A 72089-nucleotide genomic window follows, 5' to 3' on the forward strand; every position below is an offset into this window, starting at 1 on the left:
AAAGTGGCTTTAAGAGAGAATAATTTGAATTTCAAAAGATTGTGAGAAGCCTTTGGGAAAACTAATGAGCCTGGAATATTTTTACAAAATTTCTCTGTGTAAACCAAAGACAAAATACAAGGAAGCTACATTATGCTCCCGTATATTTATGTTGAAAGAATATCAATACTTGAATCCTCCCCTTTTAAGAGTTAGAAAATGGTTGCAGTAAAAGTCTACACTTAAAAAAATAAAATATGAAAATTTTTTCATAATTTTTGGTTTCATTTTAAAGATAAAGTCCCAATCAACACTTCCTTTCTGGTAATTATTATAAAAATCAGGTCACGGGCCGGCCCGTGGCTCACTCGGGAGAGTGCGGTGCTGATAACACCAAGGCCCCGGGTTCGGATCCCATATACGGATGGCCGGTTCGCTCACTGGGTGAGTGTGGTGCTGACAACACCAAGCCAAGGGTTAAGATCCCCTTACCGGTCATCTTTAAAAAAATAAAAAAATAAAAAATAAAAAATAAATAAAAATCAGGTCACCATTTTTAGTAGATTCATTTTACGTAGCCCGATATGTTTTCCTTCCCCAGCCAATAGACAGACCCTGGGTTTATTAGCTGGCCCAAATGGGTGCCAGAAATATGCCAGAGCTCCAACTTTAGAAACAGATAAATGTAGATTTGGATAGCTGAGAATTCCTGTGTGGAGGACAAACTCTAAGAATACCCCAAATTTTCCCACCTCTGGTGCTCAAGCCCTTATGTAATCCCCTTCGCTTGAGTGTGGGGAGGACTTATGAGTTATTTATAACCAATAGAATAGAAAAGGTGACAAAGGTGACAGGACGTTACTTCAGTGATTACATTATACGAGACTGTAGTGCACATCTTGCTGGCAGACTCTCTTGCTGGCTTTGATGAAGCAAGTGAGCATGTTGGGGAGGCCCTCAGCCCAACAGGCTCCAAGAACTGACTTCATTCCACTATGTAATCTTGGAAGTGGATCCTTCTCTGCCCAAGACTTGAGATAAGACTGTAGCCCTGGCTGACACCTTAATTGCAGCTTTCAGATGGGATCCTGGAGCAGAGAACCCTGCGAAGTCATTCCCAGACTCACAGACCACAGAAACTATAAGGGGATAAATGGATGGTGTTTTAAGCAGCTCAGTTTGTGGTAATTTGTTACGTAGCAATAGATAAGGAATAACCCTGCTGCATTTAGCTATTCTTATATAAACCTACATAAATACTTGTATTATTCATTCAGTTCTGGTATAAACTTCTCACTAAAATCCAACTTTCTTTCCTTCCCTCTTTCCTTTCTGTTAACACTGTGTGATTACTGTGTGCCAGATTTTATTCTATTCTCTTTTCAAGATTTATTTCCTTTTGATTTTGCAAAAACTTTTAGAATAGACTTCATAGTATTACCCTATTTACAGATGAGGAAACCGTGACTCAGAGAGGTTAAGAAACATGTCTCTGCTTGTAAATGGAGAGTGCTGACTCACACCCAGGACCATAGACTTCCAGAGCTCAGCTCGTGTTGACCTAAAAGAAGCAACTGAAGCAAACAAAATAAGACAAAGAATTTATTTGCACCAAATTCACGGACTGCCGCCTGGGCGCCACACTTTCAAGTTGCCCTGAATATGTGCTTCCTTTGGTGGCAGTAACAGATTTTTAAAGAGATAAAGAGAGAAGAAGTTAAGCTGTAGTTCCAAAGTTGTTTCCAAGAACTTACAATGGTTCACTGAAACAACATAAGCTGCTGATTGGCTATACATTGCTCTTTGCATCATAAATTTCAGGATCTTGGCAACAAAGAAAGAGTGAGGGTCACATTGCATAATTTGCAATAACATTTGGGTAATCTATATCTATTGGTGGCGGCGGCTAGTCTGGATAATTGTTAAAAACAGCAATTTACCCCAGACATGGAGAGGAAGATGTGACTAAAGCCCCATGTTCGTATCTTTCTGGGCATGGTAAGTTTAGCATAACTCACGTTCCTTAGATTGCTCTAGGTCACGTTTATTTCTCACTCGGAACTACCAGTCCATTTGGCCTGGAACTGAGGAGTTTCCCAGGACACAGGACTTTTAGTACTAAAACCAGGAGAGTCTTGAGAGTTTGTCACCCTACATAGCTTTGCCCAGTAGGACCAAGAGAATGGTCTCTGGTGGGTTTAGCTTTGGATGAGGTGTCTTGCTTCCCCTAAGTTCTGCCGAGTACATGCTGGTATTTCACTTCAGGGCTGTTGTCACTAAGTTCCTAGTATTGTCTGCAAATGCCCCAAATCACTTTTCACTCTTCCTTATGCTCTGCAAAATGTTGGCTGCTTTAGGTGCAGCCAACACATAAAAACCGGGCAGGGTTTTTCTAGCTCCTGCCCAGAACACTCTGTGTCTCTAGTACTCCCCCTGCTCAGCCAGGAAATGTCAAAGGTAGAATTTCGTTTGCTTCCTTGATTCACTTCCTGCCAGAGACTCCTCTGAAAACAAACCCCCCTTGCTCAGCACAGCTTCCTGTGTAATATCATTAAACATCATTAAACATCACCCCAGCATCCATTACTTAGGAACATCATAAGTTAATTGTACTTCCTACACCCTAGGCTAAAAAAGCACATTGCAAAGTCCTGTGAAGTCCCTGAGTGTTGATGCACACACAGATTTCCCAGATATCCCAGATAACCTCTGGATAGGCAGAGAGAAATTGGTCCCAGCGGTCTGTCTTACATCCCTGAGAAAGAGGAATGTTGGGCATTTCTATGCATTGCAGAATTCAGTGACTGGCTGGAAAAGCAGGTTTCCCCCATCCCCCAGACTGCAATTGTTCTGATCCAGAAAGTTGCCGGAAATTGGGGGTTAAAGAATTGCAAAGGCTAACAAGTTTAGGCCACACAGACTGAGTTCAAAGAAATGCTTTCAGAAGTAAACAAACAAACAAACAAACAATCAAACCTTCAGCAACAATTTTTCAGGGTTCAAGAGTAATGATTTCAAAAGCAACTTAGTTAATTTAAAAAAGTCTCTGTTGCATTGATAATGAACTCAAAATTATTTTTTAAACAAAAACATCCAATGTTTAAAAAAATATTTGGGTACGAATTTTGCTTATTGAACTGCTGTTTTTTAATTACTAGATAGTATTTACAAATTAACATTAATATAAAATTTTCGTGATTATGAAAATAGTGCATGGTGATTGCAGACAACTTACAAAATACAGAAGAAAGAAGAAAAAAAATAATCATAACTCCATAAACTGGAGATGGGTATCTACTAGAAAAAAATTGGGATTTGACTGTAAATAATGCATTGGGTTCTGTGTTTTTGCTTGACCTTGAATTCAGCTCAAGGTCACCACATCACAGCATGACTTTTAATGGCTGCCCAGTATGGTTTTTTGTATCTGGCATAATTTACCTAACCAATCTCTTATTGTGGGACATCTGTATTGTTTCTTTCTTTCTTCCTTTCTTTTTTTTTCCCTTCTTTGTAAATGATGCTGAACTTAACATTGCGGCAGATACACCCTTTGCCCATCTCCTAGGCTAATCCTTAGAAGGGGGGGTGGTGCTGGGGGTCATCTGGTTAGCTGAGTTGGTTAGAGCGCGGTGTTGATAACACTCAAGGTCACGGGTTCAGATCCCCATCCAGGCCAGACCCCCCCCCCAAAAAAAAAGATAGAAGGGGGATTGCTGAGTTGCCTCGGGTTTTGGTTGTGAGGACCGGATTCATCTCTTCACCTAAAGGACAGTAGGATTTATTATAAGGATTCTTTTTTTTTTTTTTTTTTTGAGGCTGGCAGTTGCAGGGAATATCATAAAGATTTTGACCCGGGAGGCTCCTGGAACCAGAGCACTGAGGGACCTTAGATCTGTTTTGTTCCAGAGTCAGCCCTCCACGATTGGCCTGGCAAAAGCAGGGTGGGGCATAACAAGGGGCCTGGGCATCGACACTAAAGCAGGGACTCCCGGTGCGGAGAGACAGGATAGGGTGCACGTGACCCTCACAAGCCCAAGGATCCGGCTGCCAGGCCAGCCACTCCCAGTGAGTTGAGATTCTCGGTGTTGGCCGGGCTGCTGGAGGCCACATCCCCTCGAGAGGGTGGGAATCTACGGTACTGCCTTTATGAACCCTATCAGAGCCTGGCGCTAAGTAGGAGAGGAGCAGGAGCCTAGGCAGGCGGTGGGGCCGGATCAGGCGGCAGACTCTCCGATTCAAATTCTCTGTCAAGTTCCAGGAGGAATCTACACCAGGATGCCAGGAGCAAAGGCTCAGCGATGCTGGTCAATGCTGAGCATTTGTCGACACAGCGCGCCCCCTGGTGGACATTTCTCCATGACCAGCACAACGGGGGCGGAAGGCGCTTGATGGTCCAGCCCTCAGCCACCAGGTCTGGGGAAGCATTCTGGAGATCCTCCTCTTCCTGGGACCACGGATGCCGGGTCTAGGCCCAATTCTGTCCCTAGCTTGGTATGTGGCTCTGGCCCCCTCGCACCCCTCTCTGGGTCTCACATTTGTCATCTGTGAAATCTGGAAGGTAATGCCAGCCTCAAAGCTTTGGCCTGTGGGAGAGGAAAGGGTCTGAGCCTGGCTCTTCTTGCCCATTTTGGTCAAGTTGGGGACCCAAGAGTGGCTGGAGCACACGTGTGAAGTGTGGTCAGAAGATTCCAAGGGCTACTGGGTACTGGGTTTGTGCCCTGCACTAGAGCCTCCAAACTCAGGGGCAGAAGCAGGCTCTCTGCCTACATGCGGATCACTCCTCCCATGTCAGGGTAAAAAGGGGCCACACAGAGGAGGTGGCCGGGGTGCTGAGAGCTCAGAGCCAGGCCCCACTTGAGGGTTAGAAGGACAGTGACTGTCGTATCCGGAGGTGACTTGGGGACTGGGAGGCTTCTTGGAGAAGGAAGTAGTGAACAGATCACATGGGTTCCAGAGACTGGAATTCTGTGAGTTCAGTCAGCAGGCACTTTGGACGGGTAGGAAAACTGAGCTCAAAAACCAGCCTGAAGGGGTGACATCAGCAGGAATAGCAGGATAAAGAACTCCTCTCTCTCATAAAAGCAACAAGAATACTGGCAAAAATTGTCAAAGTCAACTTTTTCAGAAGTCTGGAAATTAATCTGGGGAGTTTCTATTCAAAAAAACAGCTAAGTTTTGGTTACCACAGAGAGCTCTCTGGGGTTTTAACTTGCCCTAGTCCCATCCCTTTCTCCCCATCCCTGCAGTAGCTTTGAAACTCAATAGCTCTGCAATCACAGTGAAAACCAGCAGCCTAGGACCACTGGAAGAAACAGAACAGAGCTGGAACTCCTCCGAAGCTTAATTTCCAGATAACCATCATTATTTGACCTGTATGGTGGCTCCCTGGAAGACCCCACTTATAAGGCTGTGTTTATTTGACCTGACTTGGAGCTTACTCAGTACAAACAGCATTTTCCCCGGATGGCATTTGTTGAAAACAGTCAGGGACAATTGTTTAACATCAGGGCTGTCTGAGCCAGTGATAGTAGCTGCAACAAACAAGGAGCTGACCTAAGGTATTCAAAGAAAAAGTTGGGGAATGAGCTGTCCATAGAGGGCTTTGAAAAGCTTTGGTGTACTCCTAGGAATCTAGAAGCCCACACACATAGAGGGTTGTGCACATGCTCAGGAAAGACCCTGTTCTTTATTTTCTGATTGCAAATGGTATTGCAACTTCCACAGGCCTTGCCTGCCGTGTAGACTGGAAGTAGGAGGGGTGCAGTATGTACAGGGGCTGGGCGAAGGCTCTGGGAGGAGAGAAGACCGGACTAGGTGTCCTTTGTTATTCTTTTCTCCAAACCCTTTTCTGCGGTGTCTCCAAAATCCTGACTGCAAATGTCCCCTTGCCCTCTGGGTTCCTCTGATGATGGTGGTGGTGGGCATGTGTACGTGCATGCGTGTATGTTTCATATGAACCCTCTCAGTTCTAGAAATGGAAGAATCTCGAGATTTTTATTTAGGTATTAAAAAAATACAGTACGTCTCATGCACCAGTGTGGCCAATATATAGTCATTGTCTGTAGAGCAATTACTATAGTGATAGGAAATAGATTACAGAAATTGTTTATCTAACTAAAAAAATCTGAATTAAAATTGTTAACCTAGACAGCAACCTGCTTATTATGCAAAAACACTTATTCTATATGTTTGTGAGAACTAAAAATTTGTAAGTATTATTAGTAAAAAAAAAATCATTATGAAAAATAGTTATTGATTAAAAAAAGAGTCAGTGTTATCTACAATCCCCTGCAGTGCCAGGGGCCTCGCCCAGAGTGGGACCCTCAGTCCATGACAAAGGGTGAGCTAGAGAGTTTGTCTCCTTCTCTGCCTCTCTTGATTGATGCCACTTCCCTAAGGCCTGTTTGCAGTAGAATGTTCCGTGTATGGGAGATGCAGAGATGACCGCAGAGCTTGGGCAGGGCAGGGGCCTTGCCTTCTGCAGGGTCGGTTCCCTGAGATGGTAACAATGCATGTAAAGGCCATAGCATGGCTCTGTTATGCAGTCATGTCTGGATTTGGACGTTGGCCAGACTTGCTGAGGGCAACATTTTGGATGCTTTTAAGTCAAGAGATAAGGAGTAGACAGAGAAAAGAGAGAGAGCGAGCCAGCATGAATGAACAACCAGCAAGGCGGATATGGGGAGAGGTCTTCCGCTCCAGGAATATCTGCGCCCTAACAGGTAAAACTGGAGGGGTGTTGAGGAGTCTCAAATCAGGGTCTCAGGTCCTCTCCAGAAGGGGTGGTTATGGAGGTGGCCCTCACCCTATTATCTGTCACACTTGGTCTCCACTGTCCCTCCAGGATGAATTCACAGTTGCTTCAAAGTTCAATAAGCCATTTCCCTGAATGCAGTTGAATGGTTCAATGCTCAGCACAGCACAGTTATTGACCTTGTGGCAGGCCAGCAAGGTCACCTCAGGACCCAAGGTCAGGAGCTGCCATATGGCCCTTTCCTCCCTCTTGACAGGCCTGGGAGGGGCAGGGATGGGGCATTTGGGAGAGTGTGAGGGAGTCAGAGCAGGGTTGGAGCTCTTGAGATCAGGCCTGATGGACGGTGGCAGTCTCCCGGGGACTGGGCTGCAGCAAGTCTTGCCCCGAGGTCATGCCATTCTGCCTTTTGCCTCCAGGCAGATAGGCACCAGGACCTCATCAGCCTCACCAGGGGTGTCAGCGCTTTCAGGGGAAGATCCACTCCCTTTGCAGTTGAACACAGGCTGCTTCGCTCTGCAGCCTTGTGGAGCCAGAAAAGTCTTTAATTAAGGTCGGTGGTCTGGGGGTGATGAGGCGAGGGATGTCTGAGCCCAGACAGAACACTAGCCTGGTTTTCCCAGCATTTAGGGGGTAGCCATCACTGAAGTAGCTTTCTGGATATTTCAGGGACCTGGAGTTTGCTACGCCTCGACCCCCCACCACGGTGAGGTCTCTGGGACCTAGGAGGGAGGGGTGCTGGGCGGGGCAGTGAGTGCCAGTCTCGGAGGTCTCAGGGCCCACTTGGGACTCTCCTGGGCTCCAGTGAGTTTGGGTCCCCAGGCCCAGAAGGCGGTGGCCCCCTAATACACCAGCTCTTCCTGGAGGTCCGAGCCATACAGCTCGGCCAGCATCTTGAACCTGGTCCCCCAGTCGTTGAGGAAGTCGTAATCGATGTCGGAGTCAGACGAATCGGTGCCCAGGGAGCGGAGGGACTCGGCGACGGACTCAGAGCCTTTGTAGCCGTAGACGTGCAGCGTGTCCTAGGGCAAGCAGCCGCCGTCGTGGTCCGCCTCGACCTTCTTCACCTCGATCATCGCGGCCATCTCCCTGGGCCCGCCGTGTGCCCTGGGCACGTGCTGCGGCGGCTTCTGCACCCGCGCATACAGCGGCGGCCGTGCGTCCGGCGACAGCCGCGGGGGGCTTGGCTCCGCCGCCGTGGCACACCGAGTTGAGCACCGACACGTCGTAGCTGGTGGTGTCCATCTCGCCGCCGCCCTCCTCGTCGTAGGTGACCAGCTGCTCGTGGATCTCTGGCACGCTCTTGCCGAGGGCGCGGACCTGCTTCTGGAGCCGCCACCGCAGGAAGATGAGCAGGGTGATCACTGCCGGACAGCAAGCAAGAGCGACAGCAGTTAGACACTGCCGGGCTGGGGGACCCCCGCTCCATTCCTTCCTCATCCCCGGAAATTCCAGGGCCAGGACTCCTCCATGACTTGTCCAACACGGACGCCTGGGGCTCCACCCGTCCCCGTGGGAGAGTCATCTGTCCCCACACTCTTGGTCCTGCCTGGCTGTCACAAACACTGGTGTGCATGAGCGGAGAGGAACAGAGTGGGGTTCGCTGGATTTCTTTCTCCTCTCTCCCTCTCAGCTCTGTTTATCTGCATCCTCATTTCCTTCCTCCTTGTCCCACTGTGGCGAATTCTTCCACACCGTGTCCCAAAGGCCCGGAGGCCAGAGGTTGGGGCAGAAATGGGCGAAAGGATGGAATTGGAATTTGGAGTGCAAAGATTCTGAGTCACTACATTGTTGATGACTGTGTTGATGACAGTGGATATTGGTGGTGCCAGTGGACGTGGGACTCATTGCACGGGCAGCAGCCACCCTCTTGAGCACCAGCTGTATATGGGCTGGCACTGCATTGGGCAGGTGCTCATGTTACTTCACCCAACGTAGACATTATTATCCCTATTCTACAGTTAAGCAAACTGAGCTCAGAGAGGCCAGGGGACTTGCCCAGAGTCCCATGTTCAGACAGTGGTGTAGACGTCGACCCTGCTGCAAGCTCTGAGGGGTGTGGCTGTGTGAGGGACTCAGCTCCCTGAGGGGGGCGTGGACTGTGTGGTACAGAGAGCTCCCCAAATTAGGCTCAGACCATCCCCTGGGCTCTGTCCTTGAGCCTTTCACAAACTGCTGCATACATAAGTATGTGGGATACCCAGGGAGACATCCTTCCTGAGCCTCAGTTTCCTTGTCTGTGAAGTGGAAATGATGACTTCTCTGCTCTGTTTATATTTCGGAAGGTGGTTATGAGGTTAAATGCAATTCTATGTGTGGTGGGGATGCCATCATCATTAATTATTATTAAAAGGGGAATCAGTCTGGACCTTCTGCTCCACAAGCTCCAGAAAGGGGTCATATCCAGAGGACCTTTCAGGGGAGACACTGAGGGTGCCCCACTGTATCTGACCTTGTCACTGTGGTGCACAGGACCGTGCTCTCTAATCACCCGAAGGCTTCCTGCCCTGCCTCATGGCAGGTGAAATGCAGGATAATTGATACACCTCGGAGGAGCCCTCAACCATCAAATGATGGGGTTGGGTGGATAAACACCAGCTCCTCTTCCGCAGGTGGAGAGACGCTGAGGTGTAGCTCTGGCTGCCTCCAGGTTCCCAGCGGGTGAATCTCCTTGTCCATGATGGTCACTTCCCTGATCCCTTGCCCTTCACTAGCTGCCTCCCCTCCCTGCTTGTCTACCCTTTTCCTTAGGAGGTTTCCGGGGAGCACCTCCCAAATAAACTACTTGCACCCAAAACTTTTCCCAGGACCTGCTTCCTGTGAAACCCAAACTAAGGCAAGGCCTAAAATGCTACTAAAATTTCTGAGGCCCAAATAAGGGGAAAAAAAAAAAAAAGAAATATCAAGGCTGGAGGAATTCTATGAAAGGAAAGAATGCCCCCAGGACATAGTCTAAACTAGACAATGTTAAATTTTCCACTTTAGAACTGGATGTTTTTTTTTTCAAAATTAAGTGTTGTGTAAATACATGCCTGAACAGTGCCTAGCACACAGTAAGTGCTCAAAATATGTACGTTCCAGGAGCAACTGTTATGCATAAGTAAGTTATTTTAAAGTGGAGATAGCCTCTCCCCAATGAGTGCAGAGGGGTCTTAAGCCCCCTGCAACCCAGACGCCTGGTTCGGTGCAGCCGTCATCTTTGTGTCCCACATGTGGACCCTGAAGCCCGGGATGGTGCACAATCCAGGGCTGCCTTGCAGGCTGGAGGAGGGGCTGGGCCTGAATTCCTGTCCTCTCCTCCTCCTGTGAAGCCCCTCCAGCCTCTCAATCCCACCCTGCCCAGCACTGACCTGTGATGGCGAGGATGCAGACGAAGATGGCCACCAGCGTCTGGATGCTGACGCCTGCCTGGGCAGCCATGTCCTCGCAGAAGGTGAACTCCTCGTGCTCGTTGCACTTGCACACGGCCACGGCCAGCGTGCTGGTGCCTGTGAGGCTCGGCTTCCCGTTGTCCGAGATGAGCACGGGCAGGAAGTGGATCTTGACACGCCCCCGGTCAAATTGCCCGTACTTGACACTGATGTTGGCTGTATTATCTGGAAACGCCAAGGCAGTGGAGTCAGGCTCTGCCAGGAGCACCCACCGCCCTAGGCCACATGGCCGGGGAAGCGGCTCCCCAGAGAGCCCTCCCTGACTGCACCAGCCCGTGTATTGCCCGGGCTGTGTGTCTGCACTTTGCATCACCTGCCTCATGTTTTAGCCGTTTAAGCGCAGGTCTACTCCTCCACAGATGGGATATTTTGGAAAGCTGCTTTGACCCAACTTCCAAGAATGGCTCAGCCAGAACGTAAAATCCCTGCTTTCTGTTTCTGTGGGCGACTGATATGCCTGACCTCATCCCCTTCCCTAAACGCACTCCAGTAACAGGCAGTTTTCTCTTTCAGCTCAATTAATTAATGATTGTTTCAAGCTTTGACAAGCAATCAGGAAAAATAAAGTTTTAAAGTCTTTTAGTATTATGCTAACTTCTAAGGATGTTTCTGCTATCCCTGAAAAGCCATTGTTATAAAGGAAGCTTACAACAATAAAAACAATGCACGCGTTCCTGCGAGCACAGAGAGAATAGTTCCAGATGTAATGGAGGGTTTCCTGGGCAGTCCGGAATGGGGATATGCTCTGATCCAAATATTGGCTCCTCCTCCCAGCTCCAGTCAGCAGTTTCTTTTCTTTTTTTTTTTTTTTTTTTGTCGTTTTTTCGTGACCGGCACTCAGCCAGTGAGTGCACTGGTCAGTCCTATATAGGATCCGAACCGCGGCGGGAGCGTTGCCGCGCTCCCAGCGCAGCACTCTACCAAGTGCGCCAGGGGCTCGGCCCAGCAGTTTCTTGTACATAAGAATTCCCCAGGGAGCTTAAACACACTGATCTTCAGACCCCTTCCCCTCCTCCTAACGTGTGCACGTGTGTATACACACACACACACACACACACACACACACACACACACACACACACACACAGATTTCTGATTCAGTGATTGTGGGCAGAGGCCAGATAATCTGTCCTTTGTAGGCTCCTGGGAGGTTGTAATACCAATGATCAGAAGAGGGCCCAGGATCTATTGAGCCACACTGGGTTGGCACACTCAAGAAGCCAGCTGAGAGCCAAGGAAGCTGCCTTTTAGATTTCAAACAAAAGCCAAATACATTTCATTATTCATCATTACATTTCAATATTAAGTCTATTATGATTGAAAATAAAGGATATGCCATTGACATTTTACGGGAGAAATTAGAGATTTTGACATACATGACATTCACGATGTCAGTGAATCTGAGACCAACAGACTTGCCTCCTGGTTGCATACAGGTGTCCTTGGGGTGGGATTGATGCTCTCTTCCCCATTGTCGATCCCTACTCTGAGGTGGGCATTGGGGATGGGGTGACAGGTGTTTTTGCCACATGATTTACTTCTAAAGACAGTTGAATGTTGAATGGTCCTTCGTTGACTGTCTACACATCACGGACCTTCCCTATCCCACAGGAGGCTCCTTAAGGACAGGCTGTGTCTGATTCCCTGGGTTTGTCCTCTCTTCTCAGGGACCCCACTCCTCAAATTTTCTCAGAGGTGGCAATAGGCTGTTTCAATACAGGGGTCCTCAGCAACCACAGTTTCACCAATCAAGGACAAGCGGAGATCCCAACCTGTGCTGGGTGAAGGATCACTCAATTTAGACCCAAGGGGCATTTTCTCTATTTTTCTGAAGAAGTTGCAGAGGCCATGGAAACCTGTCTACATCGGCTGGCATTAAATCAACTCAGCATCATCACTCTAGAAAGGAAATACTCATCAGAAGCTTGGATTGGTCACTACTGACATCACAGGACCCTCTGGGCTGTGATTGGTGGACCATACCCTGTTCAGGGGCCACCTAGTGGTAAGTCATCATTGTAGCTGAATTAAGACAAAGTTCACTGTATTCTTGGGATTTAGGGTTTCACATTTCCAGCTTGGAGTCTTTGGGAGTGACCTCAAAGCTCCCCATCACAGGACAGTTTGTAATTTTGCAGAGGCACAGAGATTCCAATGTGGGAAGGGATCCATAGCCTGCACCGCGTACCTGTTCTGTGATGCACACCCACTTGGCCATCTTATGGGGAATGGCAGGCCACGTGGACTTGGCAGTTTGGCCAGGGTGGCTCTGACCATCACACAGCCCAGGATTGTACAATGTATGTGGCCAGAGTTGTACAAAGTATCCCATAACTTGCAAATCCCAGTGGTAGCCTGGTCCTTGACCCTGGTTGCTTTAAGACTTAAATAACCTGACCCCTGACCCTGCTAAGAGCCAAGTGACTGGTTTGTTGCGCACCGTGATTATCCGTGAGGGTGAAGTTGCTGTCTTCAGTGCTCAGGGCAAATTTGAACTTCACGTTTTGTGGTGTTATGTTCTTGTCTGTTGCAGAGATCCGCAGGACCAGCTGGAGTGTGTAACACAGAGGATGGTCAGTGGTGGTGTTGGGGTGGCCTGGGGCTCAGTGATGGAGACTTTGGGTTTAGATGTGACCATGGCTGCCTCTCACCTGCAACACTAACATAAATGGCTTTCATAAGGACACTCTTTCTACCAACCCCTGTACCCCCCCAATCTACTCTCCATACAGTGTCTCTTGAGCCTCAGTTTACCCATCTGTAAAATAAGGATAATGTTACTTTCTCCAGGGCTGTGTACAGGTTACATTAAGCTCAGTAGAACTCCAGCTGACTGGATGGGAGGTTCGGCCCCTAAGCCTGCCCCACCCTCCTACCTGAGCCAGACTCACCTGGCCCTGGGCTGCATTTCTCACACACTTTTGGCTCATAGGGCTGGGCAAATTCTGGGGCGTTGTCATCCACATCCAGAACTTCAATGTGGACCTGCACGATGGATTCTTTGCCTGTGGGTGGTCCCTGCATGGGAGAGGACTTGTCACCACTGGGGACTCAGCTGATGCTGGCCCTGAGTGTGTGGGGTGTGGATAGGTAGTCCTGGAGGGCTGCTCCATGAAAGCTGCTTTTTGGAAGGAGAGGGGGCTATGGACCTCTGAAAGAGAGGCCAGGAGTGGTGTTCTGGATGGAAGGAGTGTGAAAGAGGAAGGGGCAAAGCTTCATATGTAAGAAAGATTACTGATGTATTACTTGTGAGAATCAAAAATGTAAACAATGTAAGTGCATTTAAAAAGGTCTCAATTAAATTAACGAAATCAATAATTTACTTAAGTAATTAAATGGACTTAAATAAATAAATGTAGTTTTTTTTTTTGTTTTTTTTTTTTAAAGATGACCGGTAAGGGGATCTTAACCCCTGACTTGGTGTTGTCAGCACCACACTCTCCCAAGTGAGCCACGGGCCGGCACCTAAATGTAGTTTAATTAAAGAAATAAAACAAAATAATTACAAAAAAACTAAAAAGGTAAACAACCTAAAAGATGCTGAGATTGGGTCAATAATTTAGGCCACTGAAAAAGAATGGAATATATGACCATTTACAATGCCCATGTAAATTACGTTTTAAAAATGTAATTAAAAAATTATTTTAGTACCATGGGAAAATTGTTCTGGAATAAGGTTAAGTAAAAACACAGGATATTTTGTACAAATATTATGATCTCACTTATTTAAAAATATGTATAGGAAAAAAACAAGAGAAAATACACTAAAGTGCTAACAGCATTATGAGAGGATTGTTTTCTTCTCCTTTTCTGTATTTTCCATATTTAAAATCTTTCTAATTTTAAAATTATATGAATGGGGAAGGAAGGAGCAAAGATTGGTCTGGAAAACATGTAGGAGTCTGTCCTGAATTTGGGGCATAGCTGCCAGGTTGGGAGATGTGAGGGTCTAGGTGGGCCCAGCAGGGGGCAGGGCCCTCCGGGGTAGCACTGGTGGGGTCTTGGCCACAGTTGCCCCTCTCTGGGCCCTTGGGGGATCCTGGGTACAATGGGAATAGTCCTTCTCCTGGAGGATGGTTGGGATTTTTCAAATAGATAAAGGAAACCCTAACACTTGCCCACAAAAGTTCCACAATTTCTGGAGAAACTATCAATCTCAGAGTTGGAAGCTGCTTCAGATTTTGAATCCACCCCATCAACTGGGGCATAAACAACCCCCAAAGGAGTATTTCCCAAACATCCATGATAATAAGAACCACATGACACTTGTTCCATGCACATTCCCAGGCGCCATCTCTGGCTCCCTGGACCAGAACCTTCAGGGAGGTGTCTGAGAAGCTCTGTTTCATAGGTGCCATAGGTAATTCTTATCACACAGACATCTGCGCACCTGCTTTATAACAGTGCTTCTCAAACTATGATGTGCAAGAGATTCTGATGTTCAATATGGGGGTGAGGACCAAGATTCTACACTTCCAGCAAGGTCTTAGGAGATGCAGATGCTACTGGTTCAGGGACCACACTTGGGCATGGAAGCTCCATCACATCCCAGCCAAGGGGTGCTTCAGCAGGTGCTTGGAATGCCTTTAGAGACCCCAAATGACAGATTATGCCAGTTTTGAAAGAATGAGGGTAAAGGAAAAAAGCCCAGGTCCCCTGGCAGATGGAGTCACTCACCACTAGAATCCAGTTCTTCAGCCTCCACAGTCAGGTTATACCAGGGGTAGATTTCTCTGTCCAGTTCTTTCTCATTGTAAATGTTCCCTTGCTTGGTTATTCGGAAGAATTAGCCCTTGTCACTAGTTCTCCGGATGGAGTATCTGCCAGGGAAGAGAGTTTTATGGCTTTCATTGTTCTTTGCTGAGTCCAAACTCTCAGCATGACAGACAGGGCACTTCAGGACCTGTCCCCTGCATGCTTCCCCACCCTCCTCTTTCACGGCTCGTTGCACTCCAGCACTCACAACACTGAGCAGACCCACACAGCAACAGAGGGATCCAGGGGGTGGGATAATATCTGTGGTCTTAGCAATGGTGCTGTCACCAGGCTGAAGGTGCTACCTGAGACCATCAATAGCATTTTCAGAGTTGGGTAGGTGACACTCTACAACACCTGGAATTGGTTTTTGTGATCAGTGAAAAGAAAGTTGAGCAAGAGCTAGGAAGAAATGCAAAAGAACCTGGAAGAGATAAGAAATAATTAAAAAGAAATTACATTTGTGAAGTAAAAATTTGGAACGTTCCTTCAGAAATCAGGAAAAAAGTTACAAAGAGATTAATATACATATATGAATCTATATATGAATCTATATACACACATACGTATACACACACACAAACACACACACACACACACGCACACACGCACATATTTATATATAGCTACAGTTTGAGTTGTGTTCCCCAAAGTTTCATAACAGTGTTGAGAGTGGGAAACCTCAACATGGTAATTGAAAGGCGGGGTCTTTGGGAGGTGATTAGATTGTGACGAGACTATGCCTTCGTGAGTGTATTGATACATTCATGTAGAGATAAGTTGATGGTTTAGTGGGTGGTAATAAGTGTGGTTCTGATGGCTTTATAAGGAGAGTGAGGGAGTGGGTCAGCTCTCTTACTCCTGCCTTTCTAGCCATGTGATACTCTGCCTCGCTGTAGAGTGTCACCACCAACAAGAGCAAGGCCCTCACCACATGTATTCACTGGACTTTTGACTTCTGAGCCTCCAACACTCTAAGCAATAAATGTCATTTCTTTATAAATTATCCAGGTTCAGGTATTCTGTTATAAGCAACAGACATGGACTAATATATATATATATTACTGAGGAAAAATTCCAGAACAAATAGAATGGAAGAAATGACAAAAAATAAAACTTTTCTGATCTGAAGAAAGGCCTAAGTCTACAGATTAGAAGATGTCATCGATATCAGGCATAATTGTAAAAAGAGAACAATATTTGAGCATATCCTGATGACACTTTGAATTTCAAGGCTATGTGAAGGAATTGAAAAAGAGTCCAGACAGAAAAAATACATTCTTTGTAAAGAAAGACGAATCAGATTCACCCCGGATTTCCTTACAAAATTAAATGCTATCACACATTGATAGCAATTTTGAAAGATAGTGTCTGTGATCTCAGGACTATATGAGCACACCTAGGTGTATTAAAATAAGAAAGCAAAGCAAGTAAGGAATTTGTAAATATTCAAGAGCCAGAAAGTATATCACCTACAAAAATGGGTCCTAAGTTGTTTTTTTTTTTTTTTTAAACTTACTCCATCTAACCAAGAAATGTCTCAACATAAAGTAAAATCCTGGTTTGGAAGGAATTAAAATGAAACTATTGATTTCTTTATCATAAATGGGAAAGCAATGGTGTGTGTGTGTGTGTGTGTGTGTGTGTGTGTCTGTGTGTGTGTGTGTGTGTGTGTGTGTGTGTCTGTGTGTGTCTGTGTGTGTGTGATATTTTTAACTAGAAAATATAGGTCTAGGAAAACATTTAAAATTTCAAAAGTAGAAGTAAATCTACAGGTAGAAATAAAAATAGATGTATTCCATCCAATTATCTAGGAGAAAAAAGAGAAAGAAAAAATAGGCTGTATAGCAAAGGTGAGGGTAAAGAAAAAAGCCATTAAGTTTAAGAAATGGGAAATATAAAACAAGATAAAAGAAGTAAGATTAAACTTATCATTTATAATGAAAATGCAAATACATTAAACACAAAGCATCTCAGTGTAGATTAAAAAGCAATGCCAACTACATTCTATTTTCAAGAGACAACTTAATGCCAGATGACCTAGAAAAATTAATAGTAAGGGCTAGAACATTTATGTCAGGCAAATATAAATAACATGAAACCAGGACTGACAAACTTAACATCAGGCAACATGGAATCGAAGGCAAAATGTTTAAGCAGAACAAACTGGGTAATTTCCTAGGGATAAAAGTTGCAAACCTACTGAAGGTAAAGTAGTTACAAACCTTTGCATATGCAAAGCAAAAGTTTAGATATCCTAGGAAGAAATGAACAAAAATACAATTGTATTACTGCACAGGATGAGCTAATACAAAAACCAAATAACACCCTATCACTCGTAAATGAAAAGAAATAAACCAAGTCAATCTCTTAAATAAACCACTGGGTCAAAGGGAAAACAAAAACTGTAATCACAGAGTATTTAGAATGCAATGGTAATGAAAGCAGTAGTCCTAAAATATGAGATACGGCCAAAATGGAGGGACATATTTTGACCTTAATAAGAAGACCTAGTACCATAGAAATGTTAACTCTTCCAAAATTGATATATAAACACGATTCTTATTAGAATTCTAGTTTTTTTAAAAAACAGATAAAAGATTTTTAAAGTTCATACGAAAGAATAAAAGAGAATGGATAAAAATTATATAAAATAAAAAAAAAAAAGCAAGGGAGGGCTTGCCTTATATGTACTGAAATTTAGCATAAAGCTCCTGGAATAAAACAGATTGGCTCTGCCACAGAATGATAGAATAAAGAATTCAGAAATAGATTGGTTGTTCTCTTGATGGTCATATCTCGCTAGATGGGACCTGTGGGAACCATGGTCTGAAGGAAGGCTTCAAGGTAGAGCAGAGGACAGACAGCTCTGGATGGCCAGGACCATGCAAAGTGGGGTGCGCAGGCAGGACAAGGTCCCAGCAGCCCAAGTGGGTTAGTGGAAGATCTTGGGCTACTCCTTCTGCCTCTGCTACTTCCCATGCAATGCCGGGAGAAGCCAGTTTTCCTCTCTGAGTCCTGGTCTCAGACGAGCAGACATAAGAACATCACTGCCAGAATTGTCATTGTCATTGTCATCAACACAACCACCAACTGCTTACCCAATTCTGCACCAAATCTCATTGGGGTCTATGGCTATCACCACGACAATCAGAGGTTTCTTCTGGTTCTCCCACAGCTGGAAGTGGTAGAAGAGCTGCTGGAAGTTGGGGGGGCTCATCCATATCTGTGATGTTGATGATGACGTGGGCTATGTTTCTGCTGGAGGTGCCTCTCAGGTATCCGAGGTTGATGGTGTGGTCCATGGCCTCGATGGTGAAGCTGTATTGCCGGATACGTTCATAGTCCAGGGGCTGCGTTAGGGGAACGTTATGATGAGCACCTGCTCTGAGCTAAGGAGGTGGCATGTCGTCTTCACAGCAACCCTGCACGGTAGTACTAGGGGGTTGCCCATTTTGTGATGAGGAGCCTGTGGCCCGGACTAGTGATATGTCCAAGGTTATCAAGAGAGAGGCTGGGCCTGGCGTCTGTTTTCAGCTACCCCCATTCCATCTCAGCAGCCTCATGACCGCACCCCAACCCTGGCTCTGTGCCTGACCCCGTTGCGATTAATGAGGACATACAAGGATCAGCCATGGTCCTGCTCCCAGACTAGTGGCTCTATCCGCTGGTCCTTAAGGACTTGCCTTTTCTTTATGCCTTTTCCAAGGATGCTTCTCCTCCCCTTCATGCCTGATGAACTGCTGCTCATCCCTCAAGAAGCCAATCAGAAGCAATCAGATGCCCTCTCAGAAGCCCCTCCTGAGGAGGTGGTTGCTCCCTGCATGGTGTTGATACATAGCACTCAACACATCCGGCTATCCTTTATGTTTATATGTCTGTCTCTCCCACTCACTGACAGCTTCATTGACTCTGGAGGTTGTGTTCTCCCCTGGGTATCTTTAGTCCCCAGCATGGGGCAGGGCCAGAGAGGGACTCAGGCCCAGGACTCTGAGTCCTCTACATGGCAATCCCGGAGCCATTCTTATGCCCCGACAGGACTTTCCCTCCTCTCCCAGATACAGTGGATCTGACTTCTCTGTCAGAACCAGACACTGTCCTTGGCCACCCATGTCCTGTTCCCAGGCACCCATTGTTTTCTTACTTGCTGATGGCTTTTTACTGGCCAGGACACAGTGCAGGCCAGGAAGTGCCAGGGAGTTAATGCCCCCAGGAGCAGCCCTCAGTCAACACTGCAGGGGTTTGGTGTATAAATACCCCAGCTCCCTTGCCCTCAGCTCTGCAACTCTGAGTTGTGTTCAATACTGTGCCTTGGAGGTACCCACTTGCCTACACTCCCATTAATGAGCCCAATATTAGCTTCCTTCTTTTCACATGTTGACATTCCTGGGGCTTCCTGGGATCACCTCCCACATAAATGATTTATAACCAAATCCTTGTGTCAGGGTTTGCTTCAGGGGTAACCTAGCCCAAGACACTGGGTTGCAGTCTCCATGAGCTCATGGCCATCTCTGAGCTGACCCACAATGTTCTCCTTTGCTGGCTTCCGGCTCAGGAGCAGCCCCTGGGCAGAGGATGCCAGGAACCCCAAACCCCGCATCTGATGTCATTGCCACAGGCAAGCCTACAAACCTTCATGGGCTTGATGATGCCCTCGTTGTGGGTGGGGTCTGTCTCGATGGTGAAAGTGTCCCTGTACTCGCCTTGCGCGATGTTCTACTTGGTCATCCGGTTCTGGGGCTCATCTAGGTCCTCCACAAAAGAGAGCCCAAGGGGCTTCCCACGCGGATGGCTTCAGGCACCACAAATGTGTACATGGCTGATGCAAATAGTGTGCCCCAAAGGGCAGTGGGTTAATCAGATAGACAAGGTGATTATACCTTTATATTATCCTACCTTATATTGATACAGGAAATGGACATGGATGAAATAATGATAACAACGATAATAATAAAACCCCTGGGATTCTGGCAAAGAGGTCTGCCCTATCTGTCCATCCCTCCATCCCTCTATTCATCCAAGTAGTTATTGAGCACCTACTGTATGCCAGTCACTTTGCTAGGGGACCTATCAGTTGATAAGAGAGACAAGTTCTGCCTTCAGGGAGTGTTTGCTGCGCACAATGAGGCCACTCCAGGAGAACTGGCCTGTCTTTGTGTGGCCGAGACTCTGAGTTGTGACATCCAGCACCAGAGGATGCAAGTGGACAGAGCCACGTGACTTTCTGGCCCGGCCTCAGCCAGGGCATGGGAAAAGCTGTTGGCACACATATTTTGGGGGACAATCAGTCTGTGGTTGGCGTCAGAGCCCAGCCCTGGCTCTGGATACAGAGCTTTGCTGTCCCTCTGCTCTTTGGCTTGTGGGAATTTTCTAGCTGGGGCTTGAGTCTCAGGGCCTGGATTTTCCTGAGCCCATAGGATCTGGGTGAAACTGCTCCTATCTGTAGTGGGGCTCTGGGCACAGGGGTAGCATCCAGCAGGGGGCATGGTTCCCTCTCATCTGTGAGAATGTGGTTCAGGATGAAAGAAAGGCCCCTCCCTGCACCAAAAGGACTCCTCTAGGCCTTAGGTCAACCCGGGGATGGGTAGAGAGGGAGACGGACTCAGGGCTCCTCCTCCAGAGTCCCCAAGTTATTGAGTCCGGAGTGCTCCAACCCCCGACCTCCCCAGCACCCTAAAGGAGGGGCTCACTCTTGACGAGGATGGGGAAGTTGTCATTGACTTCTTGCAGAGTGACCAGCACAGTGGCCGTGCCCGAGTCCCCCCAGAGGCCCCGGGTGTCTAGTGCCTCCACCATGATCTCATATCTGGCTTGCAACTCTCGGTCCAAGTTATTGGTTGTCATGAGAATGAGTCCTGTAAAAGTGTCCCAGCTGGAGCCATGTTACCTAGGAGCTTTTAGAAAATACTGATGCCTGGGCCCTAGCCAGAGAGAACCTGACTTAAAAGCTCCGCAGTTGATTCCACTATGCAGCCATAGCTGAGAACCACGAGTACACATCCACTATTTCCACAGCCTGCACTGTGAGGCCAAAGCTGGTATACAGCAATTTGGTCCAATATTGGTCCTAGCCACCTGGAGCACTGTGTTGAGAAAGGTCGTGAGGACACATCCAGGCTCAGAGTGAGAGTGCTGTGATGGATTAATGATGTCTGTCTTCGTGCACCGCAGGATAGCAATGGTATCTGTGCGATGCACTTGACATCCCTCTGGAAGACAGTGAGCCCAAGGACTGACCATCTAGTTTCCAGACTCAGTCCTTACAGTTTTTTAAGTCACAAAAACTATGTGGCTATGCTCACTCTATACGTTATCAAATTCAAACTTCACAACTACACTACAAAACCAATATAGGCATTCCTATTTTCTAGATAAGGGAACTAAGACTCCCAGAGTTTAGTTGAGTTATCCAAGGTCTCTAGAGGGGGTTGGTAGCAGAGCCGGAGTTTGGAAACCAGATCTGTCTGAACCTGTACCCAGAGCTGCTAACCAGCATTCTCTGTTGCCTCTCGGTCACTGCTTGGGTAACAAGATCCTGCTTTTGTTCCCTGGACTTAAGTCCATGTCTTGGGCACCTGTCTGCTTCCTTCGTCCCTGACCAGCCACCTTGTCTTTGCTTGTGATACTGACCACCTCCATGGGACAGGGTGGTTCAATGATTGGTGACAACTGTCAGACTGGGTTCCTCACAGCATCTGCACCTGGAATATTCACAGCCCTCATCCCCCATCCCCCAAGTCGGTGCCTGCCCAGGACTGTTAGTCACACAGACCGGAATTATCGATGGAAAAATAATTTTCTCCCTTCAGGACTTGGTACAAGACAGAGGTGTGATCTGCCACAGTGTGGTCATCTGCGTCCACTGCTGTCACACGGAAGACCGAGGTCCCTGCAGAGAGAGAATCCTGAGGTTGCTGCCCTGAGACTGCTGGCCCCTCACCTCATCCCTGGATGAGGGCAGATGGGACTCAGGCTATTCCCTGTCTCAACCTTCCCAGGTCTTCAGGGAGAAAAGGCTGCTTTGTTTCCTGAGGAGCTGGCATGAGGACAAAGTGCTGGCGGTGATGGGGGCCCAGCCAGGCCACCCATGAAGGGAGGCAAAGAACAGGTGGATTGTGCATTTATGAGGGAAATTAGGGAGAGGGCAGAGGGTTGGGTTCAGGTGGAGAAACCAAGGAGAGTAAGGGCTTTTCTCCATCTCCTGGAAGGGTGAGGACAAGGAAATGGGAAGGTTCCCCCAAAGGAGTGGTGTCACATCTCTCATCACCCCCTTAAACTCCAGGGTCCACATTTAACAGGAAGTTCTAGTCTCATGGCCCTGGCTAGGGACCCTAGACTGAGCGGGTGGAGAGGGAAGCCCTTTTCTGGTACCGTCTGGAGAATAGGGGAGGACTGAGGAAGGAATAATAACCTCCTGAACCTGGAGTCCAGGCTGGTGACACGTCTTATGGCCAGGGTTCTGCCCTCCACCCCACTACTACACGGCCTCTCGAGATGACTCTTCTTGCATTAGTAGCAGGGCTTGGTATTCTTCATGTACAAAGGCTACACTCTTGGTGTGCCAATCCTGCGGGTCAGAGGCAGTGGGTGGGATTTGCTCTAAAGAGTAGTGGGATATGTGTGTCTCTGATGGCCAGGGGTCAGTCCATTACTAGGTCTGAGCTCAGTTCATGATCAGGATCAGGGCTCAGTCCATGACTAGGTTCAGAGCTCTGTCTGGGGCCAGCTCAGAGCTTAGTCTTTAGGGACCAGAGTTTCAAGTCATATAAAGTGGCAACACAGTCGTTACAACCACTGCCCTGAACTCACTGAACCCTGACCCCAGGCAGTGAAGTGGTTGATGTGAGAAGTGCCTCCAGGATGGGGATGAGGGAGAGAAGATGGAGGGGGACAGACTGGGCACTTGCCCACAGCCGACATCTCGGGCACAGATGCATTGAACAACCGGTGCATGAACACAGGCCAGTTGTCATTCACGTCGTGAACGTTGATGGTGAAACTGGAAGGAGAATCCAGGTCTCTGTTGGTGTCGTTGTCCACGATGAGGGCAATGAGGTGGTACTCGGAGGTCTTCACCCGGTCCAGCCTCTCAAAGGCATACACGTCTCCTGTGTCCTCGTTGACCCGGACGACCTTGCCGACAGACTCTCCTCTGATCAGGTACCTGGCATTCTTTCTGTTCACGCTCGACTTGATCTAGGAAATAAGAGGCAACATGAGCTGGGAATGGGCAGTGGTGGCTGTGTGCGCGTGCATTCATGTAGGTATGTGTGTATGCACGTGTGCATGTGCGTGTATGTTCATGTGTGTGTATGTGCACGTGTGTGTGTGCATTGGCGTGTGGTGCTATGCAGGGGTCCTAGATGTGACACTGAGGCTTTTAACAAGGGCCTCGACTGGTCACCAGAGAGTTGTTCCTGCCCAGGTCACTGCAAACACCACATTGGTGTGAGTTGCGTAGCAGCACCCAATGTGCCTAGAACGATACCTGGGACATAGTAGGTGCTTAGAAAACATTTTTTGAGTGGAAGAATATACTTGGTGCCATTGGAAGGCAAGAGAGATTTTTGCCCCTTTGCAGTCACTTAATTTCTCTGAGTGGTTGTTAACTCATTTGAAAAATGAAAACAATATCGCTTCTGATGTTGATGTTGAGTTGCTCTATGAGCACAACAGCCCTTTTGAAAATGAGTTCCAGGAAACACTGGCCTCCTTTGCTGTTCCACACAGTCAGTGGTGTGCTCAAGCTGGCTTGTGTCAGTGTGGCTTTCAAGAGCCAACTTAAGTTTTCAGGAATATTTGTGAGTTGGTTGTTAAACATAGCCATTATTAAACATGGAATTCTATAAACTTACAATTAAATAAATCAAATTAAAAACAAAGGTAACAGATATTCAGAGTTCATCACTTCTAAACTATTTTACTGTGTTCAAGAGGTTAATTATGTCTGTTATTCTGTATGATGGAAATACTAAATAATGATGTGTTATCCACATCTTTTCCCAACTCTGCCCACAGTAACGTCACACTGGTTGATTGAAATCAGACATGGTGAGAGTATTTACACCACGGAATTGGCAATTGCTGCAGATCAGGATCTTTTCCCCTGGAGAGCCAGTTGTCAAACATTTATCAGCACACCGTTGGTCCCAGTCAATTTAGTTTTGGAATGGTCACAGTCTCCTGGAGACTGTGATTGTATAGTCCTGTAGAAAAGAATTCCAATGAGCTTTCTTTAACTCAGGATTTCCCATACTTACTAGGCCACTGAACTATATAATTTTTGTAACACATAGTATTGGTGTCCTAAGATATGTGTGTTTCTGATGGCCAGGGCTCAGTTCATGATCAGGATCAGGGCTCAGTCCATGACTAGGGTTAGGGCTCTGTTTATGATCAGGATCCGGGCTCAGTTCTTATCGAGGGTCAGGGTCAGTCCATGATCAGTATGAGGGCTCAGGGTCATTGGCGCCCTTGGTTGGAGCAGCATCAGCAGGGTGGCGGGGTGAGAAGCCAAATGGCAGAGTGTAGGGAAGAGTCTGGAAGGTGAAGGAGTGGAGGCAGATAGTGAAGACCCTACCTCTTGGGTGGACAGGGAGGGGGAGAGGTTGGCAGCTGGTGCGGGCAAATCCTCTGGGGGCAGTGCTGTGGTACGTACGGGGCAGGTAGTTTCCGAGGTGATTTCAAGGCCCAGAGGCTGGGAGGTACAATGAGTAGCTGGACAGCAAGCAAGGAAGCCACCAGCTCTGTAACTGTGGCCTGTGGGGATAATGGGGACTCAAGGAGAGGGGACCGTCTGGGGCCTTGCATGAGTTGCTCAGGGTTAGGATAGCACGGCAGTTTTCAAATTTGCTTCTGGATCGGTGCGTTAGGACCCGCGAAGGCAGGAACTGTGGTGGGAGGGCACATCAGCTTGGACCTATTTTACTGGAGTTCTGCAGATGATTTCATGTAAATGGAAGTTTCTGTTTTCCTGTAGGCTGATGTTTCCTAAATAGACTTTATTTTTTAGAACAGTTTTAGATTTACAGAAAAATTGGTAAGTACAGAGAGTTCCTATATGACTATTCATCTTTACCCTTAGTATTAACATCTTACGTTAGTGTGGTACATTTGTTATAACGAATGGACCAATAATGATAGATTATTATGAACTAGTATCCATCATTTATGCATATTTCCTTAGTTTTACTTCATGTCTTTTTTCTGTTTCAGGATCCCATCCAGTTCACCACATGACATCTAGTCATCGTATTTCTTTAAGCTCTTTTGGGCTGTGACATTACCTCAGACTTTCCTTGTTTTTGATGACCTTGACAGTTTTGAGGAGCACTGGACAGGTATTTTGTAGGGTGTCCCTCTAATGGAATTTGTCGAATGTCTTTCTCATGAGTAGACAAGGGTTATGGGTTTCTGGGAGCCTCTCCCGCTTTCTAATACCACCGTATTTGGACATTAACATCTCAATGCCAAAAGCCAAGCTGACCCATATTTATGGATTCAGAAGGCTGCTCAGGAATGTCTCCTGTTGTCCATCCAGGTCTGTAAAGAAAGGCTCCAGGCTCTGACCTTGATAAACAGGGACTTCCTTCCCTTGGATTACATCCTTGGGAGCTGGGAGGTGATCCTTAGAGCACTGTCCTAGCCTTTCCCAGGTACTCTTGTTTCTTCTCCAGGTGGATCCTCTGTCCCTGGCCCTGTGCAGGGTGCCGAGTGAACGCTGTTGACAGATGGTGGCAGACCCAGCACTCTTTCTGCTGCGGGCAGGCCCTGGGCGAGCCCTCCACAGCGGCATGTGATGCAGGTGGCCCCGGTTTCTGCTGACACTCCCTGTCTTACCCCACAGATTTTCCTTGGAACTAGCCATTCTCTTCAGAGGCTGATTCATGGCACAGTTATCCCACTGGGAAGGTCATAGGTGGGTTGACTATATTTTCCTCTATGACACAGAGCTCACATTCATGCTGAGAGTCAGGAACCTAGCCCTTAAAGGTTCTGTCCTGGTCTCACTTTGTGATCCTGGGCAAATTCTTCCCCTCTGAGTGGCCATGCTGGAGTATTAAAATTTGCCATCCATTCTGGATAGCAAGAAAAGCCTATGGGCATAGTCAGCTGGCTGGGGGTGGGGCTGTGAGTGGAAATTCCCAGTTGGCCCCACCTGCTTCCTTTAGCTGGCAGGGCTTTTCTGGTGCTTCAGCCAGACGGGGATTTCTCTAGGACCAGAGGGCACCACTCACCACCACCACTGGAAGAGTACTTTGCCTGACATATTCTGCCCTTCTAGACTAGGGTGGGCAAACTGTTTCTGTAAAGGGCCAGATAGTAAATACTTTCAGCTTTGTGGGCCATATGGTCCTCGTCACAACTTCTCAACTCTGCCATCATTGCATGAATTCTTAAATGAGTTGGTGTGACTGGTGACTGTGTTCTAAGAAAACTTTATTTACCAGACTGGGCTGTGGGCCAGATTTGGCCCACAGGTGGTTGTTTGCTGACCCCTATCTCCATGAGGTTGGGAACCATGCCTGTTTTTGCCTACAGTTGACTTCCCAGTACCCAGTCAAGTGCTTGAAACCGACCTTACTTTCTCTAGTACACTGACCCATTCTTTCTTGTGACCAATGTTCAGATTCCAAGAAGCTGATGTGGTGAGATTTTAATGCACTCAGAAACCTTCTTCCTCACCAAAAACTCTCAAAATACCTCCTCCATCTAACTGTCACTGCATGTGAAATTCCATCATGTGGACCATTCCTTTGAATTAGACTGGAGAGTTTTGACATCAATGACAATTTGACATGGTGAGAAAATTCAGCAGTCACTCAGATTAGCTCCGAGCTCTAGGAAGGTGGGCTTGGATGGATACGTTTTAAAGGAGGACAAAATGAGGGTCAGAGCCCTAGGCACTGGCTTAGAGGTGGGCCAGGCACTTCACTCTGAGTGTCCTGGAATTTGAGGAGTGGTGTGGGGGTCATGGAAACAAGGATGAGATGCTCTGAGATAAATGGGTTTTTGAGCAGGTTCAGAAGCCTAGACCAGGGTTGGCAAACTATGGCCTGGATGGTTCACTTTGTTATCAGCACAATTTTGTAGATGGCTGCTCAGGCCTTTCCAGATCTCTCAGAGGAGAAAATTTAGTGACAGCTTTGGCTGGCTCTACCCTATGCCCTGAGCCCGCAGATGAGGCTAACCTTCTCAGGCTGAGCATGGGGTGGTCCTTCTGCCAGTGCTGTCTTGTCTACAGACTGAAGGCTGGGAGAAAATGAACCATGGTGCTCACCATCACCTATACCACCACCTCCATCATCTCCACGATCACCATCATTATTGCCTTCTCCTTCATGACTGCCATCGTCACAATCACCACTACTATCACCATCATCACTACCACCACCACCACCACCACCACCACCTACACCTTCACCACCACCATCATCTTACCCCTTCACCATCAACATCATAACCTCCATCACTACCACCACCACCATCAGCATCCTCACCTTCCCCTTCACTATCACCAGCACCACTACCACAACTATCACCTCTACCATTTTTACCCCGATTGCCATCACCCTCACAATCATCACCTCTACCCCCAAAGCCATCACAATATCTACCACCATCTTTACCATTATTATCATCCCCACCACCACTGTCACTATGGGCCAGCTGCTGATGGCTTCTCCTGGCCTGGGGCCTGAGCATTACCTTGCCCACATAGTGGGGCACTGAGGTGTTTCTCTCTTCATCGATGTGCATCTGGTTCCAAATCTAGTCTCTCTTCTGTTGCCAGAGGGTGGGCAGCATGCTGGGAGTGTTCAGTTGGGCAGGGTTAGTGCCTACTGTTGCTGCTGCAGCTGCCACCAGCGAGCCCAGGCAGGCGCCCAATACAGCGACCAGGATCATGAGCCTCTGCACCTTTCCAGGAGAGACAGATCTGGGGAAAGAGGAGAGATACCATCAGGGCATGGTGGCTACTGCCCAGGGTTGTGGGCATCTCCCATGGAGAACTGAACAACCTTTGTCCATTCACTCCTTCACCCTTCACTCTCAGATGACACCAGCAGAACCAGACCCTGTCCATGCCCCCAAAGAGCTCAAACTCTGGGAGGCAGAAGACAGACACAGAAATAATTCCTACTTGCAGGCCATGCGTGCTAGAATGGAAGGAAGTGCTGGGGATGTGAGAACCCAGAAGAGGGGCTGCAGGAAGGGTCTCCCAGAGGAGGGGGTGATGCTGATGCTGATGGTAGCTCCAAAAGCCCTATGCATGAGCTCCAGAGCTCATGCCTGGAGAGAGACAAGGACCCACAGGGTGCAGGATGAAATGGGCTCCTCCCCTGGCTGTCCCCTGAGGGAGAGGTTGGACTCTGTACATCCCAGGAGGTTTCTAAACTCGAATAACATTTCCCCAGGCCCCAGGCCTGGCGCCAGGCTGGCCTCACTAGGACCTAGGGTGTCTGATCTGGGCGAGCTGACCTCTAGGCCCGCTGACATTAGCAATCAAGGCCCCTGCCCTCTGGTTCCTGCCTCTGGCCCAGAAGGAAGTGGACTCCTAGGGTGGGGGTGGAAATGTGGGGTCTTTTGTTCAAAAGTTGGTGGGCCCAGAATGCAGGTGCCACGTGCCCGGCAGAGGGCCCTGCCTCCTCCAGGCCTCAGTTCCTCAGCCGCAAAGGAGGGGGTCGAGCAGGGAGAGATCTCACGCCCTGGACGTAGGATGCTCCAGGCAGGAGGAAGGCAATGAACAAAGGCTTGGGGCAGGGAGTGGGGAGGTTGGGAGTCCTGGCCAGGAAGCTGGTCCTGACTCAGGGGAGGCTCGGGCCCTGTGGGTCACTTCCTTCTTTGCCCGGAAAGCAGCAGCGAGTCTTGGTTCTCTCTTCATCCCTCAAGTGAGAAGTGACTCAAAGATGATCAAGTAAAACAAATGGAAGTGAAACCAAGGAACAGGGAGAGAGAAAGTTCTTAGACTTCTGGGCAGGAAGGGTGACAGCCCAAGCTCTGAGCTGGTGGCTGTTGGGCGCCTACTGTGTGCCAGGCTCCATGCTGGGCAGTGGGATGCAGCAGAGAGAGAAATGATGGGACCTGCCTTCAGGGAGTGCATGCTATAGTGGGAACAACAGGAACACAAGTAGAAGGAAAAACATCAGCTGGTGATCAGAGTGTTCAGGGAATGATGATGGGGCTGCCACAGAGAGCGGTGGCAGCTGGCGGAGACTACGAGGTTAAAGAAGGCCTCTGGGAGAGCTGACCCTTCAGCCACCGCCTGAGTGTCAGCCATAGGAATGCCAGGGGAAGAAAGGGAATTCCAGGCAGCAGCACCAGCCTGTGCAAAGGACCTGAGGTGGAAGAATGGTTAGTAAGTTTGAGGAGCAAAAGAAGTCCCGGGTCAGATAGAAACGAGCAACAGGGGCTGGGGTGCAAGAAGTGGCTGGGTCAGTGAGATAGGCTGAATATCCACATCCTAATCCCTGGAACCTATTAATATGTGGGGTGGTCTCAATGTACTCACAGGGTCCTCAGAAGATGGAGGCAAGAGGGTCAGAATCAGGAAAGAGAAGAGGTGATGACAGGAGGCTGAAGCAACGTGAGGCTACAATCCAAGGAATGCAGGTGGCTCGAGATGTGGAAAAGGCAAGGACATGGATTAGACTCCAGAAGGAATGCAGCCCAGATTGTAGCCCCTGAGCGCTATTCAGTACTGCTGACCTCCACAACCGTAAGTCAATAAACAAATAAATTGTTGCTGCTTTAAGCCCCCAACTTTGTGGTAGGTTGTCACAGCAGCCATAGGAAATGAATGCAGTTGGGCTGTGCAGGGCCTTGTAGGACAGGGCCTGGGGAAAAGTGATGTGATCTGATCCAAAGAGATCCCAGCTACGGTGAGGGGAGTGGCTGGTGAGGGGTCAAGGGTGGGCATGGAAGACCAGTGAGGAGGCTGTCACCTCCATCCTAGGCGAGAGTTGATGATGACCCAGACTGAGTTTATAGGAGATGGCCTATAGGAGATCTGTTTCTGAGGTGGAGTTAATGGGACTTGCTCATTGACGGGATGTAGGGAGTGAGATTTGGAGAGGAACCAAGGATGGCTCCCCAGCCTTTGGCCTGAGCATCTGTGGGGACAGCGGGGACTTTACTAAGATGTGGAAACCTGGAGGCCGGTGGTGGCACATTTGGTGGGGAAGAAGCCAGAAGTTCTGAGTGGGCTGTGTTAGGTTGGAGTTGCTCATTAAACATCTCTGTGACTGTGGCCAGCATCTGCTGGAGACCTGGCCTGGATCCTGGGGGTGCTTGCTGCATGTGGACGGTGTTTAAACCATGAGGCTATGTGAGAACACTATGGATAGCAGGGAGCTAGAGAAAAGAGGTGGCCAGGACAGCCACCAGAGTCCTGCCCCTTCTCTGTCTGTGAACTTCAGGGTTGAGCTCAATGCCCTCCTCTGCAGAGCCATTCTTGGTCCCACTTTCCATCCCTGTGCAGCCCTGTGCACCTTCCACCGCAACCCTGGTATGCCCAGGCCCCACTGTGAGGACTAAATTGTAGCTGCCTCCCCTGTTTGCAGAACTTCTTGCCCTCTCGTCCCTGTCTGCATCTTCCCACAGGGACACAAGTCACACAGGGCTCTTTTCAGGCTCACACAGTGCAGGTGACGGTTATGATCGTAAGCTCTTCGGTGTATGGAGTCTCAGTGGCACTGTTTGTTGCTGTGCTGCTGTGGGCCAGACACTTCGCCTCTCTGAGCCTCAGTGTCATCATCGTACAATGGGAACACTAGTATCTACCTCTCAAGGTTGTCTTCAGGTCTGTATTAAAAAGTATTTGCAACGTGACCAATAAACAGTAGCTCAAAATGAAACCAAACATGCACGAATCTTTACTGACTCTCTAGTCCTGCCACGCTGAATGGGTTGTTGACCTTTCTTGTTCCTTAATGCCCAGTCATTTGGTTGTGGGATTTGCAGGCCATTCTGTTTTCCCTTCCCACCCTCTGAGATGCACTCCCCCTCAGCCCCCACCAGCCTCTGCCCTGTGTCAAGGGGGCTGCCGCTGCGGCTCCTGGCCTGGTTTCTGGGTAGGTTTGGCAGCAGGGGATCCAGCAGACACTTGAGGATGGGAGGAGAAAAGTGGGTATTTCTTTCCTGCTCCTCTCTGCGCTGGCCCACATTTGCTGCTGTGGCTGCATTTCTCTGTGATGCCAGTCCTGTTGGCCAGGTCCTCTATTGTTTTGTCCCTTACTGGGTCCTAGAAATGCCTTCCCCTGTGTCCCATCGTCTGTGGGTTGGTAACAGCTTTCTACTGTTGCTGGTCTTGGGTTGCCTCAACCTCCCATTTGTTCCCTTAACTGAGTTCACTCCTCTGTAAGCAGCCCCTTCGTAAACTCTGCTTCCTGCCGGGGACCCCATCCGACAGAGTGAACAGGAGCACGTGTTTCTCTTTGCGGGGGTCTGCTTGGATGGGCTACAGTTCCCCAGGGCTGATGAGTAAATAACTACACTGGACTTCAATAACGCAGAGGCCACATTCACAGGCTATGATCACATGGCTCCTGGGGGACACTGACCTCTTGGTGGGCTTGGGCTGGCCCCACAAACAAAATGTTCCCTGAATAAGAAACCCCCCTTGGATTCTATTCCATGTCTAGCAGAGGCCCTGCTGTGAGCCCTGGAGGGAAATCCCTTGGCACACATGGGTCACCTTCAAGCTCCTGCCCTCTGATGGGACTGCCCTGGATCTCGTTGAATCACCCCATGTCACCAGTGTGTCACTTGCTGTGGTGGGGGAGGTCTGCATGCTTAGCTCTCTTGTCAGTCAGCTGTTAGTGAGGAGGCAGGAACTTGGAGACAGGGGCTTTTGGGAGGTGGGGATACAATAATCCTGTCTCTACCCCTGTGCTGGAGCCTGTAGCACCCTTTCTTGCCTGGGTGATGGAGGGGGACCAGCACCCTTGAGAGCCTCCTCTGAGGCCCATGTTGTTTCATTTAAACCTTGCAACAATCCTGTGAGGTAGTTGTCAGTAATCCCATTTTGCAGATGAGGAAAGGGAGGCCCAGAGAGGTGGAGTAAGTCATCCCAGGTCACACAGCAGCAAGAGATGGAGCCAGGATTTGAATGAAGCCGCCTTTCACCCAAAATAGTGCTTTTTGCATCATGCCGCCCTCTCTCTATAATAATAATAATAATAAACTGTTCTTGATGCTCAGCTGTCATAGGCACAACCTCACTTAATTTTCACATTATCCCCAGCATCCCCAGGATGTAGAAATTAACATTCCCAGTTCTCAGAAGAGAAAACTGAGGCTCAGAGACAAACAGCTCATAGTGGTAGAGCTGGAACCCTCACCATATCTATCTTTTTCTAAATCCTGGGATTCTTCTACACTCAATGTCAGAGGGACATGTGGGACCTTTTCATCTGAAAAGCCACATTCATTTGTGTCTTTTGCCTTTTGTGTTAGAAATTTGGCCACCAAAACAGGGGCTGAGAGGAAGGGTTTTGTCAGAATATTGTTCTTCCTTCTACTGATGGAGAGTAGATAACCTGGCATGATTTGCTGTAGCCACAGCTGGAAAAAGAATTTCCCTTGGCTGCAGCCCCTGAGGGCGTGGTCAGAGCCATGGGTGGGGTAAGACTTAGCCCCTTTCCTTCCAACAACTAAGATTTGGGTTTCTTGGTTGTCCTCGCCAGTTTTTGGACAGACTCAGGCTGTTTCTGGATGGATTTGAGAACCACAGACATCAGAGTTTCTGAGGATTTTGAAAATGATTTCTGTGCTTGAAAATTCCCAGCTGAGCATCCCTGGAACTTGTCTGACCACGGTGGTGAATGAGGAGGCCTTAGCCACTCAGGTGTGGGTGCTGGGCACTCAGAGGCCAGGTGCCTGCCCCTGTCCCTGTCGTTCAGGACACTTGATGATGTCCCTCTCCATGGAGCCATGTTAGAGGCTTTGGGCATAGTTCCAAGTAGATGAGAGTTGGCCCTCTGTGCCCTCGGTTAGTCTGGGAAGATCCAGAGGACCCTAAATTAGAGGATGGAGTGTGTGGCACAAAGCCTCTGGTGAGTGGGCATGGAGCCCAGGATTAGGGGGAGGGGTGCCTTGGAGAATCCGGGGGACAGCTGGGCTCAGCCATCCTCAGATTGGGGTCGAGACTTTGGAGGGTCCTGGGGTCCAGGTCTGTATCTACAGTGGGTGGGTCCACTGGGGTCAGAGTCCAGACACCTGAGCCAGTCTGGGGACTCAGGGGTGGCTCTGAAGGTCAAGCCAACTGGGCAGCCAAGGGGACAAAACAGGGGTCCTGTGGCTCCGTCTGCTCCTTTCCACTTACCAGTCTGGTCTCCAGGTGCTTGATGAGACCCAGCCCATAGGAGGTTAACTCTCTGGGAAGCTCATCACCCCTGCCCTGCCAGGCTGGGTCATGTCGTCTTGGTCTTGGCACTTACTGCTCTCTACTCTGCCTGGATTGAGGTCACATGTCACCACTTCCCTGAAGACCTGTCTAGAGCTCTGGAATGACACGGTCACTCAAGAAACATTTATTGCGTGCCTACTATGTGTGAGGCACTGAACTACAGGAGGGGAGCAAACACAGGCTCCACCTCTGGGGGGAGATGAACGCTGATCATGTGGCAAAAAGTGCACAGTTTTAAACTGCGACATGTACTCTGACAGAGGAATATAGGAACCTTTGCAAGAGTGTGGAGGGGAAGGGCCAAGATTGGTCGGAGGGTGCAGTCCCAGGAAGGAGTTCTGTCTCTTATTGACCCACTGTGGGACATCAGGAAAAGCTCCATTTGGTTCCTTTCTCTTTGTGGACCCACGTCTGTCTCTGGGATATGGCCTCAAAGGGGTTGTGATTTTGGCTCAGGTCTGTACTCTCTAAATTACAGCATCAAAAGGAGGGGCTAGGGGCACAAGGGAAGATGGAGGAAGGGAATGGAAGAAGACCTGGCATTGTTGCTAAATAAATCATAGGAATTCTGGACCAACTGCGAACCCCTTAGTGGGGCAGCCTGGCCAATGCCCCTGGGCTGGTCCTGCTCCTGACCAGTGGGCAGTCCCCTGTCCCTTGAACTGACCAGAGCTTACTCAAGCCTTGGATTCTAGGAGTCAAGTCTGGGCTTTCAGAGGTTGTTGAACAGGCTGGACGGTTCTGGGGGTGAGGTAGAAAATGTTCCAGGTCAGGGATATACACATGACATCCTCAGGCCACATGGACCCCCAACACCCTCAAATGTGTCTTCACAAGCACCTGACCATGCCAACCCCCACAGAGGCTCTTCCACACAGGGCTGCCCCCTCTGCTCCCCACCAGCACACCCGCCTTCAGCTAGGATGAGATCTGGCAGCTGAGCTCAGCTCCAGTGAGACAGGATGTTTAGTCCCAGCTCAGACTTCCGTGGGTTCTGGACTCTGCCCCAGAGGCTGGGTCAGGGATTTGGGGAAGGGCATGGGAGAAGATGGCCCCGAACTTGCAGGAGGTGTGTCTGCAGGAAGGTGCGGAGCTGGAGCCCAGCTCCATGTGTGGCCTTGGGCAGCTCCCCTTGCTGCCTGCCTAACCCACACTTTGAGTCTCAGTCTAGGACAGGTGTGGGACCCAGTGACCCCCAATTTTTTTCTGGACTGTCAAACTTTCTGCGTGAGCCGCAGCATTTATAGCTGGGCCTTGGCAGCCACAGACAAAGAGTGAGGCCCTGGGAGCCTCAGGGATGGGGTTTGGCCAGGCAGCTATAAACTGTCCCTTGGTGCTTTCTCCTGGTTTGTGGCTCAGTTCGGCCCTGGGACCTGCTCCTCTGGGTCTCACACCTGCTCTCCTCACCTTGGGGTTCTGCCAAAAGCATCCCTAGTCTCCATTCCCCTTACAGCTGCTCCTCAGCTGACCACTCCGTCCTGATTCCCTACTCCCTGCAGCCTTTAAGGCCAGCACAGTGTGTCCCCTGCCAACACCTCTAGCTCTCTCTCTTCTCCTCCTCCTCTCTGATGCTTCCAGGCGTGAGGAGAACCAGAAGTTTCTGGAATGTACAATGTGTTTCCTCTTGCCAGCAGTCTTTTTGCACAGGCTGTTTCCTCTGCCTGGAATGCCCTTTCTAGCTATGTTCCCTAGGCGAATGCTTTAATTCCTTTTAAGCGCTAGGCTACCTTCCTTCTGCAGGAGGTCTTCTGACTGCCACTTGCCCCCAGCACAGCCTCTGCACCCTGGCCTGAGTGATGTGGAAAGAGGAAAGCTGATCCTTCCGTGTGGAGTAGGGGTCGGGCAGCTCCACCAGGCTGCAGGAGGCGAGCGCAGACGCGGTTTCCCTGAGAAAGAGAATAGGATATAGGCTGAGCAACCAGTACGACGCAGACACCTGGGAAAGTTCCATCACGCTGCCAAAAAGTGTGATGTGGAAAGAGTACAGCATATCCGTCCGTGTGGAGTAGGGGACGAGGATGACAGAGTGGAATGAAAAGTAGGGGGCGGAACCAGGCCCAAACTTAGGAAAGAACTGATCTGTAGCCATGGCAAGGAATAGCGCATTAGAACCAACTTTCAGTCTCCCAAGTGACTGCTGACGTCACTCAGCAACCATTGGTCAACCCGCGGCCCTGCAGGAGCCCTCTTAGAACTCTTCGGCGCCAGGGCTGTGTGCACATGCTCAGTTGTGCTTAGACCTGCCGCTTGATTACCGATCCGAACGGGAGGCTTTTGAGTGGTGCTGTTGTGGTAGAGAGGTTGTCTTCTCCGAAACAGTACCAAGTAATATCCGCTCATATCGCCTTCAGAAGTGGGTAAGAGCCGAGCGGCCAGGTGAGGGGATTGGCCTCTGACGCTGCTGTCTTCTGCCATGAAGGAGCTTTTTGACTTTTGAGAGTAGAAGAAAGAGTCACTATCGGACACCTCCACCAGCCAGCAGGAGTCGAGCTTGGACGTGGTTTGGTTGAGAAAGAGAATCCGCTTTGGGCTGAGCTTGCAAATCCAACTCACACATCTGAAAAAGATCCATCACGCTCCCAACAAGGATGATGTGGAAAGAGGAAAGCTGATCCGTCAGTGTGGAGTAGGGGTCGGGCACCTCCACCAGGCTGCAGGAGGCGAGGGCGGACGCGGTTTGGTTGAGAAAGAGAATCGGCTTTCGGCTGAGCTAATAGATCCTACTCAGACATCTGGGAAAGATCCGTTTCGCTGCCAAACAGGGTCATGTTGAAAGAGTAGAGCAGATCCTTCCGTGTGGAGTACGGGACTTGGATGACCGCGTGGAAAGAGAAGTACGGGGCGGAGCCAGGCCCAAGCTTAGGAAAGAACTGATTTGTAGCCATGGCAAGAAATAGCCCACAAGAAACAACTTTTAATCTCCCTAGTGACTGCCGACGTCACTCGGCAAACATTGTTGAAGTCAGGGCCCCCAACAGGCCTCTTAGAACTCTTGGGCTCAGGGCTGTGTGCGCATGCTCACTTGTGTTTAGCGCTGCTCCTTGGTTATCGTTCGGAACGGGAGGCTTCTGTGTGGTGCTGTTGTGGCAGAGAGGTTGGCTTCTACAAAATTGTACCGAGTAATATTCGCTGATATCGGATTCAGAAGTGGGTAAGAGCTAAGGGTCCAGGTGAGGGGATTGGCCTCTGAAGCTGCCGTCTTCTCCCATGAAGAAGCTTTTTGACTTTGGAGGGTAAAAGAAAGAGTCACTCTCAGGCACCTCCAACAGGCAGCAGGAGTCGAGCGCAGACGAGGTTAGGTTGAAAAAGAGAATCGGCTTTCGGCTGAGCTAGCAGATCTGACTCAGACATCTGGGAAAGATCCATCACGCTGCCAAACAAGGTGATGTGGAAAGAGGACAGCAGATCTTTCCGTGTGGAGTAGGGGTCGGGCACCTCCACCTGGCAGCAGGAGGCGAGCGCAGACGAGGTTTGGTTGAAAAAGAGAATCGTCTTTCGTTTGAGCTACCAGATCCGACTCAGACATCTGGGAAAGATCCACAATGCTGCCAAAAGGGGTCATGTTGAAAGAGTACAGCGGATCTTTCCGTGTGGAGTAGGGTACGTGCATGACAGAGTGGATGGAGAAGTACCCATCCATCCATCCATCCATCCATCCATCCATCCATCCATCCATCCATCCATCCCATATATCTATCCACTCACACATCCATCCACCACTGAATCCATCCATCTGTATGTCCCTCTATCCCTCCATTCATCCATTCTTCCATCTATCCATTTATCCCCTCATCCCGTCCACCCAACCATCTCTCCATCCATCCCTCTCTCCAGGCACCAGCTGGGTCAGTTGTTGCTACAGCCTAGACCAATAGCGACAGGGACTGGGGAGTAGAAACACACTGTCCCTCCAACCTTCAGCCTCACTCTGAGTTCCTCTCTTGGCAGACAATGGGGCTTCTCGTGCCACTGAATATATTATGGTGGGCACCTGTGAGCTTTTCCTGAGCACCCATTACTTCTAGGATGCCTTCCCTGACCACCCTGCCCTACCCATGGAAGAGCCGCCATCTCCTTGATGCCACCCGCGTTGCAATCACAATTGGACAAGGGTCCCAGGGCCCCAGGGTGGGCAGCAGCTCACCGTAGCCCTGCTCGTACTCTTGGTTTCAGTGGTGGCGGCGGTGGTGTTGGTGGTGGCCGCAGTGATGGTGGTGGCGGTGCCGCTGGAGCCGGGCCTGCCTGTCCCTGCGGATGCTGCCCACGATGATGGTGATGCAGGAGAGGATGATGACCACACCTATGTCAGCACTTGCCACCAGCACAGGAGACACGAGCAGATGGCTGTGCTCTGAGCTCTCTGAGAATGTGGGGTAGAAGTAGGTGGTGCGGTTGTATCGTGCTACTGTGGACAGAGAAAGAGAACACTGAGCTGGGGCCAAGGCCTGCCACACACTTTCCTCCTCCACTCCACCCCTGCTACTCTGGGTAACTCATCCCTAAATAACAAAGGATAGTCTGGGGTCAGGTGCATTGATTTTATCCTGGCTGCTCCTGCCAGGTTGGAGGGGAGCAGTGCCCTGCCCTACTGCCTGCAGCAGCCTTTTGTACTGGGGGCCGATGGTCCCTCCTCTCCTCTGAAGCTTCTGCTCCAGGAGCTCAACTAACTGACAGATAGGAAAAGTGGAACTCAGAGAGGACAATGGACTTGCCCAAGGTCACACAGCAAATTAGTGGAAGAGCTGAGGCTTGAATCCAAGACTCTCAGTGCTAGATAAAGACTCTACTCCACCAAGAAATGAGGTTGAAAGGTCAACATGACTTTACCAAGGTCTTGGGAAGGGGCAGGGAATGCACAGGGGGATGGAGTATAAGAACAAACACTACTGGCCTCAGGCAGGCCTGGGGCTGTGGGCTGCAACTGACCCAGACAGGTCAAGGCGGGTGGATCAGATCAGGGAAAGCTTCCGAGAGGAGGTGAAGCCAAGGTGATCTCAGAGGATGAGAACATGTTGGCTCAGGGAAGGCTGGGAGGCATTCCAGGCAGAGGAAGAGCAAGGACAAAGACACAAAGGAATGGGAGGGGACTTCCAGGAAGGGTATGGTGCGGCAGGAGCAAGGAGAGTAAACTCCTGTGGGACTAACAGCTGGATCTCTGAGAGCTCCTGGGAATTGTGGTAACTTTGTCCTCCTTCCTATAGGAAATGATGACAGGGCCTTGTGGGCTGAAGTCCTATGGAGGGGTCAGAGGCAGCCAGGAGCAGCCACATGCACCTGCTGCCTTGCTCAGGGATAGCTAGCACCTCATTAGTGAGTGCCTAGGAATGCCACTCAGTTCCGTCCAACTAGGCCAGGGTGGTGATGCAGATGTGCAGACTTTTACAGATTTGTGGACTAAGGCTCAGTGCAATTAAGCAACCAGCGCACAGTCACCCCGTTACTCCATGACAGAGCCAAGCTAGAAACCAGGTTTGGCTTCAAAGTGTAGGGCTCACTCCCCAGCATCCCCTGCCCTAGGTGTAAGCCCTTCCTGAGGCTGCCAGACCCATTTCTGGACAGCAGTAGGAAGCCACCTTCAGACACTCAACACACCATAGGGTCAGGGGCAAGCATGAAGGGAGGTCACATCATTCCTTGGCTCTGTTCAGAGAGGGGTCTCCTTGCCTGTCCTCCCAGAGCCCATGTCTGAGCCCTGCTTTGCATTTGTTGCAAATAATTGTGTGTGGCTTCCAGGGCTTGTGACTGATCACTCTTTGTCCTCAAGCTCAGCACTGGGGCTGGGTATTCCAAAGATGCCCAATGACTGTATTGAATGAGTGGCTCCATATTTGAGACCAGATGAGGTAGGCCTCAAGCTGCCTCAGGGGAATGAAGCCTCTGTCTTGGATGGTAAACAGAGTTTGGATGATCACCTGCCAGAGTAGCTGAAAGAGGTTTTCACCACCAACCCCCAGATGAGGGCCTGAACCTCTGCCAATCAGAGACTGGACATTCATCTGTTGTCATTTTCCCCTTCCCATCCCTTCACAGCACTGCCCCCAAAAGCCTCACCCACGCTCAGCCCATGACAGGAACAGGAGGATGAAGCGTGAACTAAGGACCTTAGCTAGGGATAGGAATGTGCCCCGGGGGCAGTTCTGGCTCACGCTTGTGGCTCTTGCAGCCAACTAACCTAGAGGCCCTACTGTTTGTATGTCATAGCAGGCTAAGATCCAAGCCTTTGTTTGCTGAAGTTCAGTGTAAGACGCTCTTCTGGAGAGGCTTGTGTTGGAGAGAAGGAACAACCCACAGCTTTGGCTGGGCATGTATGGTTCTTTACTCTCCGATGTGAGAACGCTGGGGCAAATGGATTCCTGGGATTCTTAGAGAGACAAACACAGGCCACTATTTTCAAAGCCTCTACCGTGTGTAGAATCAATGCTCAGAGCTCACTTCATCCTTGGTGCTATGTTGATCTGACTCTCCCTATTTTACAGGTGAGGATACTGAGGCTCAAAAATATTAAATGACTCACCTGCAGTCATACAGCCAGTATATAATTGGGCCAGGTTCTCTCTGGGTCTTGGTCTCCCTACTAAATCATAAGGAGCTGCACAAGAAGCTCTCTAATGTGTAACAACAATAGCACTAAAAGAGGGAAGAGGGAATAGAGTTATAGAGGAGTAATTGGATTAACTTAATTTTCACTGAAATTAGCATAAACATGAGGTAGATTCTGATAAGTTAAGATGTACATGGTAAGGCCTAGGGCAACCACTAAGGGAATCACTCAAGCAAATACGGTGAAAAACTCATTGAAAGAATTAAAACATTACAGCAGAAAATATTCACTTAAAGCAAAAAGGAGAAATAGAGGAAGAAAAAAGACATGAAACATACAGACAAAAAGTAACATGGCAGATGTAAATCCAACCTTATCAATGATAACAGTAAATGTGAACTGATTAAACAATCCAATAAAAAAGTGAAGATTGTCAGACTGGGTAAAAAAACAAGATCCAACTATATACTGTTCATAGGAGTCTCATTTGAGAACCAAAGACACACATAAGTTGAAAGTAAAAGGATGGAAAAAGATACACCATGCAAATAGCAATCATAAGAAAGCTGCAGTGGCTATAATAATATCAGAAAAAATAGACTTTAAAACAAAGTCATTAGAGATAAGAGGGACATTTTTACAATGACAAAAGGGTTAATCCATCAGGAAGTTATATTTTAAACATAAATGCACCTAACAACAGAGTTCCAAAATATGTGAAGCAGAGGCTAACAAACTGAGGGGATAGACAATAGAACAATAGCCGAAGACTTCAATGTGCCATTTTCAATAAGGTGTAGGAAAACTAGGCAGAAGATCAATAAGGAAATAAAAGACTTGGACAACACTCTACAAAACCAGAGCTAACCAACATTTACAACAGCAGAATGTAGATTCTTCTCAAGTGCACATGGAACATTTTCCAGGATAAGCAATGTGCTAGGTCATAAAACAAGCATCAATAGGTTTAAAATTATTAAAATTGTACAAAATATGTTTTCTGATCACAGTGAAGTGAAATAAGAAATTATTAAAATTGTACAAAATATGTTTTCTGATCACAGTGACGTGAAATTAGAAATTAATAACAGAAAGAAATTTGTGAAATTCACAAATACATGGAAATTAAACAACATACTAATAAATAACCAGTGAGTCAAAGAGAAAATCTTAAGGGAAATTAGGAAATACTTTGAGATGAGTGAAAATGAAATTGCACCAAAACATGTGGGATGCGGCTAAACCAGTGTTTAGAGGGAAAATTACAGTTACAAATGTCTACATTAGAAAAAAGAAAAAAAAAATCTCAAATCAACAACCTAATCTTCTGCATTAAGATACTGGAAGAGAGCAAACTAATTCCTCAGCAAGCCAAAGGAAGGAAATAATAAAGATTAGGGTAAAAATTAGTGAAATAGAGAAGAGAAAAACAGTAGAAAAAAATCAATGAAACCAGAAGTTGGTTATTTGAAAAGGTTCATAAAGTGGACAAGGCTTTAGCTAGAATGACCAAGGAAAAAATAGAGAAGACTCAAACTACTAGAATCAGAAATGAAAGGGGACACTACTACAGACCTCATAGAAATAAGTATTATCAGGGAATACTATGAAAAATGGTATGTCAATAAACTGAGTAACTTGAATATAATGTATACAAATTCCTAAAAATACACAAAACTAAGGAAACGAACTCAAGAAGAAACAGAAATTCTAAATAGATCTATAACAAGTAAAGAGTGAATTAGTAACATAAAGCTTTTTACACCAAAAAGCTCAGGACCAGATAGTTTCACTAGTAAATTCTACCAAACATTTAAAGAAGAAATAATAACTTTAATGGGTACAAGACTTCGATTTGAGAAGATGAAAAAAGTTCTGGAGATGGAAGGTGGTGATGGTTGCACAACAGTGTGAATGTACTTAGTGCCACTGGAACGTACAATTAAAATCATTAAAATGGCAAATTTTATATTATATATATTTTGCCACAATAAAAAAGCTTAAAAAGTACAAAATTTCATGAACTTTTCTAAAAAATAGAAGAAGGAACATTTATCATCTCATTCTATAATGCCAGCATTATCCAAAACCAGACAAAGACATCACAGAAAAAGAAAATTACAGACCAACATTTCTGGTGAATATTGAGGCAAAAATCCCCAACGAAATACTAGCAAATTGAATCTAGCAGTACATAAAAGGGATTATACATCATGACCAGGTGAAATTTATCCAAGGAGTGCAAGATTAACTTAACTTCCCCAAATTTATTGATGTGATATGCCACATCAATAGATTAGAGGGCAAACCCCACATGATCATAGAAAGCATTTGACAAAATTCAACACCCCTTTATGTTAAAAACACTCAACAAACTAAGAATAGAAGGGAACTTTTTCAACCTGATAAAAGGCATCTAAAACCACAGATAATATCCTGCTTAATGGTGAAAAACTGATATTTTTTCCCTAAGATCAGGAGAAGACAAGCATGTCCACTCTTGCCACTTCCATTCTATGTTGTACAGGATATTCTAGCCAGAGCAATTAAGCAAGAAAATACAATAAAAGAAAAGAAGTAAAACTGTATTTGCAAGTGACATGATCTGATATATAGACAATCCTAAGAAATCCATTAAAAAAAAAAACATTAGAACTAATAAGTTCAGCAAGGTTACAGGATACAAGACCAATATACAATAATCAGTTCTATATCTATATGATAGCAATGAGCAAACCTAAAATGAAATTAAGAATGAACTAGTTAGGAGTAAATTTAACAAAAGAAGTGAAAAACTTATATTCTAAAACATTTTTGAAAAAAATTAAAAACCTGTATAAGTGGAGAGACACCCCATGTCATATTGTTAAGAAGACAGTACTCCACAAATTGATCTACAGATTCAACACAATCCCGATCAGAGTCTCAGCTGACTTCTTTGTAGAAACTGACAAGCTGATCCTAAAATTTATATGAAAATTCAAGGGGCCCAAAATAACCTCAAAAGAAGAACTAAATTGGAGAATTCACACTTCCTGATTTCAAAACTTACTGTAGAGTTACAGTAATCAAGATAGTGCGGTACTGGCATAGGAATAGACATGTTGATAAATGGGCTAAATTAAAGTACAGAAATAAACCCTTATATTTATGGTCAATTGATTTTCAACAAGGGTGCAAAGACAACTAAATGAGGAGAATAATAGTCTTCAACAAATGGTAGTGGGGTAACTAAATACATGCAAAAGAATAAAGTTAGATCCCTCCTTCACACCATATACAAAATTAACTCAAAATGGACAAAACACCTAAATATATGACCTAAAACTATAAAACTCTTAGATGGAAACATGGGGGTGAATCTTTATGATTTTAAATTTGGCAAGTGAGTCTTAGATATGACACCAACAGCATAAGAAACAAAAGAAAATAAAAGAAACACCAAAATTAAAAACTTTTGTGCATCAAAGGACACTATCAAGAAGATGAAAAAACAACCTATAGAATAGGAGAAAATATTTGTGAATCATATATATAAGAGACTCCAGAATATATAAAGAGCTATTGCAACTCAACAACAAAAAGAAAATCCAATTTAAAAATGGACAAAAGATCTGAGTAGACATTTCCCCAAAGAAGATACAACTGTCCAATAAGCACATGAAAAGATGCTCAAAATCCATAGTTATCAGAGAAATGCAAATCAAAACCACAATGAGATACCACTTGACACACACATGGCTGGCTATAATCAAAGACAGATGTGCTTATATTCCAAAAGACCAAGTGTTAGTGAGGATGTGGAGAAATTGGAACCCTCATAAACTGCTGGTTCTTCGTAAACACAGTCTGGCAGTTCTCACAGAGCTAAACATAATTGCCATATGATCCAGCAATTGTACTCCTAGGTATCTATCTAAGAAAAATAAAAACACATGTACACACAAAACTTTGTGTGTTAATATTCATAATACTATTATTCATGATAGTCCCCCCTGCCAAAGTACATGGAGCATGGCTGCCTCTTTCTCGTCCTTTAGATCTTTTCTTAAAAGTCTCCTCCTCAGAATGGTTGCGCCTAGTTGCCATTCACCTCACTATACATCATATTACCCGATGCACTTTTTTCAAACAGCACTTATATCCCAATCTCTGAACATCTTGTTTATTTATTTGTTTACTTGTTTATGGCATTAGTACATCTTTGGACTCCCTGCCCACCTCACTAGATTGTTAGCTCCTTGAAGACAGATATCCCATCTTCCCTGACCTGTGTACTGCTTGAATCTGAAGCACCCAGCCAGGTGCCAGGCACATAATAGGTGCTCATTAAATACTAGTTGGATGACTGAGTGACCTGCAATGGACTTGGTTGGCTTTGTGTCTATCTCCCCATTAGGCTAGAATTTGTTTTCTTCTCTATTTTTTGACTGATTGTGACAGCTTGAGTTTTGGATGAAGTGGCAACTTCTCCTTTTGGTGCCTTTGGCTGTTAGCTATAGTAAGCTAAAGTTTTCCATTTTTCTTCAACACTCATAGATGAAAGGTGGCAAAGTGAGGCTCCCCTCCATCTTTTCTTCCCAGTCAAAAGGGATCAGTTTAAATGGTCTTGTCTGACCTCAACTTAGGAGAAACTTAGTCCTTGGCTGGTGAACCTATAGTGTACCTACCACCATTTCATGAGTCCATACCAATGGCTGACATTACTAACTGACCATGGTCTCTTTCCTGTGTAGCCCAGGATGCAGCCTCAGTATCCTTTTCAGCTCAGCACTCTATACAGTGACTACAACTGCCTAGAGCTGGTCATGATATGGAGCTTTTAGCCACCAGTCATCTAGCATGACCAGAGTCCGGCATGTTACCACTCCTGAGCCAATGGCCATGCTCTTTCTATCATGCAGCCTCTCACCTTCAGAGCCAATGGCAGATCTTGGGAGTATCAGGCACACCTGCCCTTCTTGGGGAGGATAGGTGTGTGTGGGATCCACAGTGCTGTGGAATAGTGGGCTGGGTCCAAGAATCTTGCCCCTAACAGGGCATTGGAATGTCCGTCCTATCCTGATCCCAGGTTTTGCAGTAGTTTGAGATGCACTGGTCACCCCATGATCCAAGGCAGACATGCTGCTAGAGAGCTGGCCATGGCAGGGCTGCAGGTGCTCAGATTGAAAACCTAGGGTTAGATGTGTGTGTGTGCATGCACGTGTGTGTGCCAGTGCATGTGTGGGCGCTAGCCCCTTGAAGCACACAGAACCTGGCTCCAAGGTGCCAGCCCCGTAAGGTCACCTTGAAGGCACCCCTCCCTCCACTTGCCTCAGCAGCAGATGACAGCCCCACCCTTATCTGGCACCAGCCTCGTTACCAGGGATGGTGTCACCTGTGCCTGCCAATGGAGCCAGTTGACACAAACATCCGCCTGCAAGGCTGGCTGGGACATTAATCTTCCAGTCACTGCGACCAGCAGAGTAGGCACTGCTTTAAATTATGAGGGAAAGTCTTCCATTTTCCAAACCTGGGGCCCATTTTATCAAGAAGATAAATATGACTGCAGAGAAATAACATGATGAAAGCCCCCCTTCCCAAACTTTCTGCCTCCTTGTCCCCCTGCACCAGCTGCGGCAAGGACAGAGGATGAAGCAAGCTTCATTTCTATCCTGGACTTTCTTCCCAAGCAGTTTCTACAAAGGTGCCCACGACCAAATGGAAACTATACCTCAAAATAAAGGCTCTTCCCTGAGACACCACCTTCCCCCCACATACCAGCAGAAGTGGTAACCATCTCCTGAGCACCTACTGTGTGCCCTGTACTTTTCAAGCACTATATTATGTCATTTAATCTTTGTGGTGGCCTGTGATGAGATCCACAGTTAACAGGTAAGGAAACAGCCTCAGAGAGGTTAAGTAACTTCTCCAAGCTCACAGCCCTATGGAGAGGGACCTGGGTCAGAGGGAAGCTGAAATCCTGTGCTCTTAGCCTAGATGCTATTCTGTGGCCCCAGGCATGAGCAGTTCATATGTTTGAAATCTTGTGAAAATAAAATGTTACTCTCCCAGTATACACAATTATCATGGGTCAATTAAGAAAAAACAAAAAGAAAAAAAAATTCAGAGACAGAAGTAGATAAGAAGTTACCAGAAACTGAGGGAAAAGAATAACGGGAAGTTAGTGCTAAATGGGTATAGAATTTATGTTTAGGATGACAAAAACGTTTTGGAAATAGAGGTGATGGTCACATAGCATTGTAAATGTAATTATTTCCATGAAAGAGTGCGTTTTAAAATGGTTAAAATAGCAAATCTTATGTTACATATATTTTATCACAATAAAAAATAGTAAAATAAAATAAAATGTTCCTCTCCTTAAAATGACGCTTTGCTTCTCCTGAGCCACTTTTTATGTAGTCAGAGCAGGCCATGACCTGGGGCTTATTCAGAATAAAGACAAATCAACAGCTGAACATCACTGATAAGACGCCAGGATCCCAGAGATAGGAGCCCATGTGTCTCGGGATGAGATGGGCAGGCAGTCATATGGGAAAGAGCAAACAATTCAGGGCTGGGCGGGAGCGTTCTGTGTATAGTCTATCTCCAGATCTGTTCTACAGGTGTCCTTGATTGTAGGGCAGGGACCCTTGAGTGACTTTGCCATAGAGGAACACTGACAATATGGTAGCTCTCACTGACTCAGCATTCACTGTGCATCAGCCAGTCTCTAAACTCTTCACATGTGTGGTCATCTCATCTAATCTCCATCACAACCCTGACAGGCAGCTATGGTCTTTCCCTCCATTCTACAGTTGGGGAAGCCGAGGCACAGCGCTAGTCAAAGTGGCAGACCAGGACTTAGATCCAGCCTCTTCTTAACGATTCTTGAACCTGCACTCTCAACTGCTCTGGTTCCATATGGATTGAGAGCCCCCGGAGGGTGGGTGCTCTCTGTCTTGTCGTCTCCTCTGCCCTGTATCTTGGGCAGGGCCAGCACAAAGAGGAAGCTCAGGAGTCATTTGAATTGCACAAGGGGAAGTCAGTGATATGTAATGCCTCCTAAGGGAGGGCACATGAGCCGCTCTCAGTCATTCTCACTCACTCCTTGGCCTGTCCTCCGGTTCATCACTCACCCAAACCCCACCCCCAACTCCAGCCCAACCATGGGATTCACAGATGTTTGCAAATAAGCATTGGCAGACTGTCAGAACAGAATAGGTGCTTCCATCCAGGACAGTAAGTCAGGTCTTGATTAAGGAATCCAAGTCTAGGGTGGGCTAAAGATCAATGATAAGTCAGTCTGGAAAATTCCACTATAGAAGAACCTTGGGACACCCCCATGAGGGCTCGGTGCATTTGAGGAATTCCAGGAGAGGTGGAGGCTGTAGAGGAGACTGGTCAGGGCTGAGGTTGGGGGTGGGGGCTGTCAGGGGCCAGACCATGAGGGATCTTGAAGGTTAAATCAAGAGACTGTCCTTGATTCCAAGGACAAAGGGACAAGGGCAAAGAGGGGCATGGTCAGAGTGTTAGAGGAGAGCCCTATGGCTCCAGAAGGGAGGACAGATGGGCAGGGGCAGGGTGGGAGGCAGGAGATCTGTGAAGAGGCTGCTGTGAGGACTCACATGAGCATGGAGCTAGAGGTAGAGGAGGCTGAGCCACAGTCCCTGCAATATGTAGAGCCAAGCACGGAGTGGGGTTCAGATGAACACACTCGATACCACAGAATAACACTGCAGTGGTCCTTGACCCTTCCGATTTCTTGTCCTCTGAGCAGGCTTCAGAGACAGTCCTGGTGTTAGTTACAATCTGTACATGGGGTTCCAAAGACCCCCATAGGGCTGGGGTGGTGCCTGGGTCCAGGGGCCACTGCCATGCCAGGCAGAAGCCAGCTCTGGTGCCTCTGGGACTGAGAACTGCCTGGAATCAGAAGGTCCTATACAACCCAAACCTGGTTATGGAGCCAGGTCTTGGGCTTGCTTCCTCTCTGTGTGATGCCATTGTCACTCCCAGTTACAGATGAGGACTGAGTCTTGGTGAGCTGAAGTTGCATGCTCAGATTGCTTACCTAGCTGTGTGGCAGATCTGGGATTTGAATCCAGGACTGTCTGATAATTCATCAAACAGTGGCACAGAAGAGGAGAAGAGAGCAGGATGGAAGGGGGGTGTGGGGCAGGAGAACTGGATTCTATTCCTGGCTCTACACTCACTCACTGTGTGACCCTGGGCACATCCCTTGCCCTCTCTAGACCTGCTGGCTATCTGTCTGAAGAGGCACTTATTCTTGAACTGGTGTTCCTTCAGGGTGGGTGAATGGGTCTGAGGGAGGTGGGAACTATGAGGGAAAACAATGAGATCCAGGCCTGTGTCAGGGGGCTGGGTCAGGACTGGCTCCAGTCTGGGGAACTTGAGAAACATACAGGGCAGGGAAACTGAGGCAGACCCAAGTCCTTGCTGAGTGTAGTGTGTAGACAACTCCACAGTCGCTCTGTCTGGGTACAGTGAAGTGATCTTTCAGCCTTCAGCTACCTGAGCAGCAGTGACAAAGGGAAGGCTCAGAGACTCAGGAGTGCTGACTCAACACCTTTAGCCTGCCAGTCCTGCCCACTCTCTCGGAGATGCTGGTAGAGGGAGAAGGAGGGTCAAGGACTCAGGTCTGACTGAAGGTCCCTGTCACAAAAATTCTGAAGACATTTGTCACAGGTTCACTCCCTGGCAAGTCTGGCCTTGGCAGTGCACTCTTCCCCCACTACTGAAACCTACAGGGCGAGGCCACGGAGTCAGTGGAGGGAGTGTAGGGAACGTGACTCAGGCACCATCTTTCCAGCAGGGACTTGGAGAAGGGCTGGGGAAGGGGATGTGAGGGCAGGGCTCATTGCCTTGGGCACTTCTGAGTCTCCTTTCCTGCCTTTTTGGGTGACTTCTCAGCTCACTGGCTAACATCCATCCTCTGGTCACCAGGAGACTGATGGAGGTATGACACAGGGCTGGGGGCAGGTCAGAGAGAAGGACATATAAGGGCTGGGTCTTGAAGGATGAACTAGCAGAATAAGATCAGGGGAGATAGGGAGAAGCATGGAAAGGAACAGAGAGGGGTGAGGTGCCAGCAGAGCTCAGGAAAGGGGGGTTCTCCTGAAGGGAGGCTGTGGGATGTCCCCTTGATGGCAGCTGAATGTTGGGATTATGGGGATGAGGAAAAGGCTCCTTCGTGTTCAGAATTCTTCTTACAATGGTGATGCATCTCTACAAGAAGTCAACTAATGTCATGCCAAGTTCCTAATATTTTTACATGATCATTTGTAGCATTAGGAGTGGGGTAGATTATGATGGAAAGGAAGAATGGAATATGGAGTCATCCATCTATTCATCAATCCTCCATCAGTTCATTCGACCAACAAATCATCCCCTCTCGCAGGCATTTATCTATCTAGGCCATCTACTCAGCATTCACTCAGTCATCCACCTATTCATCAACCCATCTATCCATCCATCCACCCATCCATCATCCATCCATCAGCCATCCACCCATCCATCATCCATCCATCCAACCACCCATCCATCATCCATCCATCATCCATGCATGCATCCATCCATCCATCGATCTATCCATCCATCATCCACCCATCCACCCATCTCTCAACAGTCCATCCATCCATTATCCATCCATCCATCCATCAGCCATCCATCATCCATCTATCATCCATCCATCCATCCATCCATCATCCATCCATCATCCATCCACCCACCCATCTGTCATCTGTCCATTCATCCATTATCCATCCATCCACCCATCAGCCATCCACCCATCCATCCATCCATCAGCCACCCATCATCCATCTATCATCCATCCACCCATCCATCTATCTATCATCCATCCATCATCCATCCACCCACTCATCTCTCATCAGTCCATCCATCCATTATCCATCCATCCATCCATCAACCATCCACCCATCCATCCATCCATCAGCCACCCATCATCCATCTATCATCCATCCACCCATCCATCTATCTATCATCCATCCATCATCCATCCACCCACTCATCTCTCATCAGTCCATCCATCCATTATCCATCCATCCATCCATCAGCCATCCACCCATCCATCCATCCAACAGCCATCCATCATCCATCTATCATCCATCCACCCATCCATCCATCTATCATCCACCCATCCATCCACCCATCCATCCATCCATCATCCATCCATCCATCCATCATCCACCCATCCATCATCCATCCATCCATCCATCCATCCATCCATCCATCCATCCATCCCTCCATCCATCCACTCACCAATACTCACCATGTCCTTACTCCATGCCTGGACACATGCTAGACACTGGGAACACAGATATGAATCAGATTAAAATGAACCTCTCAAACTGTGGAAAGCAAGCAGTCCCACACAGGTGCCTGGTGCTGAGTAGGGCAGTTCTGGGGCATCATGCAGCTCCGTGCTCCTACTTCAGCAGAGCATCTCTGCATCCATCTGTTTTACATGTCAGAGTGAACAGAAGAGTGCTCCACTGCCAAGTAGAAGGTTTTCAATCATTGTGTTAAAATATAACTAAAAAATATGTGACACACCCACAGGCCCTTAATGATTCTAAATATATGAGATGAAAGTGGTTTACTCCACTAAGATACATTCTGCCACTTTAAACTCAGTAAAATTAACTCACACGTATCCAAATTCCATAAGTTTACCTGCTTGTCACCATTAGCTAAAGTGAATCTCTGGCTTTAAGTATAGTTTACTTATTGGCTGGAAAACTTGCTGAAGGTGTGTCACAAACTCATTTTCCTTATTTCTGCAGAGGAAATAGTGAACAGTCTGACATTGCAGAATGGAGCCAGGTTAGGATTAGACATTTCACTTGAACCTAATTCCCATTTTCCTGCTAGAATCATCACTGGCCTTGACCTCCTCATGTTCTCTTCTCTTCCACTGCCACCTAGGGTTGGCTCTTGGACCATTTTCCCCAAAGAACTCAGGATTTAATAACACCAGTAGAGTCACTGTGCTTCCCTGGTTAGGTTGAGAAGCAGATGCTGGGGGGCCGGCTTGCCCCAACCAGCAGCTAGGGGGTAAGCTCCCACAGCCCAGCTTGCATTAGGAGACTCAAAATCATGGTTCAGAAAAATGGCCATTGACTAGAACATTGACTTTCCAGAAAGTTTATGAATAATTGACATAGAAATGTTAAATTCATGCTGCAAATTATCATGAGCCATCCCACCCAGGGGAGAGAGAATATTTATGGAGGATTGTGTGACGGCCATTCCATCCATACACAGTTCTGTGTGTAAAGCTTTTAGTCCTCGGAACAAGCTGGACCAGCCTAGATCTGTGTTCTTGGGCTACAGTAGCTAAGCTTCCTTCCCAAGAACTGTCTTCCTGTAGTGTTGCTTTGCCTTATGCCTCAGAGCCCACATTGAGGGGACTGAAGAAGCAGCTTTATCACAAGTGTGTTGCTGCACATACTGTCCATTACACCTCTCAGTATCCCCTCAGTGAGGCTCCATGTGAGAAATTGCTCCAAGATTTGAGGACCACGAAAAGCTTGACTTTCCCAAAGAGCTGCTTTCTCTTTACAGATAATGACAATCACGTAACTAACCCTCCTTGCCTTGTAACTTTGGCCTCCAGGAAGCTCAGAGACACTTCTGCAGCTTGACTGGAACAGGAAAGGAAACCAGCCCTTCCTTAGCTCACTAGTGCCAGTTAGCATCACCCAATATAGTCAATGCAGGGATTCCCTTTGTGAGTCAGATTTGGGGGAATGAACATGACTGAGTGTCTAGGCAGGTCACCATTACATTACTTGCTGTTGTAGCTGTGAGTAATCATCCTGATTTGGGGGTGTTTTCTGTTTTGCTCAAAAAAGCTTTAGGGAGAGGATATCTCTGGAGGTGGTAAATGCAGCATTTAAGAGCCTGGGTCAGTGACATTGGCCAGGTTACTTAACACCTATGTACCTTAGTTCCCTCATCTCTAAAACAGGGTAATGATCTCTCAAGCTGGTTCTGTGAGGATTAAGTGAGATAGTTTGCATGAGTTACATAAGCACTCCATAAGTGCAACCACATATAAAGCTGAGTGAAACTGTCAGACTGTCATTTCAGTTCTCTGGAAATTGGCCAAAGGCATACTATGAACTAAGAAGCATTTATGAAAATGACTGAACTTCAGGTAAAAACAGTACAAGTCTGGGGTGTTCTTGTCTGGGACTTCTCCCATCCTCTTCCCCACCAACTGTCAGCCAGAGTGGGACAGGCTGTGAAACCCAGCAGCTGTCACGCTACCACTGCAGAGACCAAGTTGATTTAGAGTGTTGTTAAAGTGGCAATCTTGGTGGTACATAAACAAGGAGGGCCAGCTGCTGCACCAGCCTGAAGTTGTGGTCCTGTTTGTAGCAAGAAATGGACTAGCAGACTAGTTAGAAATTTAACAGGGAGTTTTGGGAAGTGATCCAGCTATAGGGGTCTGGGTAAGTTCTCCACACATCCTAGGTTGAGTGCAGGCTGTGTGTATGTGCAGCAGAAGCCAAGAGGGGCCCACGTCACCAACACATCCCTGGCTAATGGAGCTTGCATTTTGTGCAGAAGAGGTGAGAGATGCTTAGAGGGAAGTGAAATCTGGGGCAGACTTGAAAATGGACTGAAGTTTCAATGCACTCTCCAGGCTGCACACACAGAACCAATAGCAGAGAGTGTAAGCCTTACTGTCTTGAGATGTTTGATTACAGCCTCTGGCCATTCTTTGACAGAACACTGAGCTACGTAGACATGGGTCATCCACTAAGAAGGATTCAAAATTAAAGCAAGAAAAAAAAAAAAAACCAACAATTGAGCAGAGACATTAGCAGCTGCATGTTGCTATCGCGACAGATCTTAATAGATTTAGTTTAGGCCAGTTACTAAACAGACAAACAGCAACAACCTTGAAGAGGTAAAAAGTCAGAATCTTTCAAAGTTGAAGGTAAAATAAAGACATTTCCAGATAAACAAAAAATGAGAGATTTTGTTGCTAGCAGACCTAACTCATAAGAGATACTAAAGGTAGTCCTTCAGGCTGGAAGGAAATGACACTAGATGCTAACTTGAATCCATAGAAAGAAATAGAAAGTTCTTCATATGGTCAATATGTAGGTGAATACAAAAGATTCTATAAGTATATTCTTTTTAATTTCTTCTCTTAACTTCTTTGAAAGACATAAGATTATATACATAATAATTATAATACCATTTTGTTTAAAACATATGCAGATGTAATATACATGATAACAAAAGCACAAAAGTGAGCGGGGGAGGAAAATGAGATATATTGGAGTAAAATTTCCAGATTTTATTGGATTTGAGTTAGTATTATTCTGATGTCTCCAGAATAGACTCTATATGATCCATAAAACACGTCTCAATAAATTTAAAACGATTTAAATCATACAAAATATGTTCTCTGACCACAACGGAATTAAATTAGAGATCTAAAACAGAAAGGTATCTGGGAAAACTCTAAATATTTAGAAATTAAACCACATGCTTCTAAGTAACCCATGGGTCAAAGAAGAAATTGCAATAAAAATAAAAATATAATTTGAACTGAATAAACACAACATATCAAAATTTATGGGATACAGCTAAATTAGAGGGAAATTTATAGCTTTTACATCAGAAAAGAAGAAAAGTCTCAACTCAAAAACCTAAGCTTTCATACTAGGATACTATGTTGAAAAAGAAGAGCAAACTAAACCGAAAGTAAGTAGAGGAAGGAATAATAAAGAGGAGAGCAGAAATTAATGAAATAGAAAACAGAAAAGCAACAGATAACATCAATGAAACCAAAGCTGTTTTTTTGAAAAGATAAACAAAATGGACAAATTTTAGCACCTGTATGAGGTAGGCGCTAGTAATCCGACTCAATAGATGAGGGTACTGAAGCTCAGGAAGTTGAAGTGACTTGCTCAAGGTCACAAAGTCATTTTGGGGGTGGGGGTGGGGAGACAGGATTTGAACTTGGTTCTGACTCCATAGCCCTAGGAATAATCAAGATATCTACCTGCCCTCCTGGGGAGCTGTGGTTCCCTCCCTTACTCTGAGGCTGTACATATGGGCACTGTGCTAAGTGAGAGGCCATCTGAGGTGCCATGCGGGTTGGCAAACACAATTACAGAGAAAACCATTTCTAACCCCCGTCCTCCCTTTCTCCACTCTCTGAAAAATCGATCCTGCAAAAAGATTCTGGAAATTTCTCAAACAAACACTCACTGGCAACTTGCTCAGATTCCTGGCCTCCCTAAAGATCTCTTTGCTAAACACCCATGAAGGATTCCAGTGCCATCTCACCTCTCTAAATGTCACACTCTATGGGCATACTTCTGCCAGTCCATTTATGCTTTTCTGGCAGTCGGGGCAATTATGGTTCCCATCTCTGTTAACCATGCTGCCTGGGCCTAGAGCTTACAAAAGGCAGGGCCCTGTGTGTTCCCATTCTGGACACATTAATGGTGAAGAGATTTTGTCCCCTGATCCACAGAAGTTCCCTCAGCTCCCAGAATTTACGAGTGCATCTGGGAAACCAGCATCAGGCTAGCAGTGTATTAAAAATAATACGTCATAAGTAGTAGGGCTTATTCCAGGAATGCAAGAATGGTTTACGATCAGGAAATCTATTAACATAATGTCATTGCAGTAGGTAGGACAAGAAAAACTAGTAGGCTAGGAAAAGACAGATACTTCTTAGCCACAATAAATCCTGACAATCTCAACTGACTGCCAACATCATATTAGCAAGTGGTTCATGGAGCATGGATTCCAAAAAAATATTATGGGGTATTTGGGAACAAGCCCTTTATTCTCCCCTTCCCGTCAGATTGCTTTGCAGCCTTTAGCTGTCTTGAGAGCCAAACCAGTCCTCATTGCAGGCCTTTTGTTCACCAACATCCAGTATCCTGAGAAGGTCAGTGGCCCTAGTGTCCTCTGGGAGGGAGGTCACTCCTCAGCCACCTTCCTTGGGGGTAGCCCTGGGAGCAGGGCCTGGTCAGCCAAAGCCCAGAGCTCCTCTGCCAGAGCTGACCTGTATCTTGTCCTAGGATATCACTCTGGCTAAGTAAGTCACAGACAGTCCTGGGTTAAAATCCTGGTCCCACCTCAGGCTGGCCTAGCCCACTGAGCAAGTCAGGTCTCTGAGCCTCTATTGCCCCATCTGTAAATTGGGAACAGCAGTCTCTTCTATGAGTTAATCAAAGCACACCATCTAGCAAGATGCCTTGTTCATAATAGGTACTCAATACATGACAATCAAACCTTAAAATCTTAAAGATATTCCCTAGACACAGATCTACATGTGAAAGGCCAAACAATAATGGTTGAAAAGGAAAACATCAGAGAACATCTTCACAACTCTGGATTTCTTAAATAAGACACAAACATTTCTTAAAAGGTACTCACCATTAAAAAAAAATGGATAAATTAGACTACATATAATAAAGAAATTCTTAAAATAAAGAAATTTGGTGGGAGTTTGGGCTGTGAAGTGGCCAGAAGGCTAAGGGCCTACCCAGGGACTGAGATGTGCACAGGGTCAAGGCCATGGCTGGAGCAAGCAGAAGGTTTTCGGAAGACTTTCTAAGTATAGTCATCATGCGCAAACTACCCCAGGCCATCTATCTGTACAGGTGCCTAGACCTGGTTAATAGATCCCAAAACACAAACAGTCCTTCCTCATATCTTTATAGAATCATTCATTTTTTCATGATTAGCTTTTCACTCTAATAGGTTTGCTCTTTGCTGGATACACAAGAGAGTGGTTGTACCATCAATTATAGCAGTTCAATGTCAAATAGTATTAACAGAGTATAATGTGTTTTGTGATGATACAGGAAAACGAATTTTGAAACCTAGGCTTTATGTTCAATGAGGGGACCTAAAACAGCATTTCTTCAAATAAGTGATAAATAAAAAGCCCCACAAGATTCCTTTTCAGTTCAAAATATGCAAGTCTTAGCCTCAGCTGACCGGAAATATGCAATACTTACTCAGACTGTCTTTTGGTGATGACTCATATTATCCATGCCTTTGGTACCTCCGATTACCTGTGTTTCAGTATTTGTGTCACTTGAGTACTTCCATCCTGCGAAGATTTTTGCAGTTGAAGTACAGGTCTTGGTTAATGGACTAAACTTAGAAACAGACCCTCATGGGCCGAGCCCGTGGCGCACTCGGTAGAGTGCTGCGCTGGGAGCGCGGCGACGCTCCCGCCGCGGGTTCGGATCCTATATAGGAATGACCAGTGCACTCACTGGCTGAGTGCCGGTCATGAAAAAACGACAAAAAAAAAAAAAAAAAAAAAAAAGAAAAAAAAAAAGAAACAGACCCTCATTCAGTTTTTAAAATTTGTTTTTGAAATTTTCTCTAAGAGCCATTCAAAGCCAATGTCAAACAAAGGGAAATGCTGTGGGCACCTTTGTTCCCCTGCGTGTACTTCACAAGCTCAACATCCCTATGGCTCTTGTAATAAGACAGTCATGTACAGCAGGGCCTTTCATTCTCATATGCTGAAAAATAAATCCCATTGCAGGAGAAACACTGGATGTGCTAAGAATGAGCAAAAATTGATATCAAAATGATGGGTAAACATTTGTTAAACCAGACACTGAACTTCAGCCACTCTTGTGGTTATACTATTTAGTTCAGTGTTTTTATTTAATGCTTAGTATAATTTTTATTTTAGAAGAATTTAAAGAACACTCCACAGATTTCTAAATATACAAATTCAGTTATAAATTACATACTGTCTGGGAATTTGATAGTCATGTTGTTTTAGATAATTGGATTTTATGCTTGGTAGATGATAGAGTTTGGATGTGTTATCCCCCCACCAAACTCATATGGAAATCTGATCCCCAATGTGGCAGTGTTGGGAGCTTTTTGAGTCATGGGGGTGGATCTCTCATGAATGGATTAATGCTCTCCCTTGGGGGTGGGGGTATTGAGTGAGTTCTTGCTCTATTAGTTCCTGCGAGAGCTGGTTGTTTAAAAGACCCTGACACCTCCCCTCTCTCTCTCATGCTTCCTCTGGCCATGTGATCTGCTTGTACCCGCCAGCTGCCTGCCATTTTTTGCCGTGAGTAGAAGCAGCCTGAGGCCCGTGCCAGATGCAGCTGTCCCAGAATCATGAGCCAAATAAAACTCTGTTTTTTTATAAATTACCCAGTCTCAAGTATTCTGTTATAACAACACAAAACAAACTAATACAGCAGACAAGTCAGCACACTAGCATTGCAGGTGTAATTGATCACCTTACTCCCTCACAAGAATAAAATGGGAGTGATGCCAAAATGCTACTGTTCTCATTGTTTACAGTGTGGTGACACTCTGTGTATGTATAACAGTCACACATACTAAAATAGTCATACTATTGGAATCACTCTTGGTATTTTCAAGTATTAGAGGTACCTTTTTATCTTGGAAAAATGTGAGATTTTTGAAAAAGTTTAAATTATTTCATCAGTAATCCCTTAAATTTTGTTTAACTTAAAATCTGAAATTTCAATGACAGACAAAAACTCTTTAACAAGGCTGTTTTCCAACTTCAAATGCTAAATACTTAATATATACAAAAATTTAAGAATTCTGTTAATCCAAAGACACCATTATAAGAGTCAAAAGGCAAACCACTGAGAGGGAGATTTTTACAATAATGTATCCAACAGGGAATTCATATGTATAACATATACTTGGTCCCTGTACCCTGGTCAGCTGCCCCCCCCCAAAAAAAACCTTCTAGAAATCAATAATAAAAAAAACTCAATAGAAAAATGGGCAAAAGACTTGAGCAATTACTTCACAAAAGAGGATACCCAAGGTGCCAAACTATATTTAGTCACCAGAGAAATTCAAATTAAAACCACAATGTAATATCTCTGCTACCTGTTAGAATGGCTAAAATGAAAAAATTCAGACAATACCAAGTGTTGATGAGGGCATAGTGCAACTAGAACTCTCATACATTGCTGATGGAGTGTGAATTGGTACAGCCACTTTGGAAAACTGTTTAGCTCTATCTATTAAGGCCAAACATAGATATGTGCTAAACCCAGAAATTCCACTCTAGGTGGAGAGGAAAGGAAAGGCATCCACATGTTCACCATGTACTAGAATTACGCTGTCCAATATGATAGCCACTAGCCACATGTAACTGCTTAAATTCAGATCAACTAAAGTCAAATTAAAAATTAAGTTCTACAGTTGCACCAGCCACATTTCAAGTGCTCAGTAGCTACATGCGGCTAGTGGCTGTTATACTGGACAGTGAAGATGCAGAACATTTTTATTATCACAGAAAGTTCTACTGGACAGCACTGTAGAATGTTCACAGCAGCACTACTCATTCATCTCCCCAAACTGAAGACTACTCAAATACCCATAAAAGTAGAATGGATAAGTTATTAGTGGTATATTCACACAATGGAATACTATATAGTGATAACAGTAAATGATCTACAATTATACTCAATAACATGGGTGAATCTCACAACATAATGTTGAGCAAAAGAACCTGGACACAAAAGAGAACATACCATATGATTCCATATATATAAAGTTTAAGAATAGGCAAAACGAATTTATGCTGACAGGAGTGAAGATCATGGTTGCCCTTGGCATGGGGTAGTGACTGGAGGAATACAAGGAGGGAATTCTAAGGTGTAGGTAACAATGTGTTTCCTGATATGAGCGTGTTCAGTTTGTGAAAATTCACTGAGCTATACATTGATGATTTGTGCACCTTTCTGTATGTATGTTTTATTTAGCAGTGTACAAGTAAACCAACTTTCAAAGAAAGAAAGAAAGAAAGATCCCTAATTTCCACTGTTTATCAATTTTCCATGGTGTAAATACTCCAACCATGGTGGATGTCAAGCTACCAATGTTTTAACAACTAGCTCATGAAACTCCCGACTATTTAACTACTGGCTCTTGTGAGCTGGTACTTCTACTAAAAAAAAGTCCCTAGAGAATCTCCCCAGAAAAGAAATTCATCTGTTTTCACTCCAGATGTTCAGAGATTCTTCTGGTATCTTGGGGCCTTGACGGAAAGGATTGCAACAAGAAGAAGGGGGAAGCTTTGCTGGTCTGATAGCCCACTGCCTTGTAAATGGCAGGGGACCTGGATGTCACAGACTCTGTCCTTTTAAAGACGTAGTTTGGGTCACAGTTCCTTCCAAAAGAGGGGTTGCACTTTCTCTGCATTTTCACTGAGAGCAGAGCAGCAGGCTCCCTCCTGGGCATTTTCCCACTTTTATGTGGAAAGTGCACTTTCCACATAAAAAGGAGATTGAAGTTTCAGCCACTAACATGCTGGGTGACCTGGTCCAGTCCCCTCTCTGGACACATATATGGTGTGAGGCAGTTGGGTAGAGCCCCAGGGTGAGACCCACAAGGTCAGCAGATGACATCTTACATCCAATCTACAAGGTAGGGAGAAACTATTTGCTTGAGTTATCCCATCACGTGCTCGTAATGGGGCCTGGCACAAGCTGGCACCTGGCCGGGCCTGATGAGACCTTGTCAAATGAAGGTGAGCCAGTGTACCAATCTTCCTCCCAAGACCAACCTGGGGCTAGCTGGGGAGGGAGAGAGAAGATGTGTCCTCCCCCTGGAGCAGTCTCGGGAGGACCCTTCAGGAAGAATGACAGTAGGTCTACAACAATCACTGTGGAATTAAAAGGCCAGAGAAGAAATAAAAGAACAATAGCTTATTAAGCAACTACATGCTCTCCAAACCTTCACAGTCACACTGGAAAGTGGGTGTAATTGTCCCATTTTACAGGTGAATAAAGAGAGGTCCTGATGATTTAAAAACCTTTGCTCCAGTGGGTTTGAACCTGGGTCTTTGAGCTCTTGCTGCTGTTACCGCATTAGGCTACATCCATCCCCAAGTCCCTGCCCGTAGCCCCATTCCTAGGAGAGACAAGTGCCATCCAGGGCTGAAAGGCCTGGGGTATGGGCAGAGAAAAGCTCTGGAATGACAACCTCTAGCAGAGGTTGCAGAGGGAGGTGACCTAAAGACATGGGGTTAAGGTGGGCTCAAGTGGGCAGAGGAAGCAGCCTTCAGAAGCTGATGGTTTGGGCACAAGAAGGGATGACATGCTGCTTTAAATGCAGAGAGGCAAATAAAACTCAGGGAAGTAAAAATGTACTCAAGCCCCCAGAGGGCCCAGCAGGGGGACTGCTCTTGGCCTTGGACACAGAAGCCCTGCTTTTGAACTTGTCTGCTCCTGGTAATGGGTCCCTGGGCATGTGATTTCTTTCTTGGGGTACTTCTCTCTTGTCTCTGAAGCATGTGGGCTGCAGACTTCTGTGGTGACATCAGAGAGGACAACCAGCCTTTCCCAATCACCTAGGCACAGTTCCAGGGACAGGTGGAGCCGAGTGCCAGGGTGGCTAATGTAGGGTGGCGCTTGGCAGAGAAATGGCAGTGTCCTTACTCATTCCTGTTTGTAGGAAAATCCTCCCAATACACTTGGCTTTGGGATGCCATGGGCAATAACCCCAGGGATCACACTTTCCTTGGCAAGGCTTCTAGATGCAGAAATCATTTTGCCTTCCACCAACCCGAAGCTCCGTCTTTAGACTGTTGCCTTTCCCACATTCCCACACATGCTCCCTGGATGATCTCATCCAGCTTCACAGCACCGAGCAGCATCCGTACATTGACAGCCCCCAAACTGACATCTCCAGCTCGAGACTCTCCCCTCAACTTCAGATTTATACATCCAACTGTCTGCCTGTATCTCCACTCCAATGTCTACAAAGCATCTCAGACGTAAAAACCTTAGCTCTTGACTCACAGTCCCCGACCCAACCTGCCCATAATCCTCCCCATCTCAGCAGATGGAAGCTCGGTCCCTCCATGTGCTCAGGCCCCAAAAGTCATTTTTGACTTCTTTTCTTCTCATCCACTTCAAATCCAATTAATTTGCAAATCCTGTTTCACCTTCAAATCTGACCCCATCTTGCCACCTCTACCACTAACCCCCTGGTCCAAAGCAACATTGTCATCACCTGAGCCACTGTCCTAGCCTCCTACCTGGCCTCTTCACCTTCTCCTTGGTCTCCCTCCAGACTCTTCTGCCACAACCAGGGTGATCAGGTCTCTTTTGTGCTCAAAACTCTCCAATGACTACCCATCTCCTTGAATAGAAGCCAAAGTCCTACAACGGCCTCTGCTGTGGATTGAATGTCCGCACAAAATTCAATGAAGCTTAACTCTCTTTGTAACAGTGTTAAGAGAGTGGGAAATTCAATTATGGTATTTGAAAGGTGGGGCCTTTAAGAGGTGATTGGACTGTGAGGACTATACCCTTATGAGTGGATTAATCCATTCATGGAAAAATGGGTTAATGGTTTAATAGGTTATCAGGGAGTGGTTCTGATGGCTTTATAAGGAGAGCAAGTGAGCACATTAACTCTCTTGCTCATGCCATTCTCGCCATGTGACACCTGCACTGCTGCAGAGTCATTGCCAAGAAGAATGCCCTCACCAGATTTGATCCCTGGACTTTCGACTTCCCAGCCTCCAAAACTGTAAGAAATAAATTTCATTCCTTTATAAATTACCCAGTTTCAGGTATTCTGTTATAAGCAACAGAAAATGGACTAATACAGCCTCTAAGGCCCTATGTCATCTGACCCCTGTTACCTCTGGTACTTTTCCTCTCCTCCTCTTCAGGCACCTTGGCCTTCCTGCTGTTCTGGAACAAGCCAAGCCTGCTTCCACTTCAGAATCCCTCTTCCTGGAACCCTTTTCCCCTAGACACCTGCATGGCTCCCTCTCTTCCTTCTAGTAACTTCGGTTCCAGTGTTACCTTCTTGGTGAGCCTAGGCCCATACCCATCACCTCACTGCTTTATTTGTATTCGTAGCTGTTCCCATCTTTTGACATATTAAATATTCATTGTTTGTTTTTTTTGCCTGTCTTTTCTGACTATGTCAGCTCCATGAGGACTGGGACTTTGCTTCGTTTATTGCTGTAACTGTGGTATCTAAAAGGGTGTTACTGTGTAGTAAATGCTCAATATTTGTTGAATGAATGAATGAATGAATGGGAGAATGAGCCTGATATCAGGAATGACTGTCCACATTTACAACTGGAACCATGATGGAGCCGTACTGCAGATAACCAAGCAGAGGCTCTGGCTCAGCCTCAGGCTTTATTCTGCTCATGGTACCTATGGTCACCTTTAACTGGGGGGCTGCAATGCTCCCACCCTGGTGCCAGGCATTTGGTCCACATTATCTCAATCCCCCACCTCATGCTGCACAGCAGATAACCCTCGCAGTAACCCTCAAAGCACCAGAATGTTCCCATTTTACACCCGGGGAAATTGAGACTCAGGGAGGTTAGGCAGTGCGTAAATGATGCAGGCAGGATTCGAGTCCAGGTCTGTGTGCTCCAAAGCCCACCCTCTTCTGGGCTGTTCATGAGAAAAACACAGATCTAGTCAGTGTCTTCAAGCCCAGTTCCCAGAGAGACATGTCAATGATTCCACAGAAAAGACGGGTCTTTGCCACTCACTCTCCCTGTCCTCCTGCCCTCCAGTCCCCTCCTGTACTGTGACCAGCAGGGACCACTGAGGGCACCTACCTCCAGCCACAGGTTACCTGTGACAGACTGCCCCATCTGCATCCTCAAAGCCCCTCCCAGGCCATGGAGGCTGATGTCCAAGACCTACAGCCCTGATTTTCTCTTTGTCCCAGAGGGAGGACAGGAGAAGGTGTTAAGGAAACTGAGACCTCTCTAAGAGGACAGGGAAGGGCCAAATTGGGTGAAATCTCAGTCCAGATAACAAAGGAAGCTCTGGGGGAAAGCTCAGGAAGCCCTTCCTTGGGGCATGGTGGACACTGCAGGAAAAGCCACTGGGCAGGGCTGACTCCAGGGGCAGTGAGCTCAGTGCCAGGGGACAGTGAAATGCAGGCATTTGCAATCTGAGAGTGCTCTGCCAAAGCTGGGGGGCACTGCTATTGTTATTATTACTACATTACATGCTCAAGCCTAGGCTGAGTGTTCTCTTGCCAGGGATTCTGATATGACATGATTGTACATTAAAAATGAAGATTAGCAATTAGATGCCATGCACTCATTACAACCAGACTCTGTGATAGATCAGAGAATCTGAGGACGGGCAGCTGGGACATTTGTGGGGCCATGAAGTCCTACCGCAGAGTGGACTCCTCCATCCAAGTCGTGGGCATGAAGGAATGACTGGACTCCACCCCTGTCCTTTTGTCCAGCTAAAATTGAGCCCTAGACAGACTTGCTTGGTGTAGCCCTGGCCCCACCATTTTTTAGCTATGTCACCTAGACTAATTTCTTCATTTTCTTGAGCCTCAGTTTCCTGATATGTGGAATGGGCACACCGACCCCTCCCCTGAAGGGCTTCTACAAGGAAGCAAGGAGGCCACATAAAGAAATGATCATAAGGCCTTGTAAGCCCTTCACCTGTGATATTTTATTTGATCCTCACAGCAATCCTCTGAGGTGGGTACTTTTTCAACTCCCATTTTTTCGGATAAGGAAAATGATCCCAAAGAGAAATGGGAGTAGCTTAATTTACTCCCTCTATTCTCTCCCCTCCTCCAGAGTCAGATCTCAGCAAAGGATGAATAAGGGTATCACTTCACAGGCCAATGATCTCTAGGTAGTGCCTGCATGGGTTTAGACAGAGTGTGAGGTTGCTCTAGGCTCAGGATGAGAGGGCTGCAATTGATTAGTGACATCTGCTCTGGGAGCAGAAGTGGTGCATGGGGAATGTGTCCCATCATTTGCCTTCCTTGCCCTCAAGTCCTTCCTTCTGTGGATAGCTGAGTCTGTGCAAAGGTAACTGTCACAATGAGCAGAGCAGAGAACAGTAGTATCTTATTACCCCCAAATTCATCCCCAGATTCCCCACTCTTCTCCATTTCCCTCTCTGGGTAATACTAAGCTGTGGAGAAAGAAGGTGGCCAAAAGGACAAGACTTTCAAATTTCCTGAGCATCTTCTCAGTGCCTGGCACCAAGCCAGACTCTCCCTGTGGCACATCAAATCTGAGCATCAAACCAAAAGGGTGGTATTTTTCCATTTTATAAATGAGCAAGTTGAGCTCTCTTGAAGTTAAGTAGCTTTCTCCAGATCACACAGCTGGTAAATGATTGTACTCAAACTCAAGCACTGCCTACTATATCACACCAACTCTGAGGGAGACCAAAGCCCACCCAGAGGCCCTGCCAACCTGTGCTGGCCACCATGAACTTGGCATAGACAAGCCCCACTTGACTTATTCGTGGATGATCGGATATGACCTTCCACCTTCCTTCTTCCTGCTTTGCTCAGGCTCGGTCTCCCCTGGGGCCCCAGAGGCCAAAGGGATATAGGCCACGCCCACCTCACAGGGAGCTCTGCAGAGCAGCCATCGGCTGGTGGAGAGGAAGAGGTTGTGAAGCATCTGTTCTTGGAGCCTGGGCCCTGGGCAAATCCTGGCTGCTCTGCCCAGTTGGGGCCAGGTGGAGAAGGATTCCCACCTCCAGCCTTCCTGAGAATACAGACCGGTTCTCCTCTTTCCCACTCAGATCTTGAGGCAGGTTTCCTGAAGGCTGGAAAATGGCAACAGGCCTGGTGCTTGCAGGCAGAGGAGCCCACTTCCCCCTTGCAGCCACTTGGCCAAAAGCCCTCTGGGCTTCCCTGGGTCAGGGTTTCCCCTGCCTTCTCCCTTTCTTGTTCTTGCCACCTCCCCCTGCCTAAGTCTTCTCACCTGCAGAATGGGGGTGGGTGTGTGTGGCGGGGTGATGAGGGCTGCTGGAGCTGTCTCTGTGAGGGGCAGAGGTGAGCTGGAATGTGTGAAGGAGAGATGGGGTTGGGGGATGGGGGCTGCTGGGCTGTGGGCAGTGCCTGGGAGGAGTCAGCCCAGCCTGGCCTGATTAATGCTGCCTGACCCCCGGGAGGCCAATGGGTGATCTGCTTCCCCAGTGCCCACAGCTGTGCCCCTAGGTATGTGGGCACCGCTCACTCTGCTACCCTCCTCCCCTCTGCTATGTGACTGTTCACTCTCTCTGGACCTCGTGAGCACTTATTCCTAGGGGTGGAGTCTTGCTTAGGAAACTTCTGAGCTTGTTTTTGCTTCTGGGGACTTATCTGGCTGCCTGCCTAAACTGGAAGGGGGTTGTGGTGTGGAAACCCAAACAAGAACAAACTATGGCTCCTACCCTAAGTTTTTCAGTTTCTGTGGGCTTCAGTATCTTGATATGTAGCCAGCAAGATGGTTTTGTGAGCTGAGAAAGTTAAAGCCATTCCCTGTTACCATTCTAAATGCACAGAGCAGCTCCAGATCTGGAACTGGGGGTTAAAAAAGAGGGGTGTGTGTCTGTGTCAGTGCCCCTCCTGGGACTTCTGGGTTTTCTTCCTATTTCTATATCTGGGGTTCTCAGTGGTCTGGAGCATTTGTGTTTCTGTATCCCTTCCAGAACCCCTATGAGGGCCTCCGGTCTGCAAGCTACAGAGGCTGCCCAAAGGCATCTGCTTCATCTCGATTGATTCACTCGTTCAGCTGTTCAGTAAACATTTACTGAGCACCTGCTATGCCCCAGGCACTGAGCACAGTGCTGGAGATAAACCGGGGAACATAGCAGGCATGCTCCCTGCTTTCTGGAAGCTCACCTTCTGCTGGGGGCCTGGACATGTGAACAAGGATAACAGCTGGTTAAAAAAAGAGCAATTTCTAGATTGGATCTGAAGAGGGGGCTGAGAGGGAGACAGAGTCAGAATGATGATCTGTTGGCCCAATTCACAAACCCAAGGGTCTCCCTCCCCAGGCAGGTGGCAGGGATGCGTGCATGGGTAGGAAGGAACTGAGCATCATTCCCAGACTCGGGCCCAAGGGCCTGAGTCAATGGTGGTGCCCTGAACTAATATAGCAAAATCAAGCACAGCCAGCGTAGAGTTGAAGACAAAAAGTTCATAGTGGGACTGGCTGAATCTGAGCTTAGGCGTGGGGGCTGCCCAGGAGAGACAGGCAACATAAGGAAGAGGAACGAATGGGAAGCCCAGGAAGAAATTGAGGTGGGGCAGAGCCTTGGAAGCTGATGGCCCAGAGGCTGCAGCTGAAAGCCGAGTGAGGGTGGGAAGGTCTGGATTGTGCAGAGTGAGAATCAGGGGCTGAATTGGAGCCTCCCAGCATCCCAGGGCAGGTGCAGGAAGAACCTCCCTCCTCCACCACCAAAGGAGATCACAAATGCAAGGTAAGATGGTCAGATGGTCAGAATCGCTGGAAGACACCAGGAACCCAAAGTAGAAGTCATCAAGACAGTTGAAGTGGACAATATGAGGGGCAGAACTTGGCAGAGAAGACAATGGAGCCTCCCAGGAGTGCTGAGCTCCGGGAAACCACTGGGTTGGACAATCCCTTTGCCTTAGCGAGGAGGCTGGGCCAGACCCCATGGAGGGATTTGGTGGCAGAGTCACTAGCTTCAGCTTCTATCCAACCCACCACCCCCAGCTCCTCCTCCAGAGTGTATATTTATGCATTTGTCCATTCAAGAAACATTTATTGAGTGCCTACTGCATGCTAAGTACTGGGCCTTCGGGTGGAAGGGGAATTCGGAGATGTGCAGGAACCACTTCTGAATGGCCCAGAATACCGACGGCCACACTCTGGAGTCCTCAGGAGAATTTGCAGAGGGCTGTTCTTCAGTAATGGCCTCTATTAGTGCAGGTGGCCTAGGCTTAACCCCAGAAGGTTCTGGAAAGCCTCCACACTCAGCATCCTCAGACTTGACCTTTTCCAGCCTTCTCCACTCCTGGCTGCTCCTGCCTCATCAGCACATAGGGGCAAGAACGGACCATCCCGGCCCTCTGCAGGGCAGGTGTCCCTGGGCTCCAAAGTGCCCCTGGACAGCAGCCTTCCCACCTGTCTGAGATTTGGGTTTTCATTTTCTGATTGTGCCACAGCAACAGGAACAACAGTAATAACAATTTATTGAGCTCGTACTATCCATCAGAAATAATCTTATCAACTCTCGACCTGTACCCTCTTTGGGTACCCACGGTAGCCAGCAGCCAGGCTGACTCCCCCATCCCCGGATACCGCTCTTTGGTCAGTAACGCCCACAGCCAGCATATTGCCCCTGGCATGCCTGGTGAGAATCCCACCCAGATGGGGTGTGCCAGTTTCCCCTGCCTCCCACTGCGGAATCACCTGATGTTCAAAGATTCACTAATTGAGGCTTCAACTATTTTGAAGACATGTCCCCACCCCAAGATGCATGACACACATGCATCCATGGTACAAATCTGAACAGACACTGGTGAGTGAGGGTGAGGTGTTGACCAGAGTGAGCATGGGAGAGGGGACATGACAGCTGAGGTGTTGGGGGAGTGTGTCCCCTGATTACACACACACTCACAGTCCTGACTTACTAAGGAGAAAAGGATGGGGTGCTTATGCATGCCCCCCCCAATTATAGCACATGGTGATGGTTTTGGGGGGCTTAGGTGGCTGACATGGGAGAAGTGAAGGGGACCTGGGGCAAGGGTGGTGGCATGAATCAGTGAGGGCAGAGCTGGTGGAGACTAGGGGAGTAAGTCAAAGGGAGCTGCAGTCTTGAGCCCCAGGGGTTCACCTGGCTGAATGCATCACCTGGATTCATGGGCATCAGGGGGCCATGAGAAGACTATTATGGGGCAAAATCATCTAATGGCTTCAATAAATGAGGGACTTCATCTACTGGGTTTCCTTAGGACAGTAAACCCCAAGGAGTGTGTTCTGTGGAATGACAATTGTGTGAAACATTCCTTGTGGTCGGTTAGATTTGGGAAGAGCAACGGGCTCCCTCTTTCCATGGGAGCCTCACAACACACATCCCCATACTAAAGGCTCTGAGAAGTCCTGTGGCAGCAAAACTATCTTAATGTGTCTCACTCAGCATTTCCCACACTTACCTGGCCATGGAGTCTCTTTCCTGTCTACCACCATGTAATCCCCATTAGTACACCTCAGAGGAACTTGTGATCCATACTTTAGGAAGGGCTGATACAGGAGAATTGGCCAAAGTGGGATTCTCAAATTTTAGGGAGTGTCTTGCAGGTGTTAGGGGTCTTCTGTGTGGCTCTCCCCCAACCTATCATGTCGCATTAGCCCCCGATTGGATCCCTGGAGTTCTTTGGCCAAAGAGCCATTCTCTGCTACCCCGACTGCAAGGTCTGCCCTCACCCAGCCCCAAGAGGCAAAAGGATGTGGGAGGAGACTTACAGGGGCAGGGGTGTTTGAAGGACATGTAATCCTTGGAGCAGAGCAGTGGAGCCAGCCTGCCCACGGACACAGCTCTGACTTCTTGCAGGGAAGGCCCCTCCACTCACCTGTGGAGACACAAACAGGCAGGTGATGGGGGTGCCCACAGCGCAGCCCCTGCCCTTGCGGGCTGGGCACTGACATCCCCTGAGCTGTCAACCTCTGAGGGAGAGGATGGTGACTTTGAGAGCATGTGACCAGACTAGGCAAGGGCCTGGGGGACCTCTGGGTTGCAGAGTATGGGGGTGTTGGTGCAGGAAGGGACAAGTTCATGCTGGGGTCCCAGTGGTGGGTGGAGGGGGAAATATCTCTCTTGGATGGATCCTTGGGTGGGAATTAGAGATGCCACGGAGTTCTCCTGTCTCATGAGCCTGTGAGACCCCACTGCCTCCAGCAACTTCCATGGACCATGGCATCCTGAGCATCTTATAACTGTTGGGGCTAGAAGGACCCTTATAGACTAGCCCAATGTCATCATTTCATAGAAGAGAAAACTGAGACCTAGAGAGTGTGAGGGGCTAGTTCAAGGTCTCACAGCTGGCTTTTGAAGGGTATTTATTGACATCTAGCTCAAACCACATTATTATTATTACCCCAACAACTTTAAGAATAGGATGCTTTTTTCATCCTCATTTTATACATGAGGAAGTTGAGACTCAGAAAGATTATATACCTTGCCCCAGGTCATACGGCTTCTAACTAAAGGCTGGGACTACAATCTAGGTCTGTCTGACTCCAAAGCCCACACTTAGTCAGCACACTCCTTTAGAAGGCACCTAATATATTAAATTACCAATTCAGAAATGAAGGCCTACAGAATGAAACTGCCTCTTCCCCAACTCCCCTCCCCCGCCAACATGAACTTGGTGTGACGCTTGGATGTCTCGGGCAGTTAGGAAGTGCCAGGTCACTTGAACACCCATTGGTAATGCAGGAAACATTTTCAAAAAGTAACCCATCCTTCCCCCTGCTGCTAAATATCTGAACTGGTTCTGTCTCTCCTGGTGTGTCCCTAAGTGACATGAGCCTTTGGGAACAGGAGGGAGATAAGGTTCTTATGTCCTAAGGAGTGTCGTCACTTGCCTGGCAGACACCAAACTGCACCTTGGGGAGATGCTGAGTAGGGACCACAGATGCCGAGCTCAGGGGCCTCTTGCATGGGAAAGCCAGCAGCCAGAAGCCAGAGAGAAAAGAGCCTGGCCCCTCCGGGTCTCAGGAGGCTGTCACTTCCCTGATCCTGGGGATGACGTCTTTGTGGACAGAACTTTTCTGTAAAAAGCAGGTCCAGAGTTCCCATCCTGGCCTCCCAGGGACCTTTTTATAATTATATATTTTTTCCCTCCAAGATGGTCCCATGTTTTGACAGAACCTGTTGGCCAGACACACGGCATTGACTAATAATTGTTTTTGTCTATTTACAAATGGATCAGAGACCTATCTTGGAGAGTCTGTGCTCAGAAGTCCAATCCCTGAGTGCTAATATCAACTTGCCCTCTGAACCTCAGCGTCCTCCCATGTAAAGCAAGGCTATGAGCCCTGAACTTGCTTCAGGAAGAGAGGTATGTTTGGAAAGCCCCTGGGCTGAGGTGCACAGCCTCATGGTCATTCATTCCGTTCTCCTAGGGTGAGGGAGAGGGGAGCTGACTTGGGAATCCCTCTCTTTAGGTGGCTCCTTCCTGCCTCCTCCTGATGTAGCTCAGACTTCCAGGTGTGAACTGTCAGGCTGGCGTGACACCGCTGCCAGTCTCCATAGAAACCAAGGGAGAGTTCTGACCTGGGGAAGTGAGGGTCGTATGTGATCTCCCCAGGACTGACAGGGAAGGCTGCTTGGTGATTTTGCACCAGAAAATTCAAGAAGAATCTTGGGGCCTGAAACCCATGCTTTCTAAAAATACATGCATGCACATGTGTCTGCGTTTGTGTCTGTGAGTGTGCCCATGTGTACTGTGGCTGTGTGTACATGCACATGTATGTGTGTCTGGGGAGGAGGACATAAGTTACCTAAGTCATCACTCGTGCTGTTTCCAGAGGGATCTTTCCTAAAGGTAAAATGGATTATGTCACTTCCTTGATGAAAACTCTTTTGGGAAAACCTTTCCCCAGTGCCCTCAGGAAACTGCCCTAGTTTCTCACTACAACCTCCACAGCCCTGGGCTCCTGCTTACCTCTCCAGTGAACTGGCATAGTGTAGGTACTTAATAAATGCATGTGGAATGTACTTCCTGTGGGGCTGCCTCTGGTGGCTCCTGATGCCATGGAGGGTGCTGACCACCCTCCCTTTCTCAAGGAGCTTTCCTCAGGGTCCTGCTTCTCCCAGAGACCCCCCTAGACCCTCTCCACCCCCTTCCTCCCACTGGGCCCTGTGACTCTGGGATGAAGGCTGAGGCTTCTCAGGACATGTAGACGTGGAAGATGGGTCACCCAGGGCAAAGGACACTTAGAACTCTTGCTTTGCATATGGTTTTCTGTGTTCAGTTTGGGTGTTTGGAGGACAAACTGTAAGTCCCTCAATGGTTCAGGAGGCTGGGGAGCAGCGAGCCAGTTTGGCCTTTGGTCAGGTAGACATTTCCATACGTGGACACCTTCTGGGCACTCGGGGCTTCAGGCATGGTTCACATTCACCAAACACCTGCATGTGCCAGGTAATGTAATGTCACCAATGTTATTGCAACTGGTCCTTTGAAGTGGATAACATCATTCCCATTTTGCAGATGAGAAAACTGAGGCTCAGGGAGATAACCTATCCAAGGCCACAGAGAAGAGATGGAGGAAGAGCTATGTGGGAAGGAGGGAGCAACTGTGTCATTCTCAGTGCCCTTCAGTTACTGCCAGGGATATCCCACAGAGATCTGCCACCCTGGTGCTCTGGCTGGCCTGCTTCCTGGACACACTGGGCCTGTCCTACTTGCAGGCTGTTCCCTCTCCCTGGCATGCCATTCCTTCCCTGTCCACCCGGCAAACTCCTATGGAGCTGTCAACATCCAGCTCAAGAGCTCTCTTCAGGGGAGTCCTCCTGACTGCTGGCCAGAAAATATTCTGGTTGTGCTTCTGCAGCACCTGGACATCCTTCCAGGAAAACCCTGGCCCTAAATTATCCTAGACTAGTAACTCCTCAAGGGCATGGATGGTCAGTGTGGCCTTGGCTGTCCAGCTCAGGGCACTGAGGGAACATTCAAAAGGACACGGCAATGCTAGAATAAGCCAACCTTGGCCTGACGCTGATGTGTAACTGATGGGTGGAGGCTGCCTTTTACTGATGCTCAACTTGCTGAGAAGGATGCATATGTGAAGAGCTGAGATGCTCCCCAGACTTCTTGTCATCTTTTGTGACAACAACACCAACATCAGATAGGGCTACATTCCCTGCGTCGTCCAACACAATCAGCACTTGACACACACCCTCCCGCCACCACCTTCCAGCACTCCTGGCTTGCATCCATTGATTCATTCACCAAGCACCTACTATACATCCCACAAAACCCTTAGAAGGCACAAGAAGGGGCTTTCTAGATCCTATAACAGAAGCTGGATTTTCAACCTCACTGTCTGTTTCCTTCTCTTCTCCCCCATTTCTGGATTTCAGCCTGAGGACCCAAAGAAAAACCACTTCCTAGTGTCATCAGACCTTCCACTTTGGTGGAGCTTTGCTGGGGTCATCACGACAAAGGAGCTAGATGTGGGAGGTCCAAGGGAGCAAGTGCCCACTCTGGCTTTCCTACATGTGACCAGAGCCATGGTGAGGAACAGCGATGAGGACATAGACAGGTCTGGCACAGATAGGCTGAGACTGTGATTTGGTGGGGGTAGGGGCCCACCCCAGCTGCCAGGGTCAGGTGGGGGCCCACACCCGAGGTCAATTCCCCCTCTGCCCACCTCTTTCTGAGCCCAGCATCTGAGCTTGTTCCTGCCGGTGA

At 47.4% G+C, this 72089-nt stretch overlaps 1 pseudogene; it reads right to left on the minus strand.

Moving 5' to 3' along the window:
• Positions 1-7575: 7575 nt before the first annotated feature.
• LOC134387158 (cadherin-5-like) lies at positions 7576-27849 on the minus strand (annotated as a pseudogene).
• Positions 27850-72089: the final 44240 nt, after the last annotated feature.

This window comes from Cynocephalus volans, chromosome 10, assembly GCF_027409185.1.
Source record: "Cynocephalus volans isolate mCynVol1 chromosome 10, mCynVol1.pri, whole genome shotgun sequence".
Taxonomy (NCBI): domain Eukaryota; kingdom Metazoa; phylum Chordata; class Mammalia; order Dermoptera; family Cynocephalidae; genus Cynocephalus; species Cynocephalus volans.